Here is a 72,089-nt window from a genome sequence, read left to right as displayed (position 1 = left end):
GTTTTTTTTTTTTTAATTTTTTTTAATGTTTATTTATTTTTGACAGAGACAAAATGCGAGTGGGTTAGGGGCAGAGAGAGAGGGAGACACAGAATCTGAAACAGGCTCCAGGCTCTGAGCTGTCAGCACAGAGCCCGATGCGGGGCTCGAACTCACAAGCTGTGAGATCATGACCTGAGCCGAAGTCGGACGCTCAACCCACTGAGCCACCCAGGCACCCCTATTCTCAGTTTTTAAAAGTCTTATGTTTTGGCTCCCTCCCTCTCTTACTTTTTTTTCCCCCTTCCCCTCCCCCATGGTCTTCTGTTAAGTTTCTCAGGATCCACATAAGAGTGAAAACATATGGTATCTGTCTTTCTCTGTATGACTTATTTCAGAATTTGTTTTCTTTTTTAATTTTACCCATCCTAGTAGGTATGAAGTAGTATCTCACTGTGGTGTTAATTTGTATTTCTGTAATGACTAATGATGTTGAGCATCTTTTCATGTGCTTTTTGGCCATTTGTATACCTCCTTTGGAGAAATGTCTGTTCAAGTCATTTGATTAATTTTAATTGGGTTGTATATTGTTTTGTTGTAAATGCCATTATTAATGGAATTGCTTTATATTCATTTTTATTTAAGGAAAAACTTTTTTAATGCTTATTTTTGAGAGAGAGACAGACAATATGAGTGGGGAAGGGGCAGAGAGAAAGGGAAACATGGAACATGAAGCAGGCTCCAGGTTCTGAGCTGTCAGCCCAGAGCCTTACACGGGGATCGAATTTGCGAACTGTGAGATCATTACCTGACCAAGTCAGACACTCAACGGACTGAGCACCCAGGCTCCCCAAATGGAATTGCTTTTTAAATTTTATTTCCAAATTGTTCTTTACTGATGTATAGAAATACATAAGATTTTTGTGTGTTGATTTTTCGGTCTGTGACTTTGCTGAGTTTTTTTCTTAGATCTAGTATCTTATAGATATTTCAGAGGATTTTCTATATATAGGATCGTGTCATCTGCAAATAGATATAGTTTAACTTCTTAAAAGGCATTCGGTATGCCTTTTATTTATTTTACCTGCCTAATTGCTCTTACTAGAACTTCTGGTATAATGTTGATCACCAGTGGTTAAAGTAGGCATCATTGTGTATTCCTGATTTTAGTGGAAGATTTTCTTTTTGACTTTTGGCTACAATATACAGAAAATAATAAAGAATAACAGATTTTTAAAAATCTTGTAACAAAATTGATTAAACACTTAACAATAGCTTATTTTTAAAGGAGAGCAAACAAATGCTGATTTTATATCATATAGGTATAGGAACCATTTACTGAAATACTAGAAATTTTATAAACATTGGAACAGTTACTTGCAACCAAGTTTACTCAATATATAATTCTTAAATTCTGCAAATGTCAAAGTTTGTAAAATCTCCCTACTTTGCTCCATATCTTATAAGATCTCATGTATCTCAGTGGAAATGCTTACAATTAGAGTCCTTACCAGGATCTGAGCATTTTTAGTTTTTGAGTGGTCTTTAACCCATGTTTCAAATGTCACTGTTTTATCACTGAGTTTATATTTGTATACACAGTTACCTTCACTTCATTGCTAAGGATTAAAATAACTTTGAAATTTTATCTAGGCCCTTATAGTACGTACTACAAATTAGCATACAATGCAACTGAATTAACAAAAAGTTAGATAAAATGGTGATGCAATTAGAATGTTTTGGAAATTCAGTTGTTCCAAACAATACAGAGCACAGCTGAAAGTGCTTTGATTCTTTGAATTAATAATAGAAATACTTCACAAACTTTTAAACTGCAAAAATAAATAGGGAAAAAGGATGCTTTAGAGGTTTTAGATACTCGTAACAATTCAAGGGTCTCAAATCCTTAAGGCAAATGAGAAGAAAGAAAGAAAGAAAGAAAGAAAGAAAGAAAGAAAGAAAGAAAGAAAGAAAGAAAGAAAGAAAGAAAGAAAAGAAAGAAAGAAAGAAGGAAAGAAAGAAAAAAGAAGGAAGGAAGGAAGAGAGGGAGGGAGGAGGCATAGTGCTCTCAGGTAGCTGGACAAATATGATAAAATTTTAAAAACTGTATGTATAAGCTTTGGGAATTAGTTTGTGGTTTTGATGGATAAATCAAAATCCCAAGACTAGTTTCTTTTTATTTAGAGTTGCAGACATTTGCAAAATATTACAATTACCAATACCATAATGAAATGGAAGTGTAATTATATCAAAAAAGTTTACATTTGAAAATATTGCTGCAAACAGCATTAAGTTCCTTATCAAAGATATATTTTATTTCCTAGGATGAGTACATATATTACATTATCAACAGTTTACATGTTTTTGTAAACACTTTGTACACATTTTTGTAAAACTGTGACTTAATTTTCAAAATTCCATTTATGTAGGATTTCAAAGTTGCCTATTTTATACTTTAACAAACAATGTAAACTATTAGTTCACTGATATAATTAAAGACAATCTTGTTCACAAGTCAGTTACAGAGGAAAAGCATATAAGCAAATCTCCATGTCATTTATCAATATTACATTTTCTTAAAAAGATTTGTGGCTAGAAATGTAGATTCCTTATAAGGTTAATATTGATCTATCTTGTATTAGGACCCACACTGTTTTTACTCTGTCATCCAGTGGGGCTTTCTGCCTGGGATATGTGTGTTAATGGAGCAGATTTCCATCAGCTGGTTTGATTTAACTAATTTTTGTATATTAGCAACTTGTTTTAAACTTAACCATTTGGATTGCTCTTTTTGAATATATTACAAACAGATTATTAAGCGTTTTACCATGGTAATTTCCATAATTTTACAAATGATTCTGTATTGTTTAAGTCATCAAATCATTTCTCCCATTCCCCACTTAATTGAAAATACTTCAATGTATAGCTTTACTAGAAGCTTCATTAAGTATCTGACCCTCACTGAGAAGAGCTGCATTGGGAATTGCATTTATTTCATCTCTAATAATACACACAAGATGCTGTATAATAAGAAATTTTCAGGAGAATAATTTAGAATAGCTCATATTATTACCATGGCAAGGCAATTCCTTATTAACGCATAGAGAATGTCAAAAGAAAGTGGAATTTTTTCATTTGTCTTTTACTGTTTAACAATTCTACCTAAATAAGAGGTCCCAGAGAGAATGTAGCAGGTTGGGTATACACTCAGCCAAACCTTTTAGATTCGGATAAATTTAGGGGCACCTGGGTGGCTCAGTTGGTTAAGCAACCGACTTTGGCTCAGGTCATGATCTCACAGTTTGTGGGTTCGAGCCCCACATCGGGCTCTGTGTTGGTAGCTCTGTGCTGGCAGCTTGGGGCCTGGAGCCTGCTTTGGATTCTGTGTGTGTCTCTCTCTGCCCCCACCCCCACTCACACTCTGTCTCTCCCTCTCTCAAAAATAAACATTAAAAATAATTTAGATTCAGATAAATTTATCGTTTTCTCAAAAGATTACCAATAAAGAGTTAATCCATTATAAAATTCACTTCCTTTTTTGGTATGTGTGTGTGATTTTACATATAAAGATTATCCTTGCCAATTAAAGATATTGTTTAATGTAAGAATTTCAAAAATGGATCATTACTAATAATACAATTATATTTACACTAATCATGGTGATTCCATGATTCAAATCATAATATGTAAGTTCTAGGCACCATGCTACATGCTTTATAAACTTTTCATATAATCAAAACCTTACAGTGCATCCAGTAACACATTTTGCATATGATGATATATACTTCAGGTTAAGTATACTTTTTTAAGGTTATAAAGCTATCAGGTGTTGGAATAGAGATTCCAAAAGCAGTCTGATCCAAGAAATTGTATAATAAATAAAGAAATGTATTTTTAAAAATGCAGGCCATGATTTTTTAATAGTTAATAAAATCAATTAGAATTCATCACCAGCATTGCTTAAAAATATAATAAATTAAATATCATACCATATCATAATAGCAAGGATATAATCGCCTTACATGCTTATTTTTAGTTATACTCAGTCAATGAACTAAGCACTCTACCAGAATGTACAAAGTCGAGTCTATTAACTGCATCAAACAATATATACACAATTTAAAAAAATTAGTCTGCAGAGGGCAAAAAGTCAGTTATTGAAGTGCTAGAAAGTGAGAGTTCATGAAAGTTGTGCTAATTAAGTATTAAAACTGGTACCCTGGAGAAGATAGAATAAGTCCATTGATCTGTATGTAGTTGAATAAAATGAGTTTCATTGTTCATTGATCAGGAAAGGGTCTTCACTTTATATCAAGTAAGGGTTTGTAGTCTCAGAGTTGCTCAATAGACATGTTCTTTACAAGCCCCAGATGATTAATTCTGTGGCAAAAAAAAAAAAAAACAAAAAAAAACCCCACAATAGTCAGTTTTGATATTTCCTAGGCAAGGACTGCTGTGAGCTGTTTGTTTAAAGTAAGCAAAGTTTTCCTTACAGTCCTTTTCCTTAATCTCTTTTGGCCGAGATAATAGAATGATGACACAAATGACAGACAAATCACGGATTATTTGGTCAACATTTCTATCTTGCTTTTAGATTTTTAATGCATAGTGTTGTGTTTATGTAGAAAATAGTCTCCTTTTCATGCACAGCCATCTGATATACAAACTTTACATGATAGCAACTCAATTACAATATGTAAGATCCTAATAACAATACACTTGACAACAGCAACAATTACTAATGTCCTTTCATTTAGTGATTGTTATACAACAAGATCCTGCCTGAGTCCTTGAGGTTCATGATACTTCTTCCAGAATACTTAATTGCTTGAAGCTTGTTGCAGGAACATCAGCCAAGAATAAAAGAAAAAAACAAATAAATAAAAAACATAACATGAAAAACAAAAACTGCCTATGACTGTTAAAGCTGAAAGAACCTAGTGAACTTGTAGTCATAAATAGTAACAGAGTGTTGGAAATTAGAATCATCTATATAATACAAATCAAATTATAGGGATTTGCTCACTAATCATTTTAGAGTAATAACTGACAGTGGAAGCATTGACAAATATTTAGTGCCCTTTTTTTTAAGGAAATTCAATTTAAATTTTTTTATTTTTTAATGTTTATTCATTTTTTGAGAGAGTGAGAGAAAAAAAAACCAGCAAGGGAGGGGCAGAGAGAGAGGGAGACACCGAATCTGAAGCAGGCTTCAGACTCTGAGCTGTCAGCACAGACCCAGACATGGACTTGAACTCATGAATTGTGAGATCATGACCTGAGCCTTAGTTGGAGACTTAACCAACTGAGCCGTCCAGGTGTCCCTGGGCCTTTAATTCGTATCATAAGTTTTTTTTCAACCAATAAGAATATTTAGAGCTAGAAAACAAATTTGTCCTAAAACAAATCAATCCGCAGATATTTATTGTATCAGTATTTTTACAGGAATATAAGTATAATTTTCTCAATATGAAAACAATGCATTCACTACAGCATTACGTGACTATCAAGTTACTTCTGTATAATTAAATTAGAAAGACTGTGTTGTCTTGGTTGATTCATTAATCAAAGTTTCCATATAAAAATTAAAATAACATTATAGAAATAACCATAACAATAATTAAGAATGTTAGAATTTCTTACAAAGAAGGATCCTTTCAGTTTCACTTAAATGATCTATAACCACAGAAAGAAGTGTATATGAAGAATATACTATATATACAAGTTCATGATTTTTTTTTAATTATAAGTGCACTAATTTTTGTCCTGATATTATATATAAGTATATAAACACACACACACATATATAAACAGTTTATGTATAGAGTCTGTATACTGACTGTACACACACACACATGCAGAGAGTCATCCTGCACAATTTCAGGATAAAGTTATTGAAAACTTCTCATTTCAATCTTAAATAGAATTAACCTCATTAAAATAATATACAAAAATAACATAAATTCTACCATTTTGATTTAAGCTTTACATGCAAGCAATATGGGTATGTAATATATAAGAATATTGTCAGAAAACAATTAAAAATATAAGTAAAATATTATAGAATATAAATATATAATATAAAAATAAGTAAAAATGATTGTAATATATTTGTTCACATTCCTTGATAAGTTTTGATATTCCTATAAATTTTCTTTAGTAATAGACACTTCTTTAAAACCTTTCAAGATTTGGGGGCACCTGGGTAGATCTGTCAGTTAAGTGTCTGACTCAATTCTGGCTCAGATCATGATTTCATGGTTCATTGGTTCAAGCCCCGCATGTGGCTGTGCGCTGACAGTGCAGAGCCTGCTTGGGATTCTCTCTCTGACCTTCCCCTGCTTGCTTACTCTCTCTCTGAAAACAAAACAAAACAAAACAAAAAACAACCTTTCAAGATTTTAAAATAAATCAGATATTTTAGAAATTGAAGTTACCCTCAAAGAGTATGAGTATCACAGATTATTTTGTCATTGTTATAATTCAGTTTAGTTGAACATACACGCTTGCATTTTTAAAACCCTAAACATTTATGAAAGTAACATTTTCTTTCAGGATAAAAAACTTAAGATGTTAATTTTATTTATGTTTTGTATGAGACATTAAACCAAGTATCTCATAAACTAGAATTTTAAGTAGACATCCTTACACCATGATAAAATCATGGAGAAGTCAGAACATTAACTTTTAAAAAATCATCTTGATTAGATACAGTTTATAGAAATGTTCACATATTTTTACATATACAGTACACAAGTTATAATCATTTAATATATTGCATCTTGTCTCTTAGTCAAGAGATAAGTCACCAAGGTGTTACCTTAACTACGGTTAAACTTTTTGTTTTGTTTTAGATTTTTCCCATAGTTGAAGACTCAACCAGGCAGTTTCTTAGAAGAAGCAAAACACTAAAATCCGTAATTAATTTTGAAAGTTCTTTAGAAATGTTTATGTTCTATATTTAAAGTACATGAGTATTTACAACTTTCAATAAACTTGCAGAAGTTTCTATAAACTTATAATTAACATCGGAGCTACCATGAAATGTAAGAGATAAACAGTTCACTTACTTTTTTCTTCCACTTGGTGTGATTTAGACTTAGTCTAGGTATTACTAAAGTGTACATATATATCGACAAACTTAAAAACCAGTTAGAAAGGCAAACTGTTGTAGAATTGAAAGGAAAAGATGGTAAGGGTCAGGGTGGTGCTGTTTCAACGTGCGGTGCCTATGTTCACCCCACACAAGACAAGAAGTGATTCCTTTATTGGCCAAAAGACAAACTCAAGAATTCCCTGGAAAACAATTACAGGAAAAAAGAAAACACACTCAGACTGAAAGCTCAGTGTCAGACGAGTGGTGGTCCAAATTATAAAATAGGTCATGAGCTATACTGATTCAGAGTTAGAATTTGTCAAACAATCTCAGTTGAAATAAGTGTAGGGAAGGCTCAAAAAGGACTCAGAGCTCAGTCGGTCACCACTGGACTTCTCACCCACTGCACCGGCTCACTGAAGCCCTAAACTGAGCATTCAGGAGGCACGTGTAAGCATTTGTTTCCATTCGCAAGTCAGTCAGTGAAGGCAACTAGACAATTTGGTAAGACTCCTAGAATGTCTAAGAATAAAACAAAGACCAGAGATAAAATACTATGACTACCAGTGCTGCTACTCTGTTACTACTGCTGTTACTACTCACAATAATAATAATTACAAAGCTGAATCAATTAACTTGCCAAGCAAGGGAACACACACCAGTTAAAATTTTTACTAGGTTGCTGAGGTGGATAATCAGGGTTCTTTAAGTAATTAAAAAAAAAAAAAAGAAGGGTTCATGGTGGTTGTGCTAATTAAGTGCTGAAACTAGCACAATGAACAAAATGAAATGAGTTCATATATCTGCACTGTCCATTAGCCAGGAAAGTATCCTTCGTTTGGTCTAATAAGTGAGTGTTCATTCAGGTCAATCAAATCCATGGCATTTTGTCAGCTTCAGCTGTTTAGAGTCAGATATAATGAAACACAACACTCAGTTTTGTTATAGCTTAGGGAAGTGTTCTTGTATATACATTTAAGCATGAACTGAACTTTTTAGTATGCATCTCTGTCAAAAAAAGTTTGAGCACCACTGGTTTAGATATTGGCAAAATGATTTATTTGTCATATATATACTGGCTCTTCTCTAGACCCTGAATGCCCAGAAAGTTCACTATTTTAAAATCCCAGGTTTCTTTAAAGATTAAAAGAAGAAAAATCACTGAGGGTTTTTTGAAGAGTTATTTGCTAAAATTAGGTTAGTGTAAATGCAATGTTTTCTTTCCCTTGCTGATCTGTTTGTATTAAAGAGGAGAGATATAAGAAAATGAGCTTCTCATAAATTATTTCATGAGCAAAATAAAGGAGAATGGCCAGATAACGGCTATCACTGTTGCACATTGTTAAAAGGAGCTTTACTAATCTTGGGATAAGAAAGATGTCCCAGGTGCTTATCATCAAATTCAATTACAAATGCAAAGCCAAGGAGAAGTTTATAACTGCAAAGCTAAAGTCAGGTTTACATCATTTTGAGGTATCTGGGTTGCTTTTTCATGGGTCTATACCTAAGCTTGATGAGACAGGAGTAAAATGGAAATCGTGTATTCATGGGCAAGGGCACATACATTAAAAATAATGAAATTGGTCTGCATGGAGTAGCTTAGCTTAGCAGATTGTCACAGCATGTTCCCTCATTAGGATATTTCCTTGAAGCTTAAGATTGTTAACATAAGCAAGGCGGAAATATCCAGGTGATAGTGGCTAGACATAGGTATTCATCTTCAAACGAAACTGTTCTTTGAAGAATGATGTGGTCCACAGAAATTCTAATACTTATGAATACTCTAAATACCGGTCCCAATAAATATTACCGCAAACTTTAAATGAGCACAGTTTGCTCTAGCTTACCTACACTGAACCTTTGAGAGTAGTTGTTTTCTCTTATGTGCAGATATTTGGATAAGCAATGTCTAAAGTACTCTTTCCTTTTGGAAATTATTTTTGCTGTACTTAGATCCAATGTCTGGTTTTGCAGTCAAGAGATACTCATATCAATATCATACTTGTCACAAATCTCGATGTCACAGAATTGGCCACAGATCTCAAAAATCCTTTTTTGTCCTGAGTACTTCAGTATTTTTATGTTTTTGAAATACTTCAATAGAATTCAAATAATTCTGATAAATTTACTTTCCAAAATATGATTTTCTAATATTAGCACTCTGACATGTTAAATCTAGGAAAAAGTTTCACCCCCACCATTGATTTTAGAGAATTTGATTTTGATTATTTTGTGCATCAGTTCACTTGGAAATTACTTACTTTTTGATGTGGTAAGATCCATGTTAAATAATATCATAGACCTCTATTGATATAAATGCTTTGTCTCTTCCTTTAGAAAAAATTTATAATTTACATGCTGGAAATCTGACATATACTTCTTATATTCCTTTTTCTGGCTGTTATTGACTTTTAAATTACATTTTATAATTGATTATTGGTTATAGGGAGGTTACTGATACCTTATATACTTATTTATAACTACCCACCTTCACGAACTCTCATTGTGATAAGTTGTTTCTGTTTAATGTTCATTTTTCACTCATTTTACATTGGTTAAACCTCTTTATTTTATCAAGGCCTATACTAGAATAAAAATGACATGACATCCTTATGTTTCCCTCAAATTTAATAGGATGGCTGTCACAATTAAACTCTAAGTATAGTGTTTACTGTTCAAAGTAAGTATTTTAAATACAGTTCTTCTTTTATAAAGTGTTCATATTGAATTTTATTAAACAAAGTATTCTGATGAAATTGTTTATGCCTTGAAAAAATATATCTGATGAAATGCAGGATGGATGGAGAAACTATTTTTTCTCTTTTAGACTTGAATAAAAGACCATGGTTTAGGAAGGATAGTAAAGTTGTGTCTTTAGATTTGATATTTCCTTTGAATACCAGACTCATAAACAAACTGCCTTCTCAGCACCACCTCAGAGATGCCTATTAGCCACCCAGAATGCCAATTTGATCTGATCACCTCTGAAATCCATGCCTATCTTTCTCAATTAAGTTAGAGATAACCCCATGATTCCTGTTGCTAAGGGCCAAATGTTAGTGTGTGTTACTTTTTCTCACATTATATTTTCATTTATCAGAAAAGCTGCTGGCTTCTTCTTCAACAATAAATCTAGATTAGACCACTTCTCTCTATCTCTAGTTTCCACCACCTTAGAGTCAGTATTGAGTCTTTCCTAGATTCCTGTGAGATCTCCCTAACTGATTTCCTTTTTACCATTCTTGACTCCCAAAGTCTGTTCTCAATTTTGCTGCCAAAGTGTCTTCCAAGTTATGTTACATCATGTTACCACTCTGTTCAACACCATCCAATAACTTCTCCACTCATTCAGAGTGAAATTCAAAATCATCGTAATGCTATGAGACACACCCTCATCCATTATTTATATTTATCTAAACTTATCTCCTGCTATTCCTGATATTCTCTTGCTCTTCCCTGAACTTCCTAGTTTATTCCTATCTCAGGATCATTCTACTTACTGGTTTTTTTCCACCTACAGTGTTCTTCCTCACAACATGAACATGGCTCATTCCCTCATAGTCCATTTTTGGTCAATAGTATCTTTTTATTGAGGTCTTCCCTTACCACCCTATTTTAAATTGTAGCCCTTAACAATCCTATTTCTCTTTTCTTTCTTTCTTTCCCTCTATTGTACATTTATCTAACATACTTTTATTATATTGATTGCCTCTCTTTCAAGGTAAAAATGTAAGCACCATGATGCCAAAGATAATGTTATTTATACACTGTATCATCCCAAGAAAGAGAGAATTGTTAATAAAAATTTGTTGAACGGATAAAACATTGTGAACAAATGAATGATTGAACAAATGAATGATTTGACTGTTGGTGACCACCAAGACCAAGTGGATCAGTGTGGAGAAATGAATGGTATGGGCAGGAGAATGGTGTCCAATGTTGTCAGCATTGCAAAAGCCAGATTCCTCACCTACTCTGCCCCCAGGTAGAGTCAGCCACAAAATGAGTAGAAAGGTGAAAAACCTGAATTATCAGAGGCTTACTTTGAAATTGATGGGGAAAAATCTGATGTGACAAGTTTTACAATAGGATAGAGTAAGTTCTTTTTACTTGAAAAAAAAAAAAAAACCCATGGTAGAGACAGAAACCAAATCTTGTAAGGACGAATAAGGAAAATTACATTCATTACACACCTGTATTTTGTGATTTCAATGTATCATATTTACTGTATGTGAGGTTCATTTCTGATTTCAAAAAGTTTAAGAAAGCTGAATATTTATACCATGGACATATTTGAAAACCCAGGACTAAAACTGAAGGGTTCATCATATCAAGAGAATGTCTGTCTTCTACACACAAACACACTCACACAGTGTTAGCTTGATTGTGGTGATCTTTACGTAATGTATACGTATATCTAAACATCAACTTGTGTACCTTAAATATATACAACTTTTATATGGCAAAGATATCTCAATAAAATTGTTAAGGAAAAGAAAGAAAGGCAGCTGTGAGTGCTTGCAAGAATTTTGACTACTTAGTGATATTGCTGTGCAAATAGTGTCCCAGTCAGAATTTACTGTACATTTCAGGAGAATAGATTCTGATAACATTGACTCTGAAAGTCTATTATTCTTGGCTGCTTTAAATATTTGTCAAGAGAGACCGCAAAAGGAAAGGAAAAGAATGCACTGTTTTAGAGTACGTTGATGAATCTAAAATTTTCAGTCTCAGTGGGACACAAAAAGTTATAAAAAAGAAGCATCTTTCCAGTTTTTAAAAACAACAACAATTTTGATCTTTAATTTCTATACTAAGTGAACAGGGTCAAAGCAAATATTGTACTGGACATAGTTAAACAGGCACAAGAGACTTTATTCAATGCTTTTGCAGTAGGGGAAATAGGCCAGAATTCAGTGTAATTCTACTGAAACAAGGGTCAGAAAGTTTGTAAGAGCTAGGGTGGTGCAATCATAGACCATCTGTGTTTGATAATTGGCTTTACCTAAAGGAAAAGTAAACTTTCTTATATCTTCCTGACAGGAGGTAGTTTTACAACTTGACCCAAGGCAGCCCTACCATGGAAACTGGGAGATAGGTGCACTAACTCTTACATTTCAAAAGGATGGCTCCTGGGTGCTTCAGAAAGATGCTCTGGGATGGTAAAATAGGCAAGAAGCTGGAGAAGATTTACATCTCAAAGGGGCAGAGAAAGAATTGACAATTGCAAGTATTCTAAAGTAAATGATCTGAGAAAAGGGAGGTCAGTGGCCTGGAGACAGGAAGAAGCCTGTCTAAAAGTTACTCAAACGGAGGGAAACATTAACACTTAACTCTGTCTTGGTCAGCATTTTAACGAAGAGGTAACATCAGCTTATCCTTAAAGGCAGAGCAACCCTGCCAGCCCAGCAAACTGGCATGCCTTTATTATCTTGTGGTTTGTAACTGACTAGGAACCATATGCAATAAATATTTTATTTTTTCACAATAGTGACATCTCAGGATGACAACTTTTACACTTTGAACATTACAGACGGTTTCCTTTGTTGATTTTCGTTTCCACATGACACACTTTTTAGTAACTCAGTGGGATAAGAAATAACTGGACTGCAGTGAATGACCCCAACCTGTTAACTCCAGTCTTCATTTATAATGGTGGGTAGGTTTGGAGGATATGCAAGAGGGTAGAGAAGAAAAATGTATTTGACCTTCATATTTTTCCTTCACACTAATGACAGTCTATGTTAGAAGGGCTATCATCAAGAGAGTTTTTGTAATTCACTTCAAGCAATTGCCTGTGGTGGCTTTACATTTTATTAGATTGAACCCATCCTGTATCTAGACATCTTTCTTTAGCACATGGCCAAGAATTCCACAAGGTGGCTCTGTGTCTCACTGTTGGAGCTGAGTGTAATTCCAGTCTCCATGCAAGTTTCTCATTTGTTTACACCATTTATTTCTCGCAGGAGAATAAAGCCAAATTTTTCTAATCAAGTTAGAAGACATCAATTGAAAAGCACATCGCTTTTTAATGTATCTGAAACTTAGCACTTGGAATTAGGAAAAGTTGTCAATTACTGAATTAAATTGATAATACCTAAAAATAATAACAACTTTATAGTGCTTATTATGTACTAGGCATTAGCTAACTAATTTGTTCTTTACAGTAACACTAATTGCAACTTAATTATTATTGTTATTTTGAAAATGAGGAAACTGAGGCACAATATGTTAAGTAATTTGCCTAAAATCATACACTGAGTATTTGAAAAGTTGATTTTTTATCCTCAGTTGTCTGAAATTGATATATGAACCAAAGTCCATAGCTTGTTCTGCATCTCCTAAAATACAGCTACTAAGAAAACTATACATTGCAATTATGGTTTGGAATATGTCATTTTCTGAGTGTCTAAGTCATATCTAATATTTAATACCAAAGTGGAGTAGATTTTGATGACTCTTTAATAACTTATTTTCCTTTTAGGTCACAGATGGTAAAAAACACTATAAGCACACTTTGCATGCATTTGATTATTACCCCAAGACTTTTACCATTTAGCATGTTGATACCATGTAGAATGCAGTTAGTGGAAGTGTTTTTGTTTCAAATGCAACTATGTAAAACTTCTATGATATTCACTTGAATTTTATGTTTCCTTTAGCTAATTTAAATTTGAGGGGATCCAATATTTTATAAACAGTAAAACCAAACTTCCTATCATTAGTGGACACCCTAAATCCATATTTGTAAATATCACTATTTTATTTTTTAATATACTGAATGTAAAAGAAAGGGCATATTAAAAGATAAAGTAATATTTTTAAATATATAATTTGAAAATCAATAAGAAAGCTACACTTTAAATGCCTGTGACTTATAAAAACAGTTCTACTTTTATTTTGGGTTGAAACGAATATGTTATTTTTAAAATATAATTCTGCATATTGTAAAATATTTTATTTGTTTTTAAAAAGCAATGTGTGATTTGCGATTCTTTCCCTAGTTAATTTCTTGTCTTGTTTGTATTACTAGATACTTCATTTATTGGCACATCCTGTGTATGTGCCTACATGTATAAAGGTGGCATGATGTTTTGTTTGTTTTGTTTTTTTCACTTTAGGCTCTAGATTAATTGGAAAACCAAGTATATTTGAATTTAAGGGTCAGAGTTTTCTGGTGTCTCTCTTAACAGTTGCCAAGGGGATTCTTCTTACTACAGAAATTTCACATTCAATCACAGCAAACTCTGGGGACATTTGTCATGATCTTGACAGGTTAGATAAATGGTTAGTTAAAACCATGGGTGAAGGTCAATAAGGACAAGTGTGAAGTGGCTAAATTAAAAGCAAAATACCAGTTACAACTCTACTCATTATGGAAAGCCTAGCTAAGTTCAAATACAGCAGAATCACTAATGTCAGGTTATGGAAATACAAAAGTAAATTTTGACTCTACCTTAATAGGCAATTAAAATCAAAACTCTATTTTTATACAGGGTTATTTTCAGGACCTATTGTCATCATCCTATCATATTTATGGTAGATTAAATAGTATTAATAAATAAAATGAATTGAGGAAACAAAAACCAAAGTACAAAAGAAAATTGAAAGAGTACATGATAAGTGAGTACTATGAGTAAATTCAAGGTGAAGTGTTAGTTTCTTATTTCTGACTTACAAGTTTTAGGAGCAAGTAGAACATAATCATTCATTTTACAAATTTTAATATGTATTAATCACTTTTACTAAGAGCATGTAATAGTCTCTACATTCAGAAAGTATAAGCTACTGTGGGACACATTAATTCATCCATTAATTTAAAAAATATTGTGCTCTTTCAAAGTATTTCTATAGGGAAAATGGGAGACCAATTGTTAATAAATATACAAATAAATACATTTATTTTACATAATGATTACAACTTTGAAGACCATTTAAATATGGAGATATTATTTGCAGACGCTGGTGGGGTGGGAAGCACTGGGTATAGTTCTCAGAGAAGGTCTTTCTGAGGAGCGAGTGTTACTTCTGAGATCAAAATTATGAGAAATATCCAGATATTTGAACAAATGGAAGATAAGAGGTTCAGACAGAAAGTTTATCCACAGCAAAAAGGCTGTAAGACAAAGAAGAATTCATGTTGAAAGTAGATGAAGGAGCAATGTGGAGGTAGCATTGTGAAAGTTGCCCAGGACCACAAAGTGGGGTTCAGAAAAGTAGGCAAAAAATTCAGTTAATCAAGAGTCATACAGACAGTAGGAAAGTGTTTAAATTTTATTCTCTGTCTGAAACACTGTTCAAAAGGCACACAGATCATAAAGGGAAATTGCTCTGAAAGGTCCTAGTTGTTTGGACCTACGTAGAAGGTTAGGTAAAATTTTCCTAATAAGAATACTTGAGTTGGTAATTTATGAGAAGCAGTCAATGTCAATAACAAAGTGAGGTACAAAGTTTTTGTTTTCTGAAAAGGATAAACTAGTAAAAGTTTCAGGCTTTTTGGGCCAAGAAACAAAATTTAGGATACTTCCACAACAAGGGAGATGACACATTTCCACAGATTTTTATTGGCAAAACCCAAAATATAATAATTGAGTAGACTTCTTTTGTAGTACAGGTCTACTAATGGGAACAATAGAGTTCTTTATTGGGGAGTAACATTTTACTTAAGTGGGATTCATAATTTATTTTGCCTGTTACCAAAATTGATTGTAAATACTTGTATTACCTGTTAATACTCATCTATAATGAGATTTTACATACTTCATCTTTGAAATTTTTTTAACACAGAGATACTGGCAAATATTGATACCGGTCCATGAGCGTATTATTTTAATTGAGCTTATGCAACACTTGGAAAGCATTTAAAGTATTCTATTAGGTTTTTATCTTGGTATTTGCCTTTTAGCATATCATTATATTGCAGAATAATCACTCCCAAATGAAGGTTACGTGGAAGATTTTCAACTGTACAGTTAAATAGATTTTGAAATATGGAAATTTCTTTAAAGTTAAATAAATTCAAAAAAAAGCAATACTGGAACTATAGTTTGAACTCAACAGAAAATATATCTGCTCCAAATTTGTATAGCAATGGAAAATATGCTTCTTTGACTTGTAACAGCAGAAGTGTGTAAGCAACTTGACATTACTTAAATAATTCAAACTTTAGTTGTTGAAATAACATTATAGCAGTAGAAGTTTTGCATATAAGCACTTTCTTGCTTTGTAATTTTCAGATGAATTCATTTAGAAATGTTATCTGCAAAAATCAGCAGCAAGAGCTAATTTCAAAGCCATTCAATGTAGGGGTTGAGGTTGGTTCTTGTTCAAAATAATTTCATACTTGGCTGTTGGCTCAAATAACTACTACAATAAAACTTTATGGCTACTGAGTGAACCATTGTGTGGTAGGTCAGGGTATTCAGCTTCTATTTCTGACAAACATTCATGGAATTCACAACGGTCGTCCATACGAGTGAATGAAATGAAATAAGGATATATACCAATATATACGCAATGGTATATATTGCATATATATATATGCAAATATATATATATATATATATATATATATATATATATATATATATATATATATATTTAATGAATGCACTAGACGCATGTGGTATTCACAGATAATACCCTAAGATGTATTTTTTCCTTAGCTAAGAGAGAACCTTAATTTTTTAAAAAGGCAACAATGTATCCAGCTTAAAAAAGAAAACATATCTCTCAGATTCTTTGCAGCTAAGAATAGCCAGGTGACACAGTTATGCCAATGAAATAGAAGTAAAACTCACTGGATAAGGTTTTTTTTTTTTTTTTCTTTCCAGCTTTTTTTTCTTTTTTTTTCAATATATGAAATTTATTGTCAAATTGGTTTCCATATAACACCCAGTGCTCATCCCAACAGGTGCCCGCCCAATGCCCATCACCAACCCTCCCCTCCTTCCCACCCCCATCAACCCTCAGTTTATTCTCAGTTTTTAAGAGTCCTCTCTTAAATATGACAAAATTGACTGGCATGTACCATTTTGAACTCTTTCAGTTCTGGAACACAGATGTAATGTTGAGATGGAGGAGCCTTGCTAAGACCATGAGGCAACAAACTGCAGACAAAGGAGGGCTGAAAATAATTTTATAAAGAGTCTCAGATTTTTGTAGTAAAAGGGCTTCTCTAAATATCTTGGCCTCTTTCACCCAAAGAAAAAAATGCCTGATTTATTTAGACCATGTTTCATTCAGAGGAAGATAGGGTGGAACTTTCCTCATGAGGAGGATAGTATAGAACTGACTAAAATTGACACATAGTCTGAATTCGGATTAACTCTCCTACCTACTGTTTCTGCCAACATCATTGTATTTTTGTATCACAAAATACAGCTTCTGATCAATTAATTCCATTTATAATGTAGGAATCAAAGCTATAGAATTATTTACAAGAAGAATGTAAGATTTTGTGATCTGTGTAATTATGAAGCCACTGGACTATCTATAGAGAAGAAAAGTTGTCTGTTGGAGACCCAATTACTGAAATATTTGCAAAGTGGAAGTTCCATTAAAGTGTCACAATTCCAGGGGCACCTGGGTGGCTCAGTTGCTGAAACATCGACTTTGTCTCAGTTCATGATCTCACAGTTCAAGCCCGGCGTCAGGCTCTGTGCTGACAGCTGGGAACTTGGAGCCTGCTTAGGATTCTGTATCTCCCTCTCTCTCTGCCCCTCCCCCATTCACACTCGGTCTCTCTCTGTCTCTCAAAAATAAATAAATGTTAGAAAAAAAATTTTTTTAAGTGCCAGAGTTCCAGATAAATGATCGTTGGAGTGATGAACACTGGTGTGTATTGCCTGTTTTAATGTCACCGGCTTTGCTGTGATATTGTACCATAATTTTGCAAGATGTATCATTGGGGGAAACTGGGTTAAGGGGACATGGGAAATCTGTATGTTATTCCTTAAAACTGAATGTGAGTCTACAATGATCTCAAACTTAAAGTTTAATTTTAAAAGGAGGTTTTGAAAAATACTCCTTTAGTGATAATGGGTTCGTCAGAGGCCGGCATACTGGGGTAGATTTGCATGGGTCTTTGACTTTCTGTGATACCATAGTACTTGGCCAAGGAAAGCTTCAAAAACTTTATTTTCACCTTAGTAACAAAAAGGCAATTTTTATCTTCTCAGACATCAGTTTTCAAAGAATAATGCCTTCCTGATTGAATATTTACTTTTTTCTATTCCAATGTGAATGTTATATATTTATATATGTCCCCCTTTTTATGTGTATATAGATGTGCTTATCTAACTGTATTATATTTTAAAACATAATTATCTGATTTGAAGAATCATAAATCATATAATGCAAAATTTACTTAATCTCAGATGTTATAATGTATGCATGTAAATATTAGGAATCATTTACAATATTATTTAATTTTATCTTGATATGCAGAAAACAGATCCTACCTTAAAATTTTTTTTTTAATTAATTTATTTATTTTGAAAGAGAAAGAGTCCATGAGAGGGGCAGAGAGAGGGGGAGAGAAAGAATCCCAAGCAGACTATACACTGTCAGCCCAGAACCCCACATGGGGCTCAAACTCAGGAACCATGACATCATAACAGGAGCCAAAACCAAGAGTTGGCAGCATAACTGACTGAGCCACTGAGGCACCCCTCAGACCCTACTTTTTAATACTTGATCTCATTGGATTTTGGTTTTCACAGTAACTTTCATGGTCAGGCCCACCCTAAAAAAATATATATTTAGACTTTTTCACTATTAATTTTAGTAATTAATGGAACTAAATTAAATTTAGGAATTATATGAACTATTTTACCAAATCTATAGCCATACTTACTTTATTAGGACATATGTGGTCCCTTATTCAATTAAATTTATCAGATTTATAGGGTGTGAAGAATTTATTGTTCTGGTGTCAAATGTCGAAGGGTAGATTATGTCACCTTTTCATAAAAAGACTTTGTTAAAACATTAATGATTATAACATTTTATGAAATATACTCATATTTGTTTATTGTATAACCTAGCATGTGAAGGCTTTGCAGAAAACTCAGGGAGCCTGGGTGGCTCAGTCAGTTAAGCATCAGCCTTTGGCTCAGCTCATGATCTCGAGGTTTGTGAGTTCTAGCCCTCCACTGGGCTCCACAGCTCAGAGCCTGGAGCCTGCTTCGGATTCTGTGTCTCCCTCTGACTCTCTGCCCCTCCCCTGCTTGCACTCTTTCTCTCTGTCTCAAAAATAAACATAAAAAATAAAGAAAAATATAATTGCTCTTGTAATGCTTATCAGATAACAATATCATAGATTGTGATTTGGATTCTGATTTATTTATCCTTTAGATCTGCTTACAATGTACTTACAAAGTTTCACTACAATTGATGAAATTGAGCAAATACTTTGCTCACTGGTTTGTTGTCTCATGGAAGTTTTTCTTTCTACCCTCTTTGATTTTTTGCCATTACTAGTCAGGAGAAGAAATGTTGATATAACAGATGAAGGCCAAGAATATAGAGTAGCCTATCTACTTATCTGCATCTATCTAGTTTTATGACTGCTTGACTCTTTTTTTTTTTTTTTTTTTTTTGCTAGCATCTGGAATGTTAAGCACTTGAACTATTTCTTGCTAGAATATAATACCTTCCTTCATCACGTAGAGATGGAAAATCTAAGGCAAATATTGTTCTGGTCCATATAAACATATAAATCTATTTTCTTTTTCCAGACTTACACTTTCCTTTGGTTTTATTTTTCTTCAACATGAAATCTTAATATTTTGAGGCAGAGATTCAGTTACAGGCCTAAAAGGATATTATTACAAAAATAAGCGTATTCTAGATCATATACCTTCATACTCAAGCAAGAGAAGTCTTGACATCACATTGCCAATGAACCAGAAAATACTAAGTTTGTCTATGTATCTCTTTCATTTGTCTATGATCGCCTATCATAGTTTCTAAGGAATAGCTGTCCCAGTGCCTATTCCAGAATAGTAAAATCACTTAGTTACAGTCATATACACATGAAATATGAAAATAATAATATAGGAAAAATGGACATACTGTCAAAGAATAAGGCAAACTCTGCTACACAGAACGTTGAGTCTAATACAAATCCAAGAAAGATAGATCATGTTGAAGGAGAAAATTGCTGTGTTGCTCACTGAGGGGGAATGATCAGGAGTTTTAAGGTGGAGTTTGTGATGGTTATGCTCTTTATGGATTTAAAGTTGGACTTCTGCATTGACCAAAGTGAATCCATAGATTTACACATTGGAGATTAAAACTATTTGTTTTACTTGTTTACTGAACAGGGATACTTGTATATAAGCTTCAGCTAGTGAGAGAATGAATTGTAATGAAAACCAGCAGTCAGGTTTCATATCTCTTACGCAAATGCAGTAAGTGAAAAACATTCCTTTTAAAATAGATGTCAGTTACTTCACTGGATATAATCTGTCAAACCAGCACATTTCTGAATACATGTTCAAATTTAGATCAGACATTGACCTCCATAATTATTCAAATATTTTAAAGCTGTAATTCCAAATAGTTCCAAATACTCCAAGGAATATTTTATTTTAGCATCATAAAGTCCCTCCAGTATTAATGACCATCCCAACATCTTGTGTTTCAAACTGCAATATACAGATATGGATTAAAAGTAATTTATTAAGATACGTAATCCCCATATAAATTAGGTATTTCTTCTACCTTCATATATTTCCTCTTATATTCAATAAAATTGCCATGATAGAATATTATGTTTAGAAATGCAACAACATCCACATAGTCATTAAAATTATTTTATTGAAACCATCTTAAGCAATTCTGAAACAACAGCTAATTGTCTATGTAATTAATGTCCTTAATGAATCTACTTAGTCTTTAATTTCCAATAATGAATAACAAATTTTCAAACATTTGCTCATAATGAAAGTTATTCCCTTGAGTTTATGGCTTCCTGATGAAGGTAGCTAAATCTTTTTAATTCATCCTCTGAGGAAAATAAGTAGTAAATCTCTGGGGAGACTCACCTGCTAATGTGAATTACTTGTATTGACACAATTCCATTTCTTGGCACTATTGTTCTGTAAATTCTCCTTTGTGATTTTTATTATCATGAAAAAGTATTCATTGTAAGTCAATAGCCATGCTGAAAACTAAGCTAAACAGAAGGTCAATGAATACCTAAATTTGATGCAATGTTAAATGTCACTTATTTTATGCTGGTGAATATACTATATCATGTATTTATTTTGCTTTTATTTTTACAAGATGCAATTTTCCCATTCAGGCTAGATAATTTTAAAAACTTCTGTTCAACTACAGAAACTATGTTTGAATTATAGTTCTGGATAGTATGAAGAAACAAGGGGCTTGTATCCCTAACATGCATACTGTAGTGTAGAACATACTATATTTTCTCACTTCAAAAATCAAACAGTTAATAAAGCAGTAATCTTCTTGAAATAACCAATAATTCCATTCATGCATTTGAAAAGTCTGGAAGTTATAATACCAAACTACTTATTCCAGGTCAATTAGTTCAACAATCCATATGAAATTTTTGAGTAATACTTAAAAAAATCTGAGGCTTGGCAAAATGGGATGTATGTGCTCTATAAGTTGTTTACATAAAATTACTTTCCAGGTTTCTTATTTGCAAACTATAGATATACTATTTCCTATAGTTCTCTTGGTGAGATTGTGCCGGCAGACAGAAGAGCTTGTTCCATAGTGGCCAGTTAGAACTAGAGAACGTTAGAGAATCACAGTCTAGGTAGGAAGTCAAAACTAACAACCTTGAGTTTATTGCTTTATGAGTCTATAGGAGATGATATAAATAGTAATTGAAAGCATATGGGTATATACATTAGTAGATAAATTGATGGACTTCTTTCAGAATAATTTAACTATTTTCAATGTGATTAACCAATTGAGAAAAAAAATGTTTTTTAGGTATAAGTTGTATAATCAAAGTAATTTGTAACTTCAAGCCAACCTAATAGATTTTAAGATACTAAGGGTGTTAAAATTTTTGTTCATTCAGAAGTGTTTTAGAGAAAAAGCCTTACTCACAGTCTTAGACTAGGAGATCTGAAAAAGATTTGACTCGACCCATGGAAGGCTCATTGGATATTTGGAGTAAGGTGGCACCATTGAAGTCAGTATCATAAAAGTTTCTAACATGTGCACAGAGATGATTAACTGCAGGACTGAGCTAGAAAGTAACTAAATTCTGTGGACTGAGATTGCCACTTAGATGTGATCATAATAGACTTTATTTAAGACATCTAATGAGCAAAGAAACCAGTTTCCAGAGGAATAAAGATTAAATGTTGGCACCTAGAAATAGACAAGCAGCTAGGGAGAGAAATGAGATGGAGAGAAAGAAAGAAAAGTTTGACAGTGACTTTACAGCTCAGAATGGACCATTTCCTTCTATCTCCAAGGGATCCCTCTTTATTCTTTATATAAATCCACATATTGATTTCCATATTAATGATTATATGTCTGTGTCTTTGTAAACTAATAATTCCTTTTTAAAAGAATTTTCCTGGGGCACCTGGGTGGCTCGGTTGGTTGAGTGTCCCAACTTCAGCTCAGGTCATGATCTTGAGGTTCATGAGTTCAAGCTCCAGATTGGGCTCGCTGGTGTCAGTGTGGAGACTGCTTGGGATTCTCTGCCCTTCCCTGACTTGTGCTCTTTCAAAGAAAAACATTAAACAAAACAAAGCAAAAATAATTTTCCTATGAATATTAGATACATTATTGGGTTTTGCTCTGCATTTCTCACTTTTATCAGTCTCTCTTCCTTTCTCTCTCTCTCTGAAATTACCAAATACTATCTCTAGATTTATTGAGCAGTACCAAGGTTTTACCTTGTTAACATGGTTAAAAATCAGAGTTCTATATTCTCGTTTGCATGGTGTAATAAATAAAAGTAGATATGAATTCCAATATTGAATATCATTTAACTTACCTTTTTTAATAGTTTACAATTTTGATATTTAGAATTTGTTTAGAATTGGGGACACGGATGTGAGAAGGATCCTTTCAAAATCTATTTCTACTTTTATTTATTAGTAATTACTGGGATTTGAATTAATTCAAAAGTATAAAATATGATATAGATTTCACATGAACAAATTAAAAGATATGGCCAACTTTACCATTTTTTTTAATGCTGCTTGAAAATTTGAAAGTGAAACAAATGGTGAAATACATATTTACAAATGTGGATATCATGTATGTGAATATTTCACTTTGGACTCTGGATATTGGTTCCATTAAACTTTTATTGTGGTCAAACCAAAGTTACAATCTGAGAAAGACTACTGGGTGTGTAGGGAGTTTGTCTGGAAGAATCTGTAGAGTCCACATGCTATCATTTTATTCATAGTCTTTGCTTCTGGAAATAAAAAGCCTTAACTTCAGTTTCTAATGTGCTATAAAATTCCCATGAGAACATTACAAAAAAGAAATTAACCTTTGCTAATTTTCTTTTTTTCCATCATAAGTTGGATAGCATGCACACAGGAAGAAACTGATTCCAAACAAAACACTTAGACTATCTCTATAGTGTTTTTAGAAATCTTTTTTAACAATTGTAACTAAAATTAATGAAGAACTTTCTCTTTCTTTCTAAGAAGATTCTGTCCTTCCTAAGTTGGTAATTTTTATTCAGATGATATTGCATTTTGATTTTTTCTACTTTCCCCAAAATGGAGATTGATTTTTGTTTGGCTGAAAAAATAGCATATGATTCTAAAGTATAACCTTAACTTGTTATTTTGATATGAAGAATACCTTATGTTGCATAAGAGCTATTTTTGTTGTTCCATCTATTCAGAGACAATTTTTGTTAGTAGTAAAAATAGCCCAGGATAAACCAAGTACAAAACGTAGTTTTTTTTTCCCCTAAAATTTAAAGTCCTTATTAAGAAGGAAAAAAAAAGACAAAAGGTTGTTATTGAAATCTTAGGTACATACTTATGTTTATACTAATGTCCTTTAATTACAAGGTGCCTCAAATTACACAAAAAGACATTTATTTTCAAAGGACATGATAAGGTAAAAGAAGGAAAAGAACGTCTTAGATTTATTTAGCATAGTCACAGCATTCATTTCATTCATTTATTCCCATTCATGCAGTCATTCAGTCAAATTTTCATTGAATAACTATCATGTTCCAGGAAATGTGGTAAATGCTGGAGATATAGTACCATGAAATAACCAGCCCTCATAAAAAGACCAGACTTTCAAGTTAGTACTTGATTGAGGATTCTGAAAACAAGAAGAGGATAAGGGGGAACAAGTAACTTAATTGTCCTATCTATTCATTGGCAGGCATGGGAGCTACATAACTTTTCATTGATGATGCCTCTGTGATGACAACAAAAACATGCCAAGACTAAGCTAAGGACATTTGTGCTATAGACAGAAGTGGGAATGCTGGGTCCTAGATGACAAAAAAAGATGTTTTTGGGAATTATGTACTTGCTGCAAAAATAGAAGACATAATTTTTAAAATATTCAGTTTTATACAATAGAAATTCAAGAAGTCAAGAGTTAAAAAGTAAGACCTATAACACTAGAAACTACTGATAATGTTATTTAGAAACATTCAAACACACGTTAAACCGCATTTAAAACACCATCAAAACTATGTTTTTAAAGAGTTTTATCAGTGATGGATTTCAAATTCAGATATAGATAATGCTACATAAGATAAATATTTCAAAGGCCATATTTTATTTCCCTCCCTTCCCTTCCACTGCCCTCCCCTCCTCTCCCCTTGCCTCCTCCTTCTTGCCTCCCCTCCCCTTCCATTCCCATCCTATCCTATTGTAATTTTGAGAGCTCAGCTAATCTTTCCATGCCATCACAATAGACATACAGCTTGATTCTGAAACAGTAGTCAGACATTACTTCAGTAGTCATGGATGCTAGAATTTTATGAATAATGAAAACAAATCTGACTTTTATAATCTTAGGATATCTTAATGGATTTTGGTATCTTGCATTAACTTTTGAGTAGGATGTGTCATGTTTCAATATCAGATAAAAAGAATACTGTTTGATAAATGCTACGAAAAAAGTTCCCCTTTCTTTTTCAAGTAATTGTTTAATTTCCTTCCAAGGTTTCATAGCTTCACCATGACAATCCACAGCCAAAAATAAGTGGCCAGGGCATCACCAAAAAACAGTATAAAAATGAGCTTGTCTATTGGGACATGATTAAAGTTTCAACAAGGGTATCTTATTTTGTTGAAAGTCATTGACATTTAGTGACATGTGACATAATGATATGCTCCCAAATAGTGTAAAAGTTGCCAGATAAGTCTGAGTAATTGTAACATCTTGTAGCCATGATATATGCTCTACTCCAAGTCTATTATAATTGGGAAATACTATAAAGAAGGAGGTAAGCTTTGCACAGTGGCGGTATCGTAGCCAATGTGGTTTATCCAAGGTGAGATTATTGCTAAAAGAAAGAGGTAATATATTGTGAACTGTGTGCACTGAGATCTAATTCTTAATTTTGAGGAATTGAATTCACATTACCATTGTGAAATTTTGATAATTAAACAAAGTAATTTACTTATAAGTAAACTGCAAATGAAATAAATTGAATGCCAGCATTAAAACTGTATCAAATATTATTAAATGTACAGTTGGGAGAATATTTGCGTTTAAAATAACCACATAAATTTTGTTCACAATTTTATATTTTGTAGTATAACTCATTACATTTGTTTTGGAATTCAGTAGTTTGACTCACATTTATGTGTGCTTCATTATTTTAAGAGGCAATTCTTGAAACATTTTTATGGAAATCAAGTTTTAAATACTAAATAATATTAAAACAATTATATATTAGGATAAAACAGCATATGTTATTTTTCTTTTATAAAGCAACATATTCTTTCATTTCAGTATCAAAAATCCCTGAGAATAGAGTGAAATAGCATTCTTTAAAAAGTAGAATATAGCCCCTTAGTGTTGAATGGACTCTAAGTATTTTAGATTAGATTTACAACTGTAAGAATGTTTTTTCTTATATATCATCCATTTCTGTAAATTAACAGGCTTTCTTAATTTAGAAATTATGACATCCTTTTAATTGTGTTTTGTTATACAATACTTCTACAAATTCAATGCAATATAGAATGAGTGGAAATTAATATGGAGAAAAATACATCTTAGTTACAGATTCTGCCAATGATAGCTTAGAGGGTCAAATACTGATAAAAGACATATATTCCTAAAAAAAAAAAAAACTGCTTTATCCAATCTGCCTGAACTAATATTCATATGGTCTTCATTTCTCTCAAAGGGTTATTAACATTTTAAATGATTGTAGATTTAATTTTAACAGGAGAGCAGTGTGTAATTAAAATTTAAAATGCATTATTAATTCTAATTAGGTTTGTGGTGATCTTTATTTTATAGACGATAATGCCATTTTAAAAGACACTGCTTCCAAATATAAATAAAGCAAGCGTTTCAGACATATTGTAAAGTCAAATCCATATCTGTATCATCTATCTTCAAGGAAGAGGAGATATGTTTTAAACACAAAGCACTGCAGATGAAGTAGGAGTGTGATACTAACTCCTTTGTAATCAGAAGACTAGACCAAATATTAACTTAGAAAAAGAGATTGACTCTTCCGAAGCAAACTTTTTTTTAAAGGTCAAGTAGAGTGGTCACTTTCATGAGAGCTCTTTCTCTCTCTTTTTTTAAATTTTTATTTTTTTAAAACATTTATTTTTGAGAGAGGGAGACAGAGCACCAGCGGGAAAGGGGTAGAGAGCAAGGGAGAAACAGTAGCCAAAGCAGGTTCTAGGCTCTGAGCTGTCAGCACAGAGCCCAATGCAAGCCTTGAACCCATGAACCATGACACCGTGACCTGGTTTGCTTAAAAGCAAACTTTTAATAAAAACTAGAACATAGATATTTAGTTTTGCCCTAAAAGCACTATTGCCCACATCTCATTTATATTAAGTGATTACTAAAAATTGCATATAATATGCATAAATAAGCAATTTCATACACCATTAATATATCCTTATGCAAAATATTATGATTTTATACATTTATTATTTTAAAATGAGTACTTTTTAGACACTTTGAGATTTTATTACCAGAGATTAAAATGCTTTATTCTTTCTGGATTTACACAGAAATCGTAAATATCATTATCAGTTCACATGATCCATAATTTATAATCCGTCTGTACTTTAAACTCTCAAAATTTCTTGTTTATTTGAAGATTGTCATTTAATTAAAGAAAATCTTCATTGTATTCTTTTAGAGACCATATTGGTAAACATTCTGAAATTTTTCACTATGAAAGAATTTTCCTTGGTTATCGTATCATCCACTACATTAAGTAATATTTGGTGTGTTTTTTTTCCTCAAGCATAGGAAAATATATTTATTTATTCACATAAAGATAGTTATCCTGCATCTGATCTAATTTTCATGTAAGCATAATTCCATTTTTGAGCCAGTGTCTACATTAAATGCAGGACTTACAACATCAGAAGAAAACACTCATGCCCAATACTTCTCAGTTCGTAGTGTGAATTAAAAATAATTATGTAGACAGCAAACTACTCTTACTCTTTTTTTTGGAGGGGGTGTTAAGAAACAAAACAGGTAAACATAAGGGAAGGGGAAAAAAAAGGAAAGCAAAACCGTAAGAGACTCTTAACTATAGAAAACAAACTGAGGGTTGCTGGAGGGGGAGGTGGGCAGGGAATGGGCTAAATGGCTGATGGGAATTAAGGAGGGCTCTTGTGATAAGTGCTAGGTGTTTTATGTAAGTGATGAATCACTAAATTCTACTCCTGAAATCAATATTACACTATATATTAACCAACTAGAATTTAAATAAAAATTTGAAAACAAGAGATGTTCTGAGTACTTATGTATGATGCAATGTGAAACATAAATCTGTTACTAATAAAAGGGACTGAATGATCATTTTCTCATAAAAAATACTTTTAAATTGGAAAATGCACTTGTTTTGGAAAATGTTACTGATTCTTTCCATCAAACTTGATGTGGCTTCCTTCCTCACTTTGCTCAGTTCTGTTTTCAAATATTTCTATTTCAGTGAGAACTTTTCTCTCCTTTGCACATAAAATATCCTTGTCCCATCACTTAACACTTCCTTAATACACTTCATCTTTAATTCTTAGAAATTTTAATTGTCTCACAATTCCTTCCATACTTATTTGTTCCTAGGAACTTTTTCTCTTACTGATAGGAATGTAAACTCCATAAAATAAAGACTATGTGCCTAGTCTGCATCTCTCTCCCTACTTAAATGATTACTTGGCACATAGCAAACAATCAGCTCACATATGTGAATGCATAAATAGTTGAAGTGAATGTAGACGAATGTAAGCACTTTCTCATAAAATTTTAATAATCCAATGGCAGTAGTTTCAGTAATCCTTTGCATTTTAGCATCTTTAGTATAATTTTCCCAGGAGAAATTGACAAGCTGAATGTTAGGCACGTTTAATATGACCTTCAAGAGTAACATCTGATTGGCAGTATCTACTATCATTTGGATGTGTGAGTATGAATAAAAGGAATGGCGTCTATGCCATTGAGACCGATTTGGAAATTACTATACTAGAAAGGTTAATTGAAACTAAAGGAGTTGAGGGGCACCTGGGTGGCTCAGTCGGTTAAGCATCTAACTCTTGATTTTAGCTCAGGTCACAATCTGATGGCTTGTGGTATCCAGCCTTACGTCAGACTCTGTGCTGACAACACGGGGATTATTTCTCTCTCTCTCCCTCTCTTTCTGCCCACCCCCTCAAAATAAATAAAAACAAAAAACAAAAGAAACTAAAGGAGTTGATATGACTGCCAGGGAGATTATATAAAATAAGAAGAAAGTATATAGACAATGTTAAAGAACACCAATATGTGTGTTGTGGACAGAAGAGAGGAGAATAAGGGGTCGATTCATCCTGTCCATGGGATTTTCTGCAGGATGGGAGCTCCCCACACTTTCTGCTGCCAGGAGCCAAAAGGTAGCCACCATGCCTTTCTTGTTCCTCTACTATCAAATCCAGAGACTTAAATGCTTCTTCTGCCAATGAGAAGAAATAACGAAGTTGAAAAACTATTAGGGGTTATTATTATGTAAATCAAAGAGGGAGACTTTTTCAGGAAGAAAGGGTGATCAAATATTGTGGAGAAATGGCAAAGTCAGAAAATGGTTTCTTGATTGTTAAAATACTAATTGGTTAAAATTAGGACAGGGGCCATTTTTCGTTTATGTCATTTTTTCCCAAGTTGGTCCTGTTGGTGTATGTTTGTATCTCTTTCATGCATGTTCTCTTTAAATCATTTCTCTTACCAGTGAGCTGGCTGATACCGGTTCTGGTGAAAACAAACCCAAAATCCATGATCCTCCTGTGCCCTACTTTTTATAATAATTTCAGTTATTTTGCCTTTTCTGGGTTTAGACATTTACAGAAATTCTGAAGGGCTAGAGGAAAAGTTACATTAAGTAGAAGGAAGAGTATATCTATTTTGCTAGGTTTAATTGTACCTTGAACTTGCTAAATTCTTCCCTCCTTTTATTTCACTTACCAGCCCTCATAAGACTTTCTCCTGTGCAGACACTAAGGTCCACTTTCCTTTTGCCCTGGGAGTACAATCCTGTTCCTAAATTCCAACTGCTTCACTATTGCATACAGTGAGCAGACCAGCCTGTTTCCTTTCCCATTCTCCCTCATTAAATTCTGTTAAACAAAGAGTTTATTTTCATGTTAGGTATTGTCTAATGTTATGTGGGTTTTTTGTTTGTTTGTTTGTTTGTTTAGTTCAAATTCATCTGAATCATGAGAGACATGATGTGGGTCCAACAGAGAAGACTGAGTTCACAGCATACTACCTGGAAACAATATTAAAATAATTTCAATATTTAAGAAAAATATGAATTTATTTTATAGCAGACTTCTCTCTCCTCATTCTGTAAATGAAAAATGTACTGTCGTTTGGCTTCATTTTTCTCCCTCTCCTCTTTCCCTCCTCTCCTCACCATGAATGCTTCCCTTTATTATATACACTTGTGCTTAAATATTCCTAGGACAAAGAAATCTTTCTAAAATAACAAAAAGAAAATATGTTTGGAGGCAAGCTGCTGTGATAATACCAGTCGAGAGCATAGGTACTAATGACCAATATAACACCAGTGGAATCCACAAACCCAAAAGACATCAATAATCTTTATTTACAATGTGCACTAATTGCAGAGTATATTTGAAAAGCACAGAGCATGTTAAATTCTGCTTGGGTGTCAGCTAGAATATGAGAGATACTACTGGTCATTTGGAGTAATAGAGGAAGCAGAGGGCACGAGGATACAGAATAACCTGGATACCAGTCCTCAAAATACTCTTTGGGGAATCTCAGTGTTGTTTGTATGACATTTAAGTAAGGCTTGCATTTCCACAGAAAGTGGATCAAAGAGTGAACAAGTATCTTTTTTTTCAGCAATTGTTCTTATTGACCTAAGAATGGTATAGTCTTAGACAGCTTTGTTACATCTAAATCAGTTAGAGTGTTGGATGTGTTGGGATAGGGGCCAATTTAATTTAGAGGTAAACACAACCATTTATATAAGCTGCTTACACACACACACACACACACACACACACAAAGATTTTCTTCGTGATATTTTTCTTAAGTTTCATACTTTTATAACATTATTATTTTTTCCACTTGCAGGTATGAGAACCACTGTTTAGGTTAATAACCTTTTTTTTCTGTTGCCAAAATTACTAAAAAATTCTGTTTCAATAAAATTTTTAAACCAGAAAATATATGTAATATATATACAAATAAACAAATATATCCCAAAATATACACAAGTAAACAAATGATAGATGTTACTGTAGAGCACAATGAAATCAATCTTAAGAAGTTCCCAAGGGGCGGCTGGGTGGCTCATTTGGTTGAGCATCTGACTTCCCCTCAGATCTCGCAGTTTGTGAGCTCGAGCCCACGTTGGGCTCTGTGCTGACAGCTCAGAGCCTGGAGCCTGCTTCAGATTGTGTCTCCCCCTCTCTCTGCCCCTCCCATGCTCATGCTCTGTTTCTCTCTGTCTCTCAATAATAAATAAACATTAAAAAAAAGTAAAAAAAAAAAAAAAAGAAAAAAAAAGAAAGAAAGAAAGAAAGAGAGAAAGAAAAAAGAAGTTCCCAGAAAGCAGGCGCCAGGATGACTCAGTCCCCTCAGGTCAGGATCTCACGACTTGACTTGGTTCCTGCATTTGAGCCACATTGGGCTGTGCGCTGTTAGTGCAGAGCCTGCTTCAGATCCTCAGTCCCTCCCTCTCTCTGCCCCTCCCCTGCTTATGCTGTCTCTCAAAAATAAATAAAACATTTAAAAAAGAAGTCTCCCTGCACCAAAAAAAAAAAAAAAAAAAAAAAAAAAAAAAAAAAAAAAATCCCAGAAAGCATGGGACATACAGTGCACATTGAGATCAGTAAAGGGCATGTTGTTGCATAGTTGGCAATGTCTTTTTTTTTTTTAAGTTTACTTATTTATTTTGAGCAAGTCAGAGAAAGCATGAGTTGCGGAGGGTGAGAGAGAGAGCAAGAGACAGAATCCCAAGCAGGCTCCTTTCTGTCAGCGCAGAGCCCAACATGGGGCTTGAACCCATGAACTGTGAGATCATGACCTGAGCCAAAACCAAGAGTCCCCTGCTTACCTGACGGAGCCATCCAGGCACCTGCATAGTTCACAATGTCTAAACAAGCTATCATGCTCACAGTAGTCATAAGAGTTAACTCTGAATGTTGAACCAAAATAAAACATATTCTCCTCACAAATGTTGTGGCATATATGTATATTTTTCATTGATATTGTTTGGTATTTTTTGATAGTGACTGAGCCATCCAGGCACCCCAATAGAGACATATTTAACAAGACATTTGTAGACTCTGAATATGTGCATAATGGAGGAAGTGGGTGTTATACTAGAATGTATAGAAAGGGCACCTAACATAATTTGGGGGCTTGGAAATTTATTCCCAGTATATATAATGTTTACCTTGATCATGAAATGTACATCATAGTTTGTCGGGTGATGACTGAATGAAGTTCGGGAGGACCAAATCTGATATGAAAAAAGTGGAAGCAAGAGAGCAGATTAAGGTCAGGAAATTTAAAAAATGTTGTCATGGCCAATAAAATGAGACAATAATGTCCCTTCTGGAAGCACAGGAGGGACCACATGTATTTTAAAGCATAATACAGAAAAAAAATACTCATTAGAACAATAGAATTTCAAGACATAAGAATCATGAACTGTTGAGAATTTTAGATAGTTATATCTAATTTTCATAGCATATTCACGCATTCAGAATGTTTCATGTCAGTGTAACAAACTCCATTCTTCTTATAAAAAGGATTTTCAATGTCAAAGAATGTTCTCCTAATGAAGTTGATAAAGGTGAGCAAAAGTTTTGCAGTTAATCTAAACCTACTTTTATAAAAAAAGTCAATGTATAGTCATAATCTGTAGTCTTTATTCATTAGCTATACTTTTTATATAGCAACATTTTCACAGATTATAAATTAACTGTACACATTGAATTAAGTTCTTTGCAGAAATGAGGTACACTTTTTTTTTTTTTTAATGAGTCATGAAGATATTTTCCGGTCACTTGTAGATGTGTGGTTTGTTTTTGGTTTGCAATTGGGATGACAAAGCTAAGATTTTGATTTTAAATGTTTTAGAAACTACTCATTTTATATTTTTATATTTTTATAATTTTCCAAATTTTCTTCTTATAAATGGTGAACTGAACAAGTGTTTTAAGTCTGCTTTTGCTAACCCTACCAAAATGATACATTAATCTTGCAAAGGCTTTTATCGCAAGGAGATGAAAGCATTAAAAAACTGAGGTTGAGGAAAAAAAAAATGTTGAACCCAATGAGAGAGTGAGAGTCCTGAAAATCAACTATTTTTCCCCTCAGGAACTTTTAGTGGTTCCATGATTATAAGAGCCAAATACCTTGAAAGGGGAGTGTTAAAATAGCCTCAAACCAATGGATTGTTGAAATCTTTTAAAGAAGCCCCTAGATTCTCTAGGCATCTTACATTGCTCAGGGAAAAGACTGGATGTTTCTTTTCTGGAGAAGCTGAAAACATGGGAGTTGTGGACTACATTCATATATATTGCAGTATTTTGTTTGCTTTTTGTCATTCAATTTTGTTTATTGGGTGGAGGGTGTTTTTTTTCTTTAAGTTGGGGAGTCTGACTTGATCTTTTTCTTTATAGTTTTTGAGTCATCATCATGGATAAAATATTATTTATCCATTTATCTATCAAAATATACAGGTTGTTTCTAAATTGTGCATATTATAAATAATGCGCAATGAACATGAGGGTACAGATTTCTCTTAGAGGTAGCAATCTAATTTCCTTTGAACATATACCCAGAAATTAGATTCCTGGATCATATGCTAATCTATTTTTAAATTTTTGAAGAACTTCCCACTGTTTTTCATAGTGCCTGTACCAATTTACATTTGCACTAACAGTGTACAAGAGTTTCCCTTTCTCTATACCCTTGTCAACATTTGTTATCTCTTGTATTTTACATAATAGCCATCTAATAGACATAAGTTGTTGGTTTATTATTGTTTTGATTTGCACTACCTTGATGATTAGTGAAATTGAGTATCTTTTCATACACCTGTATGTTGGCCATTTTATATGCCTTCTTTGGAAAATGTGTATTGAGGCCCTTTGCCCATTAAAATCAGCAACTATTTATTGTATTTTTTTTTTTTTAGAGAGGGAGAAAGAGAGCATGAGTGACAGGGAGGGGCAGAGAGAGAGAGTGAGAGAGAGAGAGAGATTGATTGAGAATCTTAAGCAGGCTCCATGCTCAGCACTGATGTGGGACTCAGTCCCACAACCCTGGGATCATGACCTAAGCCAAAATCAAGAGTTGGAAACTCAACCAACTGAGCCACCCAGGCACCTCTAATTTTTGTATTTTAACATTGTATCCTGCAACTTTATTGAATTCATTATTCATCATTATTAGTTCTAAATTTTTGATGAGTCCTTAGCTTTCTATATACAAGATCATGTCTTCTTTCCAAAAAGACAATTTAATTCCTTTCTGATTTCAGTGACTTTTATTTATTTTTCTTGCCTAATTGCTCTGGCTTGAACTTACAGTATTATGTTGAATTGAAGTGATGAGAGTGAGTATACTTGTTCCTGATCTTGGAGGAAAAGCTTTTAGTTTTTCACCATTGAGTATGATGTCAGCTTGGGTTTGTCACATATGGAATTTTTTATTGACATTTAAAAAAATATTTCATAGTTGCCCCATATATGGTGCCACTGGTGGCTTATTATATGTAAAGAAAAGAATGAAAATAAAAGAAAAGCCTCACAGTAAGTCTCATCATCATGTAAATTCAGAGGACTGAGGAAGAGAAGATAGTAAAACTTGGGGAGAAAAAACAACTTCTAATATCAAAAATACCACAGAATTCTCTATGGTAACTCTGGAATCTAGAAGGAAATATTTAACACAATTTTAATGGAGGAGGGTGAAGAAACATAAATAGACATAGGTTTCTATATATCATTTGAACGGGTAGAGTGACAACACACAGTAGACTGTGTATCTGTTTGTATAGATTTTAAGTGGTTGTTCTATTATTATTGGCTAGTATTATTGGCTAGTAATTAAATTAGTAATTAAATTAAAAGAAAATTAAAGTTGAAGAAAGTTTAGGTAGTCTAAAATAAGGTAGGTAAAAGAAAACAGAGAAACAAAAACTAGAACACACAGCAAAACAAGCTGACTTAAATTCTAAAGTATTAATAATTACATGAAATGTAATTTTATTAAATACCAATGAAAAGAAAAAGATTGGCAGAGTGAATTTGAATACATACTCCAAGTATCCACAAAATAAACTCACTTCAAATAAAACAATATAATCCAATTGAAACTAAAATGATGGAAAAAAACGTATAACATGCAAATATAAATTTTAAAAAAAGCTTGAGAGGTCTTCAAATAAAGTAGTCATCAGAGCAAATAAAATTACCAGAGACGTTAAGGGATATAATATTATGATGAAAGGGACAACCCTTCAAGAAGACATAGCTGTTCTATATATGTACCAAGCATTCAAGCTGCAAAATACAAAGCAGTTTTATGTGGATTCAGCTGCTGATTATATGCTATTTAATATAGACAATCAAAAATTTATAATTATTGATTGTATCCAAATATTCAAATATTTATATAATTTTCCTCATGCATTAATTATGTGGTAGTGTTGTTTTATTCTGGGTACTTGATTTTTTTAAAAAATAAAAGCAAAGCAACATTTTCAAAGATCTCTGATGTTGAGCTGTCACCTGATTTACAGTAGTTGCAGAATTCCTGGACAGTTAGAAAGCTTTTTCAGTAAAGGTACCAACTTCAGAAAATGATGTGAAATAAGTGCTTTTAAGAGCTAAAAGCAGCGGCCACATGGAACAAAAGAATGAATGGTGAGGGTTCTGTATGATGTTCATATTGAAGTTCTATTCTTTTATAGTTCAACAGATCAAATGTGATGAGCCACTTGTTACTAAATAAAAGGACATGGGGCTTTCACTTTCACAAAGCCAAAGAATCCAATTGGTCTTTCTTTTATAAGTACTACGAGGGATTAAATATTTGGATTGAAAAAAAAAAAAAAAGAAAAAAGAAAAAAGCGACATCCTAACTTCTGCCACCAGCTATGGGTTGTCAGTTACTAATGCCCTACATAAAATAAAAGGCACCTAAAGGTGCTATAGTATTGTAATTTCCCATTTTGTCACCAAGAGATGAAGTTCTCTTAGATAAAATCTGAATAAGGACACCTGATTTTTTTTCCACTATCTTCTGATTCTGAATTTGTCAACTGAATAAAGCATACTACAGTTTCCATTATTATCTCTGTGAGATTAAATTTCCTTAACTGTAATAGTTTATTCTTCTAAGTTCATGTTTTCAAATCTTAGAATAGTCTATATATTATCCTTTATAAAATATGTAATAAATATTACCGAATATCTTTGTAAAATATCCATGTTTTTGCCCTCTTTCTCTATTCCTCAGTCCAGCATCCTCTCTGACCTCCTTGCTGATTCTTGAACACACCTTATAACCTGACATACAAGTAAATATCACTCTACTTCCAATACTCTATAATTGTAACTTTCTCCTCTTCCCAGTATTGCTGAACTCACTTTCTTTGCATCTTGTCCTACAAGACACTTTATCTTCAATATAAATTTTTATAATATTTTTTTATTTTTTAGCGTTTGATTATTTTTGAGAAAGAGAGACAGAGTGTGGGTGGGAGAGGGGCAGAGAGAGAGGGAGACACAGAGTCCAAACAGACTCCAGGCTCTGAGCCAGCACAGAGCCTGACACAGGGCTTGAACTCACAAGCTGTGAGATCATGACTTTAGTCAGAGTCAGATGCTTAACCGACTGAGCCACCCACGTGCCCCATCTTCAATATATAATATTTTATTTATTACATCCATTTTGCTTATTGTGTATTTCCCACTAATGGAAGGTAAGTTACTTGAAGGCAGGGGTGTTCACCTATCTTGATCACAGATACAGATCTAAGTCTCCTCTACAGTTCCTGGCATATGATGGGTACTCATAAAATACATTTGAATGAATGATGTTGTAAAATATAATATACTCATTTGAATGGATTATAGGAAAATGTTTCACTTAGAGTCCTGCTTCGTATTTTGCATAACCTGCATCTGTCATGTCTTCTGTAAACAATAATGTGTTTAGTGTCTTCTCCTCTTACTTGACTTAATATTTTTGTTACTTATCTTCCCATAAACTGCAAAAGAACAAATGACTAACATAGCTTTCTTAAATATAAATAATAATATATATGGCCAAGTCACACACAGTTTCTATCACAACTTCAAGAGCTGTTTAAAATGATAGAGCTATACTGTATATTTTAAGATCATTTGCAGATCTAAGGTTTGGGATCATTTATATATACATTTATATGTAATGCAAGTATTATAAATCTATTATATATAATTACAGCATGTAAATAAATACATATTTATAATTTTGATTAAAATACTAAAATATCTTTATAAGAGAACTATTTCATCTATAGCATTGTACTGGGTATCTATTTGAGATGAAATGTTTAAGTATGCTTCCATTCATAAACTCAGCATATATGTATTGAGTATCTACTAAGTGCTGAGCATTTGACTATGGTACAGAAGCACACAAGACAGACAAGATTGCTGTCCTCATGAAACTCTTATTTGGAGGGATTAAAATAAAAATATTTGGAAATAAAATAAAAATAAATGGAAATTTCATTATAATAATATAAAATTCAGATACAAAAATCTTTTTTTCCCAAAGGAGAAATGGCTAAAACTAATGTTTCTAAGGAGATATACTATTAGTAGATGGATTTTTGAAGGATAATGTAATATATATGTACATTTTATTAGAATAAAATGACACAATATTTTTGCTTCTTTACAGATAGTGTTGTGGTTATTTAATCACTTTAAAATTTCTTTTTGAGATTGCAATATCGTGCTGCCTGCTGTCCAATGCCTAAAAGAAATTGCTTCATATATTTTGTTGTTTCATTTTTGATTATACATCGAGGGTTATTGAAATACCAATTATTCCATCATAGCCAGAAGAAGAGGTATCTACTTTTTCATAAAATAAAATTTTATGTGATATTGTTTTTGTAGAAAAAAGTGTACAATTTTTGAAAAATGTTTCAAAACTACAGAGTAGACATGAAGAAGCCATGTTATTCTGACAAGTAAAGCCACATGAAGTACATATAGTTTCATAGAAAGGTGACCTGGGGCAGGACAGATCCAGTAAGAGACCATTTGAGAAGCAGTTGAAGTTATATAAACAAGAAATAATTAGGATGTCAAAAGGGCAGTAGTTGTAGGAATGAAAAGTAATAGCATGTTCAATATTATAATATAAAAATGTAATAAATTTGTCATTTCCAGTATATTTCAGCATTTGCGATATACAAAACTATAGTGATTTGGAAATGCCTGGAGCAGGACTGTGTTGTCATAAGACTATTTATATTAACACAGAGCATGGAATTTTAAACCCAACTAATAACCGTGACAGTTCTAAAGTCCCTTAGGGTTCCCAAATTGTTAAAGATGTTTCCTCAGTCCTTATGCTATTCCATGAGTCTATATATTGCAATTTCTCTTTATAGGCTAATTAGAGAAGTAAGATTTACAAAGGACCAGAGGTCAAATCAATGTGGTAGAACACTATAATTTGTTTCACTGGGTCATACTGGTGAGTTGTGATCAAGAGTGAGAAAATTATGGTTGAAACTATTTTTGGTGACAGGTTAACACTCAGAGGATTAGAACTTTAGATAAGCCACTCTGCTAAAGTAAGCAAGTGAGCTGGTCATTGACCAGTACATAATTAATGTTATGGGCTACAGGTATTGACAAATGAAGATATGAGCCCACTAGTTTCTGAGAAATTACAGATCCAGGGCTCATGACTTTTACTCCAGATACTATCACAATGCCCAATTCATAGTTTGAATGCAGTACATTGTTGCTCACTATCAAATAAATGCTCTTTCTCTCCTAAAAAACAAAACAAAACAAAACAAAAACAAAAAGACAAAAAGGTCTAATGAGAGATGCGAATCACATTGTTAGAAAAGGTTCATATTTTCCTAATAGCTGTTCTCCTCACTGGATATTCATGTAACAAGTACTAGGTCAATTGGATTATATTTGGGATTACTCAAACTTCTTTGTGTGACCTGGTGATAGCCGTTCTTAGTTAAAATGATGATAAGGTTGTGTGTTTCTTGGAATGAAAAGGTCCCTTTTTTGTAATAGCTATTAAACCTGGCAGTACAAGATCAGTGAATTCATGGTCATGAGCCCATTCCTGCATATCTTTTTTCTGTAAAGTAGGTCCCCTGTGCAATTGAAGTATTATCTGATGCCAATAGGTCAAATAAATCTTTGGATACACTGAGGCTGTGCATATATATGTGTATATATATGTCTATACATATATATACACATATATATGTATATACATGTATATATGTACATATATGTATGTATATATATGTGTGTATATATGTATATGTATGTATATATATGTATATATCCAGATACATACCTAATCTTTGAGAATAAACCAGTGGTCCTTTATCATCAAGCTGCTGTTGGTTTCCTCAGGAGATGATGCCATAGCCTGCAACTGTTTCTCTTCCTAGCAGATTGAACACTGGCTTAGCTATAGTGAGACTAGCAGTGGTAATACGAAAGCATGAGCCAATGCTGTTGGACCCTGGCATTGCCTTCATGGCTGCTACCATGGCCACTTCCTTCATGTGCCTGCTATGCCAAGCTGGCAGTTGCCAATTACAAAGGCTTTCAAAAGCCCCTTTGCTGGGTCATTTTGGCTTTTTAGTGGATTCGTCCTTTTTCAGAGGTGGACACATACTGGTTGAACATAATATGTGACACATTTTTACATCATTTGCCTATGTATAAGACCTCTTTTTTTTTTCTCAATATTGCAATACTTTATCGATCCAGGATCCTGAATAACTTCTCTATTTTCTATTGTCTGTGACTCTATTTTTATTCTCTCCTGAGGCCACTACTCTGTGCATGTAGAGTGGATGACCATGTTCACAGTCTGAAGTTATGCCCAGTGAGATTTTCCTTTGTCACTACTTTTCAAGGCTAACCATTATAGTAGTATAATTCAATTGTTATTGGTTTTGACTTGCACCCTCATACTGAGACAAACCATCAATAAACCAAATAAGGATTTCTTATCCTCTTTTGTCTAGTCGTAAGAGAGCCCCATAGACACAAGATGAAGAAAGGACACTGGTGCCACAATGGTGGATATCATGGGCGTGTAGGCTTCCTGCACATGTGTCTGACTTGTGTACTCTACCACTCATTGTAACGCATTACACATATAAAACTTCACTCATTATTAGTGTTTCATTGATGTTTATGGACTATGCAGATAGTTCATATCTCTTCTGACTAATTGATGGCTAAGATGGAAGAGCTAACAGAGTACTGGAACAAAACTGTCAGTTTCATTTACTCCATGTGGATGTGAACTGGTTTTATTTATATTTTCTTAGAGGGAGAGAAAAGAGTAAATTTTTCAGATCAGCCACACATCCTATGACTGAGGCTATATTAAATTTTAGCAAAGGTATTTGAGGTTTGGACTACAGTTAGGTTGAACTTGCAGTAGGATACAGACATCATCCAGTACCCATCCAGCACCAGTCAGACTGGTGAATCAAAGGACCACTATCCTTGCCCCTTGTAAATTATTGAGGGTAACAATGTGTTTTCTAAGCCACATGGGATGCAACATAAAATTTTTGAATTACTTTCTTATCCAGGAAAGAGTAGTTTCTGAAGACTTGCCCTAAAATTTCCTTCCAAGATAATTCTTCGGACTAAAAAAAAGTAGTGATAAAATGGCAACCATATCCTCAAGATAAGGTCTGTAGCCAGCCCCTTGGCCAGGATCTATTTATTACCTCCCCTCCTCACATATTTACCAAATATACTCCATATACAATAGAGAAGGGGCACAATGATATGATAATGCTTTAGGTCTCCAGGTGCTAGTGTCAACACAGACCCTATTTCTAACATATCTCAACCTGTTTGGCAATCTACTCCCCAGTCCACAGTTACCAGAGGAAATGACTAAGGGATTCTTTAGTGAAGGACTAGTGTATCCATTTTGCGTGTAATAGATAAGGTTTTGCACGGTCCTTTCTCCTGCATAACTATCTCTTCCAGCAATGGTTTCAATGTCTGATAACTGGCTTAACACTCGAATCTTGGCAAGGGGTCATGACTCTTAAAAGGACTAAATGTTTTCAGCCACCTGAGCTCCCATCCTTGATTTCTTCTGTTAGCACAAATTGAATAGTAACTTGTTGGCTGCCCACCTGTCTTTTTCCTGAGGAGGTTGTGTTCCATAGCATATGGTTGTGAACTGTGTTCATTATCCTTTTCATGCTACATCCTCTTGGCTATTACTTAAACCTTGTCAGTCATTATTATGATTGGTTGTAATCACTTCTCTTCTGGTGGTGAAACACTTAAGCCTGGCCTCTATTTTCTTGCTATTAGTGAGACAAGTTCTTTTTTTCTTTTCTCTTTTCTTTTTCCTTTTCTTTTCTTTTCTAACATACATAGATGCTATATACATATAAATGTTTCTTTATTGAAGCAAGACTCCTGACCAGTATAGAGTGATGCATTTATTAAACAGAAACCAGTGCAGAAACTACTACATACCACCTGTCTAGACAGGTTTTGGTTACATTGTACCTATTGATGGAATAGTCCCACTAGTAAAGTTTTATATGTCAAAAAGCTTTGAATTTGAGCAAGGTGTCCATTAATTCACCTCTGAAAAAGTTAAGTGGCATTTAATTTTGGCTAATATATTTTATAGCATTAAAAAGCTTATGCTTAGCTTAAGCTAAATTTCTCAAAATGTTATTCTATGCACAATAGCCCTTAGCAGACAGAGTCTGTCATTGCATCCAAATTCACACAGATGAGTCTCATTTGAGAAATATATGCTAAATAGCTGGTACTTAGAGACAAAAATACTTATAACTTGAGTTTCTTATAGTCAACACAGACTTCTTCCTCTGAGTGTCTGTCTTGGCCACATTTCAGAGTGAAAGTGAAGACATACCAGCAGTGTCCCTGTGTAACTTGGAATTAAATCACCAGATCTGTCTGATGGTGAAGGTGGCACTATTACCAGGTAAATAAAGGCCCATTTAAAAAAAAGCCAATTTGATGGGGCACCTGGGTGACTCAGTTGGTTAAATGTCTGACTTTGACTTAGGTCATGATCTCACTGTTTGTGGGTTTGAGCTCCGCATCAGGCTCTGTGCTGACAGCTCACAGTCTGAAGCTTGCTTTGGACTCTATGTCTCCCTCTCCACCTCCCCCAACATGCTCTGTCTCTGTCCCTGTCTCTCTCTCTTTCTCTCTAAATAAATAAATAAATAAATAAATAAATAAATAAATAGAAATTTTTAAAGCCAATTCAAGATACAAATCAAGGATGGATACACTATACTCAGAACTGAATTTTGATGGATCTGGTATCCTAAATAATGTGGTAAGTTTTAGAAACTGATGGCAAATTTTACCCATGATGTTCTCAAGCTGAGAAGACATTAATCCATTGATTCAAATCCCTTTACTGCATCCACATAGCTCTGAGGTCATCCTGCAAGTTGGGAATCAAAAACTACAGAGTTAGGGTAACAAAGTTTGACAATATGTTATACAAGTCAAATTTGCAAAGATATATTAAGTATATCTGTTCTGAGAGGAAAGCATCAAATTCTTTGTGTACATTTTGGTAGTTTTATTGTAACAAAGACCTGGTACACTTCTAATGTTTAAAACTGAGCATCATCTTTCCTATCTAGTGAAACAAAAAAAAAATTAAAAATAAATAGGAACAAAATTACGGTAGAGTATGTCTATTTCAAATAAGATTCTACATTTTCTACTGATTTGTCAATTGGGTGGCAAGGTTCATGTCATCATTAAGAGAGAATTTGATTTCAAAATTGTCATTTTAAACTGCAAGGATGTCAAACATCATAATTTAACATGCCAAAGAAAAAAACCATGTTTTAAAAATGCCCACTTAAACCACCCAAATATCTCAAACCCTCCATTTGCTGACCTTCTGTAACCCCAGTTTTTGAGTTTTTTTCTTCCTTTCTTTCTTTCTTTCTTTTTTGTAATCAAGGGAAAGAAGACAAATACACGTTGGTAAATGATAACTGTCCATTTTCACATAGAGAGGCAGTGTGATTTCTGAGCCCAATACACAGAGGAAAGAGAAAAACAGAGTTCTATGCACTACTGTACAGGAGCCTCGTATCCTCCAGATTCCAGCAGAAATAAGGAAGCAGAGGGATTTCTTTTTTCCCATAGAGCAGGGTGGTGTAAATTCCATAGTTTTTAATTGAGACAGGAAGAGATAAAAACGAATTTGGAACAGGAAGGGGTAGAGATTCTATTCCCACTCTATTCTGCTCAAGGTATACCCCACCCCTAAATAAGTAGAGAACCATGATAAAATGGAAAGAAAGGAGACCTCAAAAATAGAGTCACAAGGCACAAGAGGAAGAAGGAATGAAAGAAACAAAAACAATTGTGACTCATTTCTCTCATCATTCATGTCAGAAACTATATTGTAATGGATTTGGCCAAGTAACTCTTTGATGACCACTCCTAAGTCATTTGCACCTGCATCAGAATGGTCAGTAAACCAGGGTGAGAAAGGCTCTGGTTCCTCATGCTGTCTCTTCCTGGCTTTATTTTGTGTTTGACATGAAAATTTTGGTCAGATCCTTTCCAGATTTCCATTTGATTTCAGCGGACTTTGAACATGGATTACTACTCTCATTCATATGAAATTCTTTGGAGAGAACTTTATTTTGGAAGTAAGGGTTTTCATCAAAACAAAAATCTATTCTGTAACCTGATTTAATATCTCTAAATTCTGTCACTTTTACTCTTGTATAAAAGTGCCTCCCCAAGCAGGCAGACAACATCCAACTTGTGGATGTTGACAAATGCGATTCCCCCCAAATGTGGGATTATGGTGCTTAATTCCAGCCTCTTCTGGGGAAAAAGAAACAAAAAGAAAAGAAAAGAGAAGAGAAGAAAAAAGATTGTCAAAGGTTTTTTATATTTTTGTTCTACTTTCAAAATCTCCTTACTGGCTTGTTCATTAAATCTTTTTCATTTGTATTTCATCAGTATGTTCACTTGCTTTTTACTGTTCTTTTTCGGAGGTCTTTATTCCAGTGTGGCTGGAGCGGAGCTCCTTTTTAGCGACCCTGATGGCGGTGCCTACCTGGTGCTGTTCTTCATGGGGTTTGAGAGAAGTGCAGCAAGGAGGGGACAAGAAGGGAAGGTGAAAAGGGCAGCAGCTTCCCTTAGCCACACTGCCACGCGTGCGATTCGGCCCCGCCTCCTCCCGGGCGCTGGCTGCGCGCGCAACCCTCCCAGCCTGCCCTGCGGCTCAGGGAGGAGCACCGCGTGCCGCTAGCCTGGTTCCTGCTGTTGGAGGTTTGGCGACAAAGTGACAGCTGGCCGGTTTGGCTCCTCCCCTCAGTCCCCGGCGCTCTGGCTCTCCCTGTTTTTCCTCTCCTAGGAACCACCTCCTCCTCACGGCAGCAGCGAGGGGTCCTGTGTTATCTTAAAGTAGGTGTTATTTCTCTTAATTTTGAAAAATTAAGTGTTTTTATCGGAGTAAGAAAACTTGACATGAGGTCTACCTCTCAACAAATTTTAAAGTGTACAGTACAGTATTGTTAACTATAGGCATAACATTGTGCAGTATAGTTCTAGAACTTATCTTGAATAAGTGAAACATTATAGCCTTTGAACAGCAACTTCCCATAATCCTTCTTCCAGCCCCTAGAAACCACCATTTGTTTGTTTCAGAGTTTGGCTATTTTAATACTTGATACAAATGGAATCATTCCTGATTTGCCTTCCTGTGACTAGCTTATTCCACTTAGCATTATGGCCCATAGGTTCATACATGTTGCTGTAAATGGTGGGATTTCTTTTTTGTGTAAGCCTGAATAATATTTTGCATGCAAATGCCACATTTTCTTTATCCATCAATTCTTCCATGGTATCAAAAGTTCAGAAACAGCACAAAACCAGTGAATCACCAAAATGGAATTTGTTGAAGCTTATTGCGCACACACCAAAAAGATAGTTTGTGAATTGAGAGTACTCAAGCCAAAACATGGAATAAAACTCAGGGGTATGTTGTTATAAAGCAGCTTATATAGTGAGAAGACATTAAATGTTTATTCTTTACAGAGATTGGTTATAATATTGTAATTTCCCAAAATGATAGGTAAATTGGTCAGTAATTACCTTATATTAACCTTGGGAGACAGTGTAAGTTTTGCCCATGATTTCCAGAGGCATAAATAATAAATGACCCAGGTCAAGCTAGTTTTGCAAAGTAAGTTAAATTGGTTTTATCTGCTCATAGAGTTTTCAAGTTTGTTTTGATTTTAACAGTGGATATTTGGGTTGTTTTCATACCTTGGCTATTGTGAATAATGCTGCAGTGACCATGGGAGTGCGGGACTTGAATTCAATTCTTTTGGATACATACCCAAAAATAGGATTGCTAGAGCAAATGATAGTTCTATTTTTAATTTTTTTCAGGAAGCACCATACTGTTTCCCATGGTGGCTATACCGTTTTATAATCCACCAGCAATATACATGGTTACAAATTTCTCCACATCCTCACCAACACTTGTTATTTTTTTATTTTTGATAATAGCTGGCCTAAGAAATGTAGAATGACATCTCATTATGTTGTTGATTGCCATTTCTCTGATGACTAGTAATATTGAGCTTCTTTTTATATACTTGTTGACCATTTGCATATCTTCTGCAGAGGAATGTCTATTAAGATTCTTTGCTCATTTTTTAATCGGGACGTTTGGCTTGTTTTTGTTGTTTTGGGGGTTTTCTTCTGTTTTTTGTTTGTTTTTGCTATTGACTTGAGGTCTTCTTTATGTGTTTTGAACATTAACCCCATATGAGATATATGGTTTGCAAATATTTTCTTCCATTCCATAGGCTGTCTTTTCATTGTGTTTGTGGTTTTCTTTTCTTTGTAGAAGCTTTTTGCTTTCATATAGTTTCATTTGTCTATTTTTGCTTATAACGTCTATTCTTTTAGTGTCATATCCAAGAAATCATTGCCAACAAGACTAATGCCATAAAGTTTTTGCCTATGTTTTCTTACAGAAGCTTTATACTTACAGGTTTAATGTTTAAGTCTATAATCCATTTTAGGGTGTCTGGGTGGCTCAGTCGGTTGAGCATCCGACATCGGCTCAGGTCATGATCTCTTGGCTCATGAGTTCCAGCCCCACATTGGGCTCTGTGCTGACATCTCAGTGCCTGGAGCCTGCTTCGGATTCTGTAGCTCCCTCTTTCTGTGCCCCTTCCCTGCTCACTCACACTCTGCCTCTCTGTCTCTCTGTCAAAAATAAATAAACATTAAAAAAAAAAGTCTTAGTCCATTTTGAGTTGATTTTTTGTGGATGGTATAAGACACCGATTTCATTCTTTTACATATGAGTATCCAGTTTTCCAGCACCATTTGTTGAAGAGACTTTCCTTTCTCTCTTATGGGTTCTTGACACTCTTGTCAAAGAAGAATTGACAGAATATGCCTGTCTCTGGAACAGTCCATGAACTTGGGGCATTCTCTATTTATTTGTGTCTTCTTTAATTTCTTTCAGCAATGTTTTATAATTTTCAATTTACAAATCTTTTACATTCATAATTATATTTACACTGAAGTATCTTATTCTTTTCAGTGTTATTGCAGGTAGGATTTTTTCTTAATTAAAAATTTTTTTTTTAGGATTTTATTTTTTATTGTTGAGAGAGAGTGAGCTAGCGAGCAGGTGAAGGACAGAAAGAGAGGGAGACACAGAATCCAAAGCAGGCTCCAGGCTCTGAGTTGTCAGCACAGAGCCTGATGCGGGGCTTGAACCCACAACTGTGAGATCATGACCTGAGCCAAAGTCAGGACGCTCAACCGACTGCGCCACTCAGGTGCCCCAGATTTTTTTTTAATTTTTAAAAATTTTCGTAATTTTCTAATTTTCAGTTAGTTGATTTTGATGTATAGAAATGTAACTGATTTTTGTATGTTGATACGGAATCCCGTAACTTTACTGAATTCATTTATTGATTCTAACCCTTTTTTTATTGAAGTCTTTAGGGTTTTCTATATACAAAATCATGTCATCTGCAAACAGAGGTAATTTAACTTCTTTCCAAATTAGGTATAATTTATTTATTTCTCTTGCCCAGTTGCTCTAGCTAGGATTTCCAGTACTGTGTGATACAGAATTAGTAAGAAGGGGTATCTTGCTTTGTTCTTGATTTTAGAGAAAAAGCCTTCAAGTTTTCTACATTGAGTATGATGTTAGTTGTAGAGTTTTCATATATGGCCTTTATTATTTTGTTTTAATTTTCTTCCATTCCTAGTTTGTTGAGAGATTTTATAATAAAAGTATTGAATTTTTGTCAAATATTTTTTTTGTATCTTTTGAAACGATCATGTGATTTTTAACCTTCATTCTGTTAATTTGCATTTGCATGTTTGTTAATTTGCATTTTTTGAAGCATCTTCACATCCCAGAGATAAATCCTATTTGATCATGGTGTATGATCCTTACAATAGTGTCAGTGAATTCAGTGTGCTAACATTTTGTTGAGGATTTTTGCATCTATGCTTATAAGGGATGTTGGATTTTGTCGTCCTTTCTTCCTTCCTTCCTTCCTTCCTTCCTTTCTTCCTTCCTTCCTTCCTTCCTTCCAGTGTCTTTGTCTGGATTTGCTATCAAGGTAAATCTGTCCTCACAAAACGAGTGATAATATTTACTCCTCTTCATTTTTTTGGCCAAGTTTGAGAAGGATTGGCATTAAATCTTCATTGATGTGTTTAGTAGAATGCAGCAGTGAGATTTTTCTTTGTAGGGAGGTTTAACTAGTGTTTCATTCTCCTTACTCATTATTGATCTGCACATTTTTCTTTTTTATTTCTTCACAATTCAGTCTTGGTAGGTTGTGTGTTTCTAGGAATTTATCCATTTCCACTAAGTTGTCCAATTTGTTGGTATACAGTTGTTCATAGCAGTTTCTTGTGATCCTTTTATATTTCTATGGCATCAGTTGTAGTGTCTCTTCTTTTATTTCCAATATCTTTTGAGTTTTCACCCTTTTTTCCCAGTTTGGCCAAAAATTTGTCTATTTTTTAATTTATCTATTTTGTAAGCTTGATATTTTTCTATTTTTCTGTTATCTGTTTTATGTCTGTTCTGTGTAAAATTTTCTTCTATTAGCTTTAGGCTAGTTTGTTGTTCTTTTAGTTCTTCAGGTGTAAAGTTAGGTTGTTTATTTGAGTTTTTTTTTTAATGTGGACATTTATCGCTGTAAACTTCCCTTTTATACTGCATCTCATACATTTTGATATGTAATGTTTTCATTTGTCTCAAGATTTTTTTCTAATTTGTCTTGTGATTTCTTGTGTGTACTGTTGGTTTTTCAAGAGTGTGTGGTTTAATTTTTACATATTTTGAATTTTCATGTTTTCTTCTGCTGTTGATTTCTAGCTTCATTTAATGGTAGTTGGGAAAAGATTCCTGCTGTGATTTCAATCTTTGTAAATTTGTTAAGACTTTGTTTTTAACCTAACATGTGATCCGTACTGAAGAATGTTCCATGTGTGGTTCAAAGGAATATATATGCCCCTGCCATTTGGGTAGAATGCTCTCTGAGCATATTTGTTAGGTCCATTTGACCTATAATGTTGTTCAAGTTCCCTATCTCCTTATTGGCTTTGTATCTGGATATTCTATGCATTATTGAGGGTAGTGTCTTGAAGTGTCCTATTATTATTGTGTGGCTGTCTCTCTTTTCATTTCTGGTAGTGTCTGCTTTATATATTTAGGCGCTGTGATGTTGGGTGCATATATATTTATAATTATAAATAAATTCATCTTCCTGGTGAATTTACCTTTTTATCATTATATAATGTTCTTTGTCTCTTGGGGCAGATTTTGACTTAAAATAATTTTTTTTTTTTCTGATAGAAGTATAGCCACTGCTGCTCTCATTTGTTTGCAGTATTGATGGAATTATTTATAAGTGTTGAATTTAACATATTTCTACCCTTGGGTTTTGGAAAATGTCAAGCTAAGGCAGAAATCACAAGGAAAAAAGATATTAAGTAGATCGAGACAATGTGATAAATTAAGGATTAGAGAGATATCAATTTGAGTGGGATAGGCAAAATAATCACGATGGAAGAGATCATAGGTAGCATACAAGAGAAGAATCCTGCTTCATAGACGAAAGGATAAAACAGCTCAATGGGGAAATGCATTAAAATTCTATTACCATTTTGATTAAAAAGCCTATCTATTTATCTTTTCTTTGGCTATTTACCCTGACATTTAATTTAGCATAAGTTTAAAAAAGTAATACCAATATGGAAACTGACAGCTACTTTTTTGCCTGTGTTATCAGAACCCGAAAAGCTTTGTTGTGAAATATCATGTAGTACCCCCTTGGAGAATTCTGTCTTCATACGGCTTATTTATGTTTGTGCATGCTTTGAGTTACAGATGTTCAGCACACACACATGCACTGAATAAATGCATTATCATAAAACAGCAAAACTATTCTTACTCACAGATAGAATTGACTGCTTGTTGTTACTGGTTTCAGATGGGTACTATGCAAACCTTTGTAATAGCCCCTTTGATAATTTAGTAAACTTACTCATTTGAATACATTAATGTATCCAAGTACTGTTAAAGTATACTATATTTTCCTGGAGGGAAAGACCTGAGTCCCATCATTGTGGTTTTCTTAGAAATGTCAGCATATTGCTAAATCAATGAGTGCTTATTAAATGAATGAAAAGAAAGAATGAATAAAATTTTAGCTGTGACATGAAAACTTTGCCTTTTGTAATTTTGTTAAACTTTCTAATAATGCATTATTATTTTAAGTGGGTTTTACACTGGAATGATAATCATTTGGCCTGCATAGGAAAAACATAAAAGTACAGTCCAGAGTAGAAGGAAATTAAATATTCATTTCACATCTGTAACATCAGTCATGTTGTCAGACTGTGGTAGTGTTGAAGTGGGTCAAACACATCGCTTCTCGGCCTTTTGGCTAAGATCAAGTGAAGTGGGTAAAACAACAGTTTCCTCAGGTATTCTCCAAAATATGTCCACTTTTTTTTTAATGTTTATTTATTTTGAGAGAGAGACAGGGGAGAGGAGCATTAATGGGGGAGGGGCAGAGAAAGAGGGAGAGAGAAAGAATCCCAAGCAGACTGTGTGCTGCTGTCAGCACAGAGCTGGAAGCAGGGCTAGATCCCACGCACTGTGAGATCATGACCTGAGCTGAAATCAAGAGCTGGATGCTTAACTGACTGAGCCACCCAGGCATCTCAAAATATGTACACTTTCTAATTTGCTTTTCTACTATCTCTTTTTCCTGTATACTAACCTAGAGCAATATATTCTTGTTGGCTGAATTGGTATTTATAGTTTTGAATAATTTAGGAAACAAAGAGGTGGACTATATGACATTTTAAGCTGCTTCTATATCATATTTCCAAGAATGAAAAAGACAAATTATGGAAATGATAAAGAGAAAATAAAACTTTTAAATATTTTTAGATTTTCATGTAATCTTATATTTTTAGAAAAGAGAAATGAATTTTTATGTTGAAATAAAAGTGCAGTACTATTACAATATTTGAAATAGACCAGATGTTTATTTGGTTGGTTTATTAAAATTTGATTACTCATGGATATTATCACTGATAATTTGGCTTTCTATTCTATGAAAAAAAATTTAATGAACTGCAAAGTTTTCATTGAGCTTTGCAAATTGCTGGGAGTTGGATTCTCTCTAGAGACCTTGTCTTATCACAGCACATCAACTGAAAGTGTAAATATCTAATACACTGAACTGTCTACAACTGCACAGCCTCAGCAGTGTTAGGTCCAGGGCAAATTGTTAGAGAAATGGAGGAAGAATTTAGATAACTTGAATGGGATATCGTTTAGCATAGGACACATCACTCAGTTCACTCAAATATTTTTAAAAATACATTCAACAATAAATATAAAGGGTATATGGTTTTATAATTTCATGTTAACTTATGTTTTAGGAAAGAGAAATAAATTTTATGTTGATAAAACAGCAATGCTATTATAATATTTGAAATAGAGCAGACATTTGTTTTGTTGGTTTTATTAAAATATACAAATTTGAGGAAATTACACAACACACTCTTGAAAAATCAGTGCGTTCAAGAAGATATCACAAGGGAAATTAGAAAATAGAGACAAATTAAAATGAGAACACAGCATCCCAAAACTTATGGGACACAGAAAATGCAATGTCAAAGAGGAAACTTACAGCTATAAAACCTCACATTAAAAAAGAAGACAGGTCTTAATTTAAGGTGCCTGGGTGGCTCAGTCAGTTAAGCATCTGACTCTTGGTTTCGACTCAGGTCATGATCTCATGGTTCATGGGTTTGAGCCCCACATCAGGCTTCATTCTGACATTGCGGAGCCTGCTTGGAATTCTCTCTCCTCTCCGCCCCTCCCCTACTTGCTCTGTCTCTCAAAATACGTAAATAAAACTTAAAAAATAAATAAAAAAGACAGGTCTTAAATCAATAAACTATCTTTGTAACTTGTGGAAGTAAAGGAAGAGGAACAAACTAAATACAAAGCTAGATAAAAAGGAGGAAATAATAAAAATTAGAGCAGACTAGGGGCTCATGGGTGGCTCAGTCGGTTAAGTGTCCTACTTCGGCTCAGGTCATGATCTCATGGTCTGTGAGTTTGAGCCCCGCGTCGGGCTCTGTGCTGACAGCTCAGAGCCTGGAGCCTATTTCAGATTCTGTGTCTCCCTCTCTTTCTGACCCTCCCCCGTTCATGCTCTGTCTCTCTCTGTCTCAAAAATAAATGCTAAAAAAAATTTAAAAAATTACAGCAGACTAAAATAGAGAAAACAATAGAGAGAATCAACAAAACCAAAAATTAGTTCTTCAAAAATATCAACAAAATTGACAGATTGTTACCTAGATTGACAAAAAAAAGAACACTTAAATTACTAAAATCAGAAATGAAAATGGAGACATTAGTATCTATTTTACAAAAATAAAAAAAATATATGAGATTATTTTCAAAAACGGTGCCAACAAATTGTATGACCTTGATGAAATGGAGAAATTTCGGTAAATACAAAAGCAAGAAAGCCTGAGGGCTTACACTTTATTTTAAAGTTAATACAAAGCTATGGTAATCAAAGCATAGTGGTACTGAGCCCAAAATTAACTCTTGCATATGTGGCTAAATGATTTTTGACAAGGGTACCAAGACAACTCAATGGAGAAAGGACAGTCTCTTCAACTGGAGAAAGCTGGATATCCACAGTGTAGAAGAAAAAGGCTGGATCCTTACTTAAAGTTACATACCAAAATTAACTTAAAATGGATCCCAAGCTCTTTTTGTAACACCTAAAACTATAAACGTCTTAGAAGAAAACATAGGGGAAAAGATTCACAGCATTGGATTTAGTAGTGATTTCTTGGATCTGATACCAAAGGCAAAGGCGTGCGCGTGTGCGCGCGCACGCACACACACACACACACACACAGACACACATAAATAAATAAATAAATAAATTAATTAATTTATTAATTAATAAAATAATTAGACAAATCAGATTAATGAAAATTTAAACAGATAATATCAACAGAGTAAAAGCCAACCTACAGAATGGGAGGGAGTATTTGCAAAGTAATAATGGGAATATTTGCAGAGAAATAATGGGACAGAATATTTGCAAATTGTATATCTGATATTACTATTCCGAAAATAGAGAAACCCCTAAAACTCAACAACAAAAAACCAAACACCTGCATTAAAAAATGGACAAAGTACTTGACTGTAAATTTCTCTAAAGAAGATATGCAAATACACACTAAGCACATGAAAAGATGTTCAATGTCACTAAATACTACAGAAATGACAATGAAGACTGTAATGAGATACGTCTTCATACCCATTAGGATCGGTACTATGAAAAACAGAAAATAAGAGTTGTCAAGGATTTGGAGAAATTGGAAGTCCTGTGCACTATTTATGAGAATCTAAAATGACACAGCTACTGTGGAAAACATTGGGGTGGCTCCTCAAAAAAGTTAAAAATAAATTTACGGAATGATTAAGTGATCCCACTTGTGGTATATACTCAAAATTTGAAAGCAGGTTGTCAGAGATATCTGCACTTTGATATTTATAGCAGGTGTATCAACTGTAGTTAAAGTGTGGAAGGAAGTCAAGTATCTGTAGGTAAATAGATAAGCAAACTGTGATGTATGCATACAATGGAATATTATTTAGGCTTTAGAAGAAGGAAATTCTGACACACTACAACGTGGAGGAACCTTGAAGACATTAGGAAATAAGTCAATCACAAAAAGACAAATACTGTATGTGTCTACTTATATGAGGTACTTAGTGTAATAAAATCATAGAGCCAGAAAGTAGAATGATGGTTGCCAGAGGCTGAGGAGAAGGGCGAATGGGGAGCCATTGTTTAATTTGTATAGATTTTCAGTTTTTTGAGATGAAAATAGTTTTGGAGATGGATGGTAGTTGATGGTTGTACTATAGTATGAATTTACCTGATATCACTGAATTATACACTTAGAAATGCTTTGATGATGAATTTCATGTTTTTGTATTTTATCACAATTTTTTTTAATTGAAAGAAAAAGATGATTAGGGAAATTTGAATAGGGAATGGTTATTAGGTGAAATCTACAAATTAATCATTGTGTTAGAAGTTTGACAATATTTTGGTTATGTTAGAAAATATTATGTTTTAATGATGAATACTGAAGTATTTAGGAGTGAAATGTCTTGGTATCTTTAATATACTTCAACACAACAATGAAATAAGATAATTGTGACATAATGTCAGCAACTGTTAAATCTAAGTGATGTGTACAGGTATTTATTATACTGTGCTCTCTATTTTTTGTTTAAACATCTCTATAATACAAATTTTAAAAAATATTCCATCATTTGTAGAGTTTATATACTCCATGAGTTTGTCCTTTATGTGTGTGTGTATGTATTATATGTTCATAGAAACAACGTGTTCAGAAATAAAACATAAGAGAAGTAAATACTATTTCTTATCACTCAAAGACAATTCTTGCTAATACTTTAACATATATCTTTAAATTTTTTTCTATGCTTATTTCATTTGGTTATGAACAAAACAATTTTTTTGTGGTAAACTCTTTGTAAATATCATTAAAATGTTCCATTAAACTTCCTTGTAATTATTTTCTGGTATATAGATAGAGAAACTCCCTGGAGTGGGATTGTTGGCTTAAAGAGTATGCATATTTGTAACTGTAATTGATGCTACCAGGTATATTCCTAAGAATGTTATAACACTACATGTATTAGTTCTTGATTTTTAAGGATGCAAATATTACATATTCTTGGTATTCAGACCCATGATTTGCAGTGAAATCTTTTCAGTGTACATAAGACACTAGTGTTTCTGCCTGTAACAGATGCTGTTGCATTGCCCAGATGCCATTTACCGGGCCTGGACACTAATTTCCCAGCAGTAATAGCTGTTGCCTGTTAGTAGCTCACATCTGCACCCTACTGTGGAGGACGGTGTTGGGCTGATAAGAACTATATTACTCAGAGATGCTTGAAAGATAGACTCTCTGGCAACCTTCATGGGTTATGGGCCGCAGTGGTCAATGACCAACCCAAAAGGTGATAGCTGTGCCAAACACGATTTTCTGGATATGATGGCTTTACGTAATTCACATAGGAGTATTGTCCCTGGATTTAGGGTGATGCTGGATATCTCCTAAAGTCACATTTTTGTTTAATTCAGGGTGGGTGAACTTTACCTCTATAGAGAAAAATAGTAAATATTTTAGGCTCTTTAAGCTATGTGATCTCAAGCTACAGGTATTATAACATTGTAATAGTGGCATAGAAACAGACATACAGAGCAGTGGAATAGAATAGAGATCCCAGAAATAAACTCATACCTATATGGTCAATTGATCTTCAATAAAGTTGTCATGGGGAAAGGATAGTTTCTTCAAAAAATGATGCTGGGAAAACTGGATATCCACATGCAAAAAAATGAAATTGAATCCTTAAATAGCAAACCTAAAATTGAACCCCCCAGAAGAAAACATTGGAACATAGGCAGAAGCTTTATGATACTGTTCTTGACACAGATTTTTTGGATAAAATACCAAATGAAAGATAAAAAAGGCAAAAATAGACAGTGGAACTACATTAAAGTAAAAAGCTTCTGCACTGAAAAGGGAACAGTCAACCTATGGAAAGACAACCTATGCAATGGGAGAAATTCTTTGCAAACCATATGAATTGCAAACCATACCACAAGTGTCGGAAATATTTATGGAAGCCAATGGCAAAAAGAGCAAATAACCTGATTAAAACATGAGGAAAGGAGTTGAATAGACATTTTTTTTTCTAAAGAAGACATATGAATAGCTAGCAGGTATATGAACAAAAAGCTCAGCATAACTAATTGTCAGGAAAATACAAATTAAAGCCACCATAAGATATTATCTTACACCTGTTAGGATGGCTTTTAGCAAAGCAAATAAAAAAAAAATAATAATACGTGTTAGGATCTGAAGAAATTGGAACCCTTACATACTCTTGATGAGAATGTCACATGGTGCAGCTGCCATGGAAATCTGTGTGGAAGTTCCTGAAAAAATAAAAAATAGAACTACCATGTGATCTAGTAATTCCATTGCGAAGTACATATCCAAAGGAATTAAAACCAGAATCTGGAAGATACATCTGCATTTCTGTGTTCACTGCAGCATTTTTCACAACAGCCCAGATATGGAAACAATCTGAATGTCTGTAGCAAACTAGTAGATACAGAAAATTTGACACGCACATGCACACTCATGTACACACAATGGAATCATATTTACCTTTGAAAAGTAAGGAAATCCTACCATTTTCAATAACATAGATGAACCTGTAGGATGTTATTCTACATAAAATAATTTGGCTATAGAAGGACAAGTACTGTATGACTCCACTCAGATGAGGGATCTGAAATAGTCAAACCCAGAAACAGAAGGTAGACTGATGCCAGGGAGGAGACAAAGATAAAGGAGTTTTTCAGTAGTGATAGTTTTAACAGAGGTGGAATTTTTTTTTCTACATTTCATTTATAAATCTCTTATTTTCCAATGTGAGCAGCCACATGTTCAAATAAGCAAACATTATTTATTTGGTTGCCTTGGATTTATATTTTAAAATGTATGTGTTTTTTCCTGTTATATTGAGGCATGTAATGAGATGACAGTTGCTATTCACAAAAAGATAGACTGAAGTCTGGAAGACATCACTACCTCTTCCATGAGTTGTTAATGTAGCATGAGAATGTACATACAGTTTAGTGAAATGCCATTCCATATATCTTGTATATCCTATACACACATATCATAGTTTTGTGAGATTAGTTTAGCTCAGCAAACCAGCAGTTTTCCTTTAAAAAATGTTGAACATAGCTGCTAAGGTAAATTAATATTCTTTGCTAGTTATAAGATTTTGGCAGCAAGTAGTAGGTTATTTGACCAACAGTGGCTCCCTTACTCAAGATATTCCATTATTTCACATTACAAAATATCTGGAGGAAGGGAGCTTGTCTCATGTTTATAATACGGCTGCTGCAGCTCAAGTCATCATGTCACACATTCCATCTTGAAGGTCTAGGCAAAAGTGGATTTTTCTTTTCATATAAAACTAGTCTTATGTTTTTTCATCTTTTTATCTTAAATGAAATCTGTTCCAGAATTTTTCTATAGAATTATTCTTAGGACTCATCTAACTTGGTCACACATATCCTATCACTTGTGATTAAAATACATCAAAAGATAGTGGACTAAAAAGATGGGTTCCGAGTGAAAATACCTCTTCCTCATTTAGAAGAAAAGGTTAACATGTTATTTTAAATATTAAATTGAAAACGAAAGGTCTAGAGTAAAATTGAGACAGGCATTTTTATAGTTAATAAATTTTGAATCCAGAGACTTAATCATTCTCCCCACCTACATCCCCCAAAGACTTTAATCCTAGTGTCAGGTAAATATAAATAGTTAATTATACATCTAAAACTTTCAGAAATATTTCTATTTAACATCACAATTTATTAGGATAAATGATTTTGATGTCATTTTATTGCTACATGGCAATATATTGAATTGTTAAATACAGAGGTAAGCAGATTGACGAAAGTCTTCCAACTTAAACATTAATGAAAATTAGAGAATAAGGCATGGACTCTAATTCCTTAATATAATCCTATATAATTCATGAATAAATAAAGCTCAACAATGGCTTTTTGAGGCAGACCTAAGTTCATTAAAATATTCTCTTATAAAACAATATCTGTGCCAAGGCACATATCAGGGATTAGCTTTAGTTAAGGCAATTTCCCAAAGAGTTGTTTGCTTTCCTTCACAATATTTTATATTTTAATAGAGGCACATTGCAGACAGAGACTGAGTCAGAGAAATTTCAGTAACTTAAAGTCACAAACTAATGGGTAGTAGAGATGATGTTAAAATCTAGGCATGACTCACTCACTCTTTTCTGAGTTTAAATTAGAATCTTCTCTTTTATCAGTATATTAACAATAAAAGTTGTTTTGTTATTAACTCTAAAGGAAAAAAACCAGAGATATCTATTTTATCTTTTAAATCACCATTTCCCCCCCTAACGTCTCAAAATCTTCAGAGAGTGCTTGATGTTTTAAAACAGTGGTTTTTAAATAATGTTTTTAGGGCTAGCAGCCTCAGTATTACCTATAAGAATATTAGAAATGTAGATTCATGGCCCCCAACTTGCCATACTGCAACCTGAGTTATCTGGGGGTGAGTCAAGAAATTCTTGTAACAAGTTCTCCGTATGATTCTTAGGCATTGTAGAATCTGAGAACCACCATTTTAGTGTGTATGTTTTTAAGTAAATTTTATACAGACTCAACAATATTTTTAAGCTAATTTTAATTTTGGTTCCTTAATGAAGATTTATAAGTATTAGTTTGGATTTATTCTTCAGCATACAGTGAAATTCATCTTCTATCATGAGACAATTAAAAAATGTTTATTATTTCTGTTGGTAGTTTAGAGAATGGAATAAAATAATGCCAAGAAATTAGATTAACTCAAGAACTCCTCGATTGGCAGTAATTTTCATATATCATGAAAAATTAGAACAAAATTTACTCTTATACAATTATTATACAGATATGTGTGTTTGTATATAAGACATATATCCACTATTTGATATATATATATACTCCTTTATTAAATCTAAAACAGTAATGATTGGCTTATGTAGAATTCTGTGTTTACAAATTTTTTTGGTTTGATTGCAATGTATTTAGGATTAACATTTTACCTTTGATGGCCTTTGTGGTCTGATTAGATAAAATTTCTTTGTTTTGCTATTTCTTACACATTTAAAAATGCTACAAGATATGCAAAATTAGTGTTCTTTTACATGATTGCTAACAAAGTTATTTGTGTTATAATGACTATGACTATTAAAGCATAAGGAACTTAGAGAAAAATCTACTCTATTTTCATAATTTATAGATAAGGTAATTTCAACTTCATTGAGTTTTAATTATTTTCTCAGATATCTTGAAGAGTTTAATCACATTGACTACACTATAAGTTCTCTTGTAAAAGAAATCATTTTACACTCAGCTTCACTGGGGGACTAGGGTCTTTAAGGAAAAGCAGTGTTTATGTGTGCATTTACAGCTTGGGGCTCAGGTTGGTTGTCTGAATGCAGGAAGTTTGCAATGTGTTAAGTCTGGACTGATTTTGATCCATGAATTGACTTGTGGAGAAATGCTGAGTTGAAATGAGTAAAAATAAATTAGCATAGGCCACCTTTTTTTTCCCCTCCCATGAATAAATGCTGCAAAAAGCCTGATTGAGGGAGATATATGGGGGTATGGGAGGATAAGGAGAGAAGGAAAGAGAAGCAAAAATACACGAAGAAGCTCATTAATGGAAAAATAGAGCACAGATTCAAGAATTTAACCACAAGTGCATTAACTATAGAAATTGACTTAGATCTTGAATGACCTCCTAGCTTAAATACTAATTAGAATTTTATTTAGGAAAATTCCTGCTATTCATAATACAGTTCTATAAGCTCACTCACACCATACCACCATTACTTTATCAAGTCTCAGTGGTTCTGTGTCTTTTAATGAAAGGATTCTAAAATGCATATCCTACAGATTAAGGTAGGAATAAGTCACAAATCTACTAGTTATTCTATAACTGGATATACTTAATTTCGTATCCATTACAAGGACTGTTAATACGACAAGATGTGTAAATATTTAGACAGTCGTTTTTCTAGGGAGAAGAGCCATATATTTTATTACAATGACAAATATTAATGACTAATATAAAACACGTTATCTGAAGACTATTTATCTAATTTTGTATCAGCATGTCTCAGATTCTGTTTCATGGATGTCCAAACTCAGAATTCTTTGTACTGCTTGCTTAGAATGTAGGTTTATGGCTTAATCTCCTATTTAATGGGTCATGGTCTGGACAGATGAGGCTGAAATCTGTAACTTCATAAACTCTTTGTATATTTTTAGGCACAAAATATCTTGAATACCACATGAGAATAAAGTGAATTTTTCTATATGTATATCATCAGCATCAACCTTGTGACAACAGAATATTTTTGTTTTGTCAGTTATGCTAAGAACACTTATGAGATCTATCCTCTTAAATTTTTTTAATCCTCTTAAATTTTTAAATGTACAATAATGTATTTTTAACTCTTTGGCACAATGTTGTACAACAGCTCTCTAGAACTCACTCATCTCACATAGCTAACACTTTATACCCGTTGAACAGAAGCATCTCATGAGTTTGAGGTAAGTGTGATACTCATTCAGTGCTAACGTGTTTTTGTGAAGCAATCTGTGTCAGACAGAAGTCACTAACAATTTCGTTTATATTTGACAGGGTAGAAACCTAGTCAAACCCATGTTAACACCCATAAAATTGGTATTGATTGGTGCCGATTGTGTGAATAAATGATCCTTAAAGAATTCAATCATATAAGAAGTAGAGCTCCACAGTGCTTATCTGTCTTTCATTTACAATGTCCAGAATGCCACTAGGGACATACCAGGACACATTTTGCTTGGATACTTAGTGTAATAATTTTCCTTAGAAACTCACTCTGGTTTAGAAAATGTAGCTGACCCAATGCTTGATTGTATATAGGTATGAAAGAGGTTTCTTTGATACTAATTGATATCAAGCAGCTTGGAATAAGGGATATGAGCTGGTGACAAAAATATAATAGAACATATAGACTATTGTAAAAGTGAACTGGGGACTGTTTTATGTACGTGTAGCAAAAAGTGGCTTCATTCATCACTGTATATATGAAACTATCTGTAAAATATTTGCTAGTTGATTATTTTTAACTGATTATTTGTTTTCGTAAGCTTGTGTTCCTTGAAAAACTAATGATAATTAAGAAAATCAATAAGAAATAACATTTTTACTTGTAATACTTTGTATTATCTTTGCCTTATAATTTATGCAACATTAACTTCCGTCACATTTTAGAATGTTTTATTTACAGATAAGCTTGAATAGACTAATTCATAAAAAAAATAAAACTCTTTATTCCTTATAATTGTAAGCTCATGTGTAACTTATTCTTTGAAAGGCACTATAAATTCCCACTTGTGATAGCAACATTGTATTTTAAATATGTGAAGTGGCTGATACTTTTATTTTGTGAATTTTAAGGCAACTATTCTCTCCATCACCTAAAATGTATCTCACTGTACTCTAAATGCGTGAAGTTTTCAATTGCATACCTTCTTTAATAATAATAAAATAACCCTGATAGCTCCCCTAAAAAGTAAATATGTAAAATATGGAATAAACATGTATCTAAATTTTTGAAGGATTGTAGGAAAGCATCTCTTGAGTTCATATTGTGTTAATGGAAAGAAAAACAATGATATCCTGGAAATGAACACTGTATGGAATAAAGGAGTGATTCCGGTTTCAAATACTAAACTCTTGAGTGTACTTCAAATACTCAGCATTAATTACCCTATACATTAAATAAGAGTAAGAATAGGACCTCTTGGAATTGTTCTAATTATACAATTCAGGATAAATAATATGAATTACTGATTCCTAATAGCTGTTCAATTTTGCCACTTTCAGGAGTATCATTTATATCAAGGTTTAGCAACCTTCTTCTGAAAGGATTAGGTAACAAATATCTTTGATTTTGTGTGCCATATGCTGTCTTCACAACTCTGACCATTCATACAGAAAAGCAGGGTTGGCCAAAATGTAATTGAATGAGTCTGACTGTGTTTTAGTAAAACTTTATTTACAAAAACCAGTATTAGGCCAGATTTGACTTGTGGCCTTTAGTTTGTTGACATCCAAACTACAGATTAAAGTGATAACCTTTTGGTAAATTGGTATTAATGGAAAATGAATACTAGGGAGTTGGTATTAACTTTTAACAAAATCTCTAGTAGCTCTTGCATGCCAAGAGTTTGGATCTCTCTCATGAAATAATTTCTATCATAAATAATTTTTTCACTGCTAGCATAGTCATAAAACTTGTATATTTAATGAAGCAGGAATAAGCATTAAAACACTGAAGAAATATACATATTTCTATATATATTTATGTTTTATATGTGCATCATTATAATTAAATAATATGTTGTATTATACTAAGTAATGTGAGATAATTACATATTGTATTATTTTATACATATGTATAAATACATATTGTATTTATATAATCATAAGTTATATGTTTTATATATGATTATATGTGTGTGTGTGTGTGTGTAAAAGAAAAGTTGAATGTGATGATCAGAATCTTAAACTCCGTAAATTGGAATGGTAATACATATTTATTATTAAACAATATATTGACAATATAAAAACAAATACATGGTTAATATAACTAATTGTGTAGGTAGAGGAAAAGGGAGGTATCACTTGAAAGAGCATTTATGAAAAAATACATATAGTCTGATATAATTGCTAAAATAATGAATTTTTAATTAGGACTAAATAAAGAATATTAGAAGACCTGCTCTCTAATTTGGGTTCTGCTGCTTGAGCCAACATTTCATTCATCTGAGACAGTTTCCTTATCTATAAAACTAACTTGAGATACCTGCTTCATTATGCATTAACGGGTATCTCACTTTTTCTTTTTATGTAGCAAACATTTATCTTGATCAAAACTCATGGTTATTTCTACCTATCTGATTAGGACAAATATAAAATTTACATATTGGTTTCTTGATTATAGCTCTTCATGTACATCTCAGACCTGTATACTTGTTCATATATAACATCAATGTGTTATAATTTTCAGTGTATAGGTGTTTCACCTCATTGGTTAAGTTTATACCTAAGTTTTTATTCTTTTTGATACTATGGTAAATGGGAGTTTGCTTTATTTCTTTTAGATAGAAACATAACTGATTTTTGTATGTTGGTTTTGTATCCTGCAACTTTACTGAATTCATTTATTCCAGCAGTCTTTTGGTGTAGTCTTTAGGTTTTATTCTATATAAGATCATATCATCTGAAAATAGAGACAAATTTACTTGCTCATTTTAAAATTAGATGTCCTCTATTTCTTGTTTGCCTAATTGCTCTGGCTCAGATATTCAATCCTGTGTTGAATATATTGGTGGGAGTTTGCATCTTTGTCATATTCCAGATCTTAAAGAAGCAGCTTTTGACTTTCACCATTGTGTATGATGTTAGCTGTGGACTTGTCATATATGACCTTTATTACATTGAGCTACATTGCTTCTGTGCCCAATTTATTGAGAGTTTTTAATCATAAAACTGTGTTGGATTTTATCAAATGCTTTTCGTGCATCTGCTGAAATGATCTTATGATTTTTGTCTTTTATTAATGTACTGTATCACATTGATTGAATTGCATATATTCAACTATCCTTGTATCCCTGGGAAACATCCCATTTAATGATGAGGTGCAATTTTTTTAATGTGCCATTGAATTTTGTTTGAGAATTTTGCATTTATATTTTATTGATAATTTTGTTGACAATATATTCATCAGGAATATTGGCCTGTAGTTTACTCTTCTTGTAGTGTCCTTAACTGGGTTTGATGTCAAGGTAATGCTGGCCTCATAAAATGAGCTTGAGAGTGTTTCTTTTCCTTCAGTTTTTTAGAAGAGTTTAGGATTGGTATTCTTATTTAAATGTTTGGTAAAATTCATCAGTGAAACCATCTGGTCCTGGGTTCTTTGGTGTTGTTGGAAGATTTGTTTTTAATTACTGCTTTAACATCCTTACTTATAATTGGTTTGTTCATATTTAGTTTTTTCATGATTCAGTCCTCATAAATTGTATGTTTCTAAGAATGTATCCATTTCTTGTAGATTTGTAGATTGTCTAATTGTTGGTATATAATCGTTAGTATTTGTTTGATGGTTTCTTTCCACTGTGCAGGAGTTTTCTTTTCTTTTTTTTTAATATAGTCCCATTTACTTATTTCAGTTTGTTCCCTTGTCTTTTGAATCAAATCCAAAAATATATCACTCAGACCAATGCAAAGGAGCTCATCACCTATGTATTCTTAGAGGAGTTTTATGCTTTCAGGTCTTACATTGAAGTCTTTAATCCATTTTTAACTAATTTTTGTATATGGTGTAAGATAATGGTCCAGGTTCATTCTTTTGCATTTATTGCATTCAATGCATTCAACACCATTTATTGAAGAGATTGTCTTTTCTCCATTGTATATTCTTGCCTCCTTTGTCATAGATTAACCGACCGTATATATGTATGGGTTTATTTCAGGGCTCTCTATTCTGTTCTTTTGATCTGTATATCTGTTTATTTTGCCAGTATCCTACTGTTTTGATTACTATAGCTTTGTAATATAGTTTGAAATCAGGGAGCATGATACCTCTGGCTTTGTTCTTCTTGATGTTGTTTTGGCTATTCAGGGTCTTTTGCAGTTCCTTGCACATTTTAGAACAATTGATTCTAGTTCTGTGAAAAATGCCATTGGATTTTTGATAGGGATTGTATTAAATATTTAGATTACTTTGGGTAATATGTACATTTTGACAATATTACTTCTTCCATTCCATGAAATGAAATATTTTCCATTATTTGTGTCTTTTCAATTTCTTTCATCAGTGTCTTAGAGTTTTCAGAGTACATGCTTTTCACCTCCTTGATTAAATTCATTCTTAGGCATTTTATATATTTTTTGATACAAATGTAAATGGGATTTTTTTAAATTTCTCATATAGTTTGTTATTAGTGTTTAAAAATGCAACAGATTTTTGTATATTTTGTATCTTGTAACTTTACAGTATTCATTTATTCTAACAGTTTTTTTTTTCTTTTTCTGCTGAGTCTTTAGGGCTTTCTGTATGTAGTAGCAGGTTATTGACTACTAGTGACAGTTTTACTTTTTTCCGATTTGGATGCCTTTTATTTATTTTTCTTGCCCAATGGCTCTGATTAGGATTTTTCAATACTACATTGAATAAAAGTGGGTATGGGCATACTTGTCTCATTCCTGATATTAAAGGTGAAGCTTTCAGCTTTTTACAGCTGAGTATGATAGCTGTGCATTTGTCATATATGGCCTTTATTAGGTTGAAGTATGTTCCCTGTATACCTACTTTATTGAGGGTTTTTGTTATAAATGGTTGTTACGTTTTGTCGAGTACTTTTTTCAGTAGCATTCTGTTTATTCTCTCTCTTTTGGTAGTTTTTCCAGTTTTCTTATTGAAATTTATTTCTACCATTGTTATTGGAAAAGATACTTGATACAGTTTCCATATTCTTGAGTTTATTGAGACTTGTTTTGTGATGTAACATGTGATCCATTTTGGGGAATGTTTTATGTGCTCTGAGAAGAATGTGTATTCTGCTTTGGGATGGCATGTTCTGTATGTATCTATTGTCAATTTTTCCTAACTTTAGAGCTATTGATATTCTATTGATATGTTTTGGTCCTCCAACATTAGGTGCATATGTATTTATACATGTTATACCTTCTTGCTAGATTTGACTCATTATCATTATGTAGTGCCCCCCTTTGTCTTTTATTATAGTCTTTGTCTTAAAATCTGTTTTGGCTGATATGAGTATAGCTATACCACCTTTCTTTTTGTTTCCATTTTCATGAAATATCTTCTTTCATCCCTTCACTTTCAGTTTGTGTGCATCTTTACTTCTGAAGTGAATCTCTTGTAGGCAGCATGTAGATGGTCTTTTTTTTTTTTTTTTATTCAGCCATTCTATGTCTTTTGATTGGAGAATTTAGTCTATTTACAGTTACAGTAATTATTGATAAGTATGTATTGTCATTTTTAAAAACTGTTTTCTGGCTGTGTTTGTAGTTCCTCTCTATTTCTTCTCCTCTTTTCTTGATTACTTTCTTCAGTGTCATGTTTAGATTGCTTTTTCATTTTCTTTTCTGTATTTACTATGTTTTTGCTTTGTGGTTATCATGAGATTGACAGATATCTTCCTATGTAATAGTCTATTTCACATAAGTCAATAATAACTTCAATTAGAACATATTCCAAAACTACATTTTTACTCCTTCCTTCACATTTTATGCTTTTGGTGACACTTTTTACATCTTTTATTTTAATGTTTTCCACAATAAATATTGTAGTTTTGATTTTGATATTTTTGTCTTTTTAGTAGCTTTCTAGTAGCTCTATAAGTGATTAATTTACCACCTATACTATACATTTACCTTTTCCATGGGATTTTTACTTTCATACTTTTTTTGTTATTAATTAGTGTCATTTCTTTTCAGCTTAAATAGGTCTCTTTAATATTTTTTGTAAGTCCAGCTTAGTAATGATGAAGTCTAGGTTTTGCTTGTCTGGAAAACTTTTAATCTCTCCCTCAAATCTGAACAATAACCTTGCTAGATATAGTATTTTTTATTGGATTTTTTTTTTCTTTTAGCACTTTGAGTATGGTATGTCACCCCTTTAGGCTTGCAGCATTTGTGTTGAGAACTCTACTGATAGCCTTATGGGATTTCCTATGTACATAAAAATATGTTTTTCTCTTACTGCTTTTAAGATTCTTCTTTAACTTCTGACATTTTAATTGTAATGTGTCTTATTGTGCCTTTCATTGGGTTTTATCTTATTTGGGATTCCTAGATCTGGATTTCTGTTCCCTTCCCCAGGTTAGGGAAGTTTTTAGTCATTATTTCTTCAAACAAGGTTTCTTTCCATTTCTCTCTCTTCTTTTGGGACCCCAGTGATGCAAATGTTACTCTGCTTGATGCTGTCCCAGAGACCTTTCAGTTATCTTCATTTTTTTAAATTCTTTTTTTCTTTTTGGTTCCTATGTATGAGTTCCAATACTTTATCTTATTTTTTGCTCCTGTCCTTCTACTTTATCCAGTACACTGTTGAACAACTAATGTATTTTTCAGTTCAGTTATTGTATTCTTAAACTGTTTGAATTCTGTTTGGTACCTTCTTATGTTTTTTTCTTTCTTTGTGAAGTTCTCATTGTTTTGATCCATTCTTCTTCTATGTATCCATAAGATACTCAGAGTTCATTGAGTATCTTTATGACCATTACTTTGAATTCTTTATCAAGTATATTACTTATCTCCATGTCATTGAGGCCTTCTACTGAGGTCTTGTTGTATTCTTTTATTTGGAACATATTTGTTTTCTCAGTTCCTCTTCTAGAGAGAGAGAGAGCGACAGAGAGAGAGCGAGAGACAGTGAGAGAGTGTGCGCCTTGCAGATCCTTCCTGGCCACCACACCAGGAGATCTGTAGGTATTCCCTCAGAGACAATTTCAAAAATTGAGGCTGCAGATGTATAAGCTCCTTTCTGGGAAGTCTCATTAAGATGTAGCTTGCCCGGTGGGGGCGTGCACAAGGATGGCGTCTCCCTTCCTGTGTTCTCCAGGAGTGCCTCCTTAGCCTTTAGATGTATGGGAAACCTGAAGCCTGTCCCTCAGGCTGAATCTTCAAAGTAAGTAAAAATAGGCCTTTTTCACAGGAAGCCTGGGGTTATGTTTCATTCTACTCTCTGTGCAGTGCCGTGTGGGTGGTGGCTGGCCAAGAACTGTCTTCCCAATTGTTACAGGCCTCTGGGCTCAGGAACGCCAGCACTCATGGCCACCAGGACCAGTCAAAGTTTGTTCCCTGTGTATTCTTGCGGGCTTTAGTAAAATAGCAGGAGAGCATGGTGGGCAGGGCACACTCCCCAATTTTAGAAAGACATTAGGGAAAATGCCCTGACTTTGCACATTGGTGGGCTTTGGCAGTGCAGCTAAAGAATTGTCTGTTGTGTGCATGGGCTTTAAGCTTTAGGGGGTTGAGGGGGAGTGTCATAACTACCCACTTGCTCACAGACTTTAACTAGAGAGCAGGAGAGCTCTGAGACCATTTGGACTCACCCACTGCAGCCAGAAAGTGAGGGAGTGCTGCAAATGCCCATAGTCTCTTGCCTTGGCAAGTGCTACCACTGCTCATTCTTGCCCATCCCAGCAAAGCAGGAAGAAGATGCCATATCCAAGCTTGCCTGCCTGTGTTAGCAGTCTATGTGAAGAGTGAAACGATGGTGTCCACCAGCATCTCTGTCTCCATGGAGCGTCTCAGCTGATTCCATCCCTCTAGATGATGTACCCAGATCAGCAAATGAATCTCCCTCACAGATAATCTTGGTGATTTTCAAACTACTGTTTTTTTTTCACTGCGTCTCAGGGCAAGTGTGACTGCACACAAACCCTCCAAAGGGGGAACCTCAGTTTCCTCTAGCACTTTGGGACTCCTAGATGTCAATCTCATTGGTTTTCGAAGCCAGACATTCTGGGGGCTGGTCTCTCTCATGAAGATCCCAGGAGCTTGGGTGCCGAATGTGGAGCATCAACCTCTCTTTCTTCTGGATGAAGTACCTCGCTAACGAGATCCCTCCCTATTTTGTCTTAGCATCATGGGGGTGGGTTTTTTGTGAGACAGTGTCTCTGCCTGTCCTACCCATCTCAGTGTGGTTCTTTTGTTATTTGTTCTGGAGGAGCTGTTTATCTAGTTTTCACACCTTTTTTTCAGAGGGAAATCATATATATGTAGCTCTAGATTTGGTATGTCTATGGAAGGAGGTGAGTTTAGGATCTTACTGTACCTCCGGTATACTACACTTGGACCCTTCTCTTTCATGAATTACTGATTTTCTGTAGTAGTATGTTTTGATTTTTTTAACTTTTTGGGTGTCTACAGTGGTTTTTTTGCTTGTGGTTACCATGAGGCTTATATAAAATATTTTATAGATGTAACAGACTAATTTAAGCTGTTAACAACTTAGATTGTACACAGAAACTATATCTTTTATCTCCCCCAAGCCATTTTATGTTTTTGATGTCATAATTTACCTTTTTGAATTATGTATAATGAACAAATTATTATAGCTAATAGTTATTATCAATATTTTTGTCCTTTAACCTTTGTAGTACAGTTGTAAAATACTACCATATTGCCATATTAGTATACTCTCAATTTCACTGTATACTTAGTTATACCAGTGTATTTTATGTTTTCCTGTGTTTTCATGTTACCAGTAGGCATCATTTTATTTCAATCTGATCAACCCCTTTTGGCATTTCTTGTAAGGTGAGTCTCATGGTGATTAACTCCCTCAACTTTTATTTGAAAAATTTTTATTTCTCCTCCACTTCTGAAGGACATATTTGGTGGGCAAAGTGTTCTTGGTTGGATGTTATTTTATTTCAACACTTTATATCATCCTGTCTCTCCTGGCCTCCAAGGTTTCTGCTGAGAAAGCTAGTGATCGATAGTCTTACAAGGGGTTCCCTTGTTTGTGAGTTCTTTTTCTCTTGCTGTTTTACAATTCTCTTTCTCTTTGAATTTAGATGATTTTATTATAATGTGTCTTGAAGAAAAATTGTTGCTGTTAAAATTTTGGGGTGGATCTATGACCTGAATGAAAGTGCATATCCATAACTCTCCCCAGATTTGGAAAATTCTCAGCCATAATATCCTTAAATAATATGCCCCCTTTTTTTTCTCTTCTTCTTAAGGGACTTAATGCATAGATCATTTCTTTCAATGATAGGCTTTCTTAATTATTTTATATTATTTTTCTTTGTTTTCTTCTGATTGGATAATTTTAAGTAATATATCTTTATGGGTTATTTTTTTCTGTTTAAATCTTTGATGTTCTCTATTGTATTTTACATTTATGTCATTGCTTTCTTTAGCTTCAGAGTTTATGTTTATTATTTTTATCTAAATTTCTCAAGTTTGTGATTTGTTTTCTTGATTTCAATGCAATGTATTTTTGTTTTCTTGCTGCTTACTGAGATTCCTGAAAGCAACTGTTTTTGTGTCTTTATCAGGCAAATCACATATCTCCAGGTTTTGGTGTTGGTTACTAGAAAATTACATAATTTTTTTTTTTTTTGGTGGTGTCCTGTTTCCATGATTTTTCATGATTTTTGACACTTGCATTACTGTCTTCACATTGAAGAAGGAGTTGCCTCCTCCAGTCTTTACTGACTGGCTTCAGGAGAGATATACCTTCTGTCAGCCCTGTCAGAGATTCTGAAGCATTCTCAGACCTTTTCTATGGATGTGCCTGCTCCAGACTTTTTATTTCTTCCTGAGGAGGAATTCTTTTTTTTTTTTTTAATATGAAATTTATTGTCAAATTGGTTTCCATACAACACCCAGTGCTCATTCCAACAGGTGCCCTCCTCAATGCCCATCACCCACCCTCCCCACCCTCCCACCCCCCATCAACCCTCAGTTTGTTCTCAGTTTTTAAGAGTCTCTTATGTTTTGGCTCCCTCCCTCTCTAACCTCTTTTTTTTCCCCCCTCCCCCATGGTCTTCTGTTAAATTTCTCAGGATCCACATAAGAGTGAAAACATATGGTATCTGTCTTTCTCCCTATGACCTATTTCACTTAGCATAACACTCTCCAGTTCCATCCACGTTGCTACGAAAGGCCATATTTCATTCTTTCTCATTGCCACGTAGTATCTGAGGAGGAATTCTTCAGAGTGTGTGCTTGCAAAGCCAGGTTGGTTGCTGACAGTCTCTCATTTGTTTTTCCCAATCCTGTAGAGTTGAGTTGACTTTATGTGTGTGCTCACTAACTGTTTGCAAAGGCCACTCTCAGTACTGTTGGGGACATGCACATGGAGCTGGCCATGGGTAGGGATATGTGTGGGTGAAGTGTGTGGAGTACTGGGGTTCCTGTGGACCACGTTAGTGGACAGATATGGCACACCCAGTAGTCCATGGTCTGGCTTCCTGATGTAGTTGTAGCTGGTTGCTCACTCACATGCTTTTACTTTCCCCCGTGGGAGAAATTATGAGCTGAGATGGTCAGTCTTGGCACTGAGCTGTGCCGCCTTTGGGGAGGGGTGGTGCAAGTAATGTGAAACTCTCTTTTACCCTTTTTAATGCATTCAGTCTCAGATTTTTTTGCTCCAGCTGTGTGATAGAACTTCTCTACTGGACTCATGCACCTCCACAAAGGCTCTTTTATTCTTGGGTAGTTGTCAGAATTGCTATTCTTTGAGGGGAAGATGATAGAAAACTCTTGTACCACCATTCTGATGATTTCATTTCTCTAGTTGATTTTGATTCTATAAATTTAACAATGGAAGTATACTCACCCATTGTTACTATTACCCATGTCAATGGAGAAGAAAAGATGTGTTAGTAGTGTGGACATGGGCGAGTAGAAGGGGATAGGGAATATTTCTAATAAATAGTAAATTTTGAGCAAATACATAGTTAAAGGAACCTAAATAGAACAAAAACACTAAAATCTTAGGTGTAAAGGATCTTAAGCAAGAGGTATCCTGACACAAATTGATGTCTGTCCAAGAATATTACCCTTTGCCAAATTAGGAGTATAACCAATTCCTTAGTGGAGAAGATTCAGAAGCTAATTTTTATATAAAGTTATATTAAAATATGTTTACAAAATTTGTGTAATTGTAATTAATAATATCTGTGTTTCATTCTTATGCTATTTCATAATATATATGCTATGATAAACATATTTCCAAACTATATTGCTATATTATAGTTTATGTAAAAATACATTAAAAGTTAATTTGTAAATATGTATTAGGGATACTTTAATACTTGATATTTATTTTGATTGAATATCATTTTAAGTTAATAATTAATATTAAGGATAATATGGTTGGTTCCAACACAGTTGACTAAAATTTTTGCAGTTTTGCTATTAAAGAAAAAAGGATCCATAATGAATGTATATCACAGTCAAATTCTTAAGTGCTAAGTTGCTGTTTAAGGGCACTATGATGTGAAAGCTTACTCTGGTTAATTAATAAAAACTCTAGCAGCTATTCAATAAAATGAAGAAAATATTTATATTGAACAGTAATAGGAAGATAATAGGAGACTTACATTTTAGTACCTCAGGAACATTTTAAAAGCACAAGAAAAGTAAAATTCCACTTAAAAGCTACTAAAATTTACATTCTTATTATTTGTATATCATTTTGTTTTTCAAGTTGTTAACCTTACTTTAAAAAGCTACAAATCATTTTTCCTAACACAGACAACTTGATTTACCTCAGCATACCTACAGATACTGCAGCTTTTCTGTGAGAAATAATCAAATAAATTTCCAAATTCAAGAATCACTAAAATTCAGAAGTCCTCATTATTGACATTACACCTCAATTGCTGACTCATTTATTGCACTATTTCATGCTGAGTGGTTACTCAAGTTTGTGCCAGTTCAGTTGTTATCCATCTTAGTAATGAGTTCTGCTAAAATCATTTCCTTATTGAGAGTAAATTGTCCTATTCAGAAATGTCAGTCATGAATATAAAATTTAAAGTACACTTAAAAATACAGTGTAACTAGCAAAGATAGTTAATGAATGTTGTGCACTTGTAATAATCAATTTATATTAAACCTGAAATTCTTTGTAAAACATGCATGATCTTTAAGGATGATGGTAGGAGATTAAAATAAACTGGTTTTAA

General features: G+C 33.5%; 1 pseudogene; it reads right to left on the bottom strand.

Moving 5' to 3' along the window:
- Positions 1-39,419: 39,419 nt before the first annotated feature.
- LOC109247168 (protein SET-like) lies at positions 39,420-67,569 on the bottom strand (annotated as a pseudogene).
- Positions 67,570-72,089: the final 4,520 nt, after the last annotated feature.

This window comes from Panthera pardus, unplaced genomic scaffold, assembly GCF_024362965.1.
Source record: "Panthera pardus isolate Hobbes unplaced genomic scaffold, ASM2436296v1 HiC_scaffold_1, whole genome shotgun sequence".
In the NCBI taxonomy this organism is placed as follows: domain Eukaryota; kingdom Metazoa; phylum Chordata; class Mammalia; order Carnivora; family Felidae; genus Panthera; species Panthera pardus.
Note: the sequence above shows the minus strand (reverse complement) of the source record. Positions and strands in the feature narration are given on the sequence as shown.